This window comes from Phalacrocorax carbo, chromosome Z, assembly GCF_963921805.1.
Source record: "Phalacrocorax carbo chromosome Z, bPhaCar2.1, whole genome shotgun sequence".
Classification (NCBI taxonomy): Eukaryota; Metazoa; Chordata; class Aves; order Suliformes; family Phalacrocoracidae; genus Phalacrocorax; species Phalacrocorax carbo.
Genome location: NC_087548.1, coordinates 39,914,256 through 39,986,344, shown reverse-complemented (window position 1 = coordinate 39,986,344; position 72,089 = coordinate 39,914,256). Strand labels below are relative to the sequence as shown.

Here is a 72,089-nt window from a genome sequence, read left to right as displayed (position 1 = left end):
AGGAAAATAATTATGCCAAAACAGGCTTCAGACTGGAGCAAAAGGCTTAGAGGGAGCACAGTTTTCTTTCTTGAATGTCAGTGTGGAAGAGGAAGAGGAGGGTATGATTAGAGAAAAAATATATGGGAATCTTTAGTGGGAGGCATAAAGGAAATTTTCTATTTTTTTAGTCAGGCATTAATGAAATGTTGTATTATCTTTTTGCTCTTTCATCACTGAAGCACTCTAAGAGGTAGACAGGAACACAAAGGAGTGGATAAGATATAGCTGTACCTGTGGTCCCTGATAGGACATAGAGCAGAAGCATTACTACAAGGCTATCCAGTTAAATCTAGCCATTGGTGGCAGCATCCCAGCATGTTGCTAAATTAAATAGCGAGTTTGAAAGTGACAGGTTTCTGAGGCATGTGGCTTATTTTGCCTCAAAAAACATTACTTCTTTTCCATTACTTCCACCAGGTCAGGACTGCTAAGCATGCCCTGCAAATATAGAATATATATAAATTCTTACAAGGTTTAAGTAAGGCCTCTCACAAAAATGTTCGTCACAACAATTCACAGCACTGGGAGAAAGTTGCTGTACAAAATGAGTTGAGGCAGATTCCCATCCACCAAGATGTACTGGCAGGGTCTGTAGCTGGTAATATTTATCAACTCTAATGGTCAAAGTCACTTATGGAGAAAAATTAGGCAAAAAAGGAGAGGGGCGGGAAGAGAGAAGAAAGTCCTGGGGTGTCCTCAGATGAACATCCTCCTAGTGTAGCTGTCCCCTGTCATGCAGTAGGTGATATACCTCAAAATATTTTCCCAAAACAATACAGGTTTTCATCAGTCCCTGCTGGCTTTTTGTGCTTATGCTGCTGTTACTGCTGGCAGGAGTATGCTCTGGTGTGGGCAGGTGCTGCATGCCTGGCCAGCTGTTGAGCTGCATGGTTAACTTGAATAGTTTGAAGCTATTTGATGAAAAAATAAGTCTTGCTTCAAAACATTTTCCCCCAAAATCTCCATTTGAGATTATCTATCTGATGCAGAGGGATGTGACAAAAAAGTTTATCTTTAGGAAAGGAAGTTTCCTCATCAGTATGATATGTGATAAATGAGATTGAGCTAAACACAGAAAAGCCTTCTGCACCAACAAGGGGATGAAACCAGAGTTTGGAAACAAAAGCATTCATGTAATTATCTCCCATACATGGTGATGTTTCAACTTGAGCAAATGAGGGACTGAAAGAGCTGCTCTAGTGCATGCTGCATGTGAGCACTGAAAGCCAAAGATACTGGCAGGATCTCGCAAGTATTTGTATCTTTAAAGATCTATCCATTTGCATCCATTTTTACTCTGTCTTGTGGACAGTAATTCAGTATCTGAACAATACCTCTTGGCTGCAGAAAATAATATTTAAAAATATTTGTATTGTAATAACGACCTTTCTAACAGATCTCTCTTTGTAAAAGCAACCATCGAGACTCTTGCCACGATATGAAACCAGCAATTTTGAAGAAAGAACACGTAGTTGAGGAAGAGTTGTTACAAAGCAGCACATGCTTTCCCACAGAAAGGCTTTTTCAAAATGCCATCCCTTCAACAGATCGTAGTAGTACTAAAACAGTCACTGGAACAAGCTCCACAGGGAAGTGGTCACAGCACCAAGCCTGTGAGAGATGAAGGACTGCCTAGAAAATGCTCTTAGTCATATGGTTTAGTTTTAGGTAGTCCTGCAAGGAGCAGGGAGTTGGACTTGATGATCCTTATGGGTCCCTTCCAACTTGAAATGTTCTGTGACTTTATGAATCTAGGTGAATACGCCTGGAGATCTTCATGCTATCAGCACTGCAGGGTAATAAAGCTAGGTCTTGAGGTAAACATAGTCTGCTGCTCTTGGCTCTAAACTGTGTTTGAGAGCGTTTATAATACAGTGTGGCCTGCTGGGCTAAACATGTGCTTAGATTGTAAACTAGTGGGTTTGAAGGACATACTTTTTTAAGCAGCTGCTATTAGGCTGACTCAAAATTTTACTCTCCTTACCATGCCACTCTTCTCAGGTCAAAGTTTCCAAGCCTAAGCACAGAAAAGATTCTTTTCTTTAACTAGTGTCCATATTAAACAAATTTTCGTAAAGACTTGATTGCCTTGTACCCCACTTAGACCTCTGCTTGGAGAATTAAGTCACATTAAATCAAAACATCCAGGGCCTGCAAACATTTGCTAGCATCTCAGCATTCAGAAAACAGGTATGCAATTTTCAGCTATCTCCCTTTATATCATACAATGAAATGTATGTGTTGTCATCCACAGAGGTTCTAAACGCTAGACTTGGTACGTGTACACAGCAGCAGATGTTACAAAAATCTGTTATGGAAAATAATGGCTGAGTAGGCTAACCAAAAATCTGCAGAACTCTATTAAAGATTGGGAGAGGGAGAAGGGGGGGACCAGAAACAAATCAGCAAGAACTGGTGGATTTGTACACAAATTATAATGAGAAACCACAGCCAATGTTAAGTGTGAGAGGGAACCACTTTCACACCTATCAGATTAAACCAGGGAAAAATGATCACAAAATAAACAATCACAATTTAATAACACCCTTGTACCACTTGTAAATCAAAACCTAGCCATGATGACAGTCTGCAATATTTGTAAAGGGAAGAACATTAAGCCCTGAAGGAGCCATTTAAAACATTTTCAAGGAAAGAATCAAATAGGATTGATGGTTTAAATGAATTAGTATATTCACAGTCTTCAGCATAATTAGTGTAATTGATATGGACGCTGGGAGAGAAGCTGCCTCTGCAGGAGAAGCATGTAAGGAAACAAAGAGAAGACAGAGGAAAGGAGCTGAAGGGAACAAATGATGCACTAGATCATCTTCCTCTTTCCTGACATCCACACCGTAGTCTCCTTGCCCTCTCTGCTGCCCTGTGGGAGCTCACTGCTCCTTCATCTGCCAATGGCCACAGCAGAAACATGCCACAAGCATGTGGCTGTGGGGAGGTCTCTTGGGTATCTGCTCAGACATGGGGTGCTCCTGCCCAAGGGCACCTGGATACCCTGCCCTGGGCCTGGGAGAGCCAGCTCCACCACCAGCCCTGCTCACCCATGGCCACTGTGAGCAACACTGCATTTCCCCCAGCTCCTACTTGCAGCCCCCTGACTGGTCCTGCAGCTTGATGGGGCCACCCAACCTTGTACATGTTTCCCATATCTCCAGCACCTGCTCTGCACTACAGCTGCTCATCATCACTGTTGTCCTGCTCTCAGACCACCTCTTCATCTCAGACACACCTCCATGAAATGCTGTTACACCAAACTCAGTTTTTTCTGTAGTCAGCTAAAGCCCGACAGGGCACGGCTGTGTTTTCATGGGTGCAATTTGCAACGTCAGCCCACAAGAAAAGCAAGATCTTACATCTCCTACCATAATGTTAAATCATTTAAAACTATCTTAGGAAGTTAAACATGTACCTTTATTTTCCATGGCTCCATTTTATATAGGCCTGGGGATGGCAAGTAAAAGGCAGTGTAGCAGGTAGGATTTCTTTGTATATTTCACAAGACAAAAAACAATTAAAAGAGTAATCGGCAAATATATTGTAAGTGTTCAGTGTACAGTGGTGAGACTGCTTTCTTCAGAACTAGCACTACAAAATCACAGAATGGTAGGGGTTGGAAGGGGCCTCTTGAAACCATCTTGTCCAACCACCCTGCTTGAGCAGGCACACCTAGAGCAGGGGGCACAGGACTGTGTCCAGGCTGTGTTTGAATGTCTCCAGGAAAGGAGACTCCACAGCCCCTCTGGCCAGGCTGTTCTACTGCTCTGTCACCCTCACAGAAAAGAGTTTTTTTTCATGTTGTCGTGGTTTAGCCCCAGTCAGCAACCAAGCACCATGCAGCCACTTGCTCACCCCCCCCGGTGGGACGGGGGAGAGAATCGGAAGAGTAAAAGTGAGGCAACTCATGGTTTGAGATAAAGACAGTTTAATAGCTAAAGCAAAAGCTGTGCATGGAAGCAAAGCAAAACAAGAAATTCATTCACCACTTCCCATGGGCAGGCAGGTGTTCAGCCATCTCCAGGACAGCAGGGCGCCATCACGCGTAACGGTTACTTGGGAAGACAAATGCCATTACTCCAAGTGTCCCCCCTTCCTTCTTCTTCCTCCAGCTTTATATACTGAGCATGACGTCATATGGTATGGAATATCTTGTTGGTCAGTTTGAGTCAGCTGTCCTGGCTGTGTCTGCTCCCAGCTTCTTGTGCACTCGGCAGAGCACAGGGAGCTGAAAAAGTCCTTGACCAACAACTAAAACATCTTCACATTATCACCACTGTTTTCAGCAAAAATCCAAAACATAGTCCCATACTAACTACTATGAAGAAATTTAACTCTATCCCAGCTGGTAAACCAGGACACATGTTTAACTGGAACTTCCTGTGTTCCAACTTGTGCCCATTGGCCCTCGTCCTGTCATTGGGCACCGCTGAAAAGAGCCTGGCCCCATCCTCTTGACACCCACCCTTCAGATATTTATAAGTATTGATAAGATCCCCCCTCAGCCTTCTCTTCTCCAGGCTAAACAAACCCAAGTCTCTCAGCCTTTCCTCATAAGGGAGATGCTCCAGTCCCCTGATCATCTTGGCAGCTCTCTGCTGGACTTGCTCGAGCAGTTCCACATACTTTTTAAACACACTTAAAACAAGACACAACAGAGAGGCTTTTCAATGTGATAAGAATTGCATCATTTATACTCACAGATCAATGCTGTGATCAATATGGTTTTGAGGTTGCTTGATTTTGCCATCCAGGCCAGAGTGACCACAGAGGTTATGGCTGGGGGGCCAGTAGGAGACTGTACCAGGCAAATGGACCCACGCAGTGAAACCCATCAATCTTCTGAAAGCAGCTGGGGTGGTAACATGTCAAAGGAAAATCAGAAGTAAAAACCAAGACATTGTTCTCACATTGTCACAAAGTGTCCCTGTTAACTTCAGCTGTCAAGTTTACGCTAAAATCAAAGACATAGAAAAGGTCAGAGAAATTGAACTGCTGCAACTCTTCCTGTGGGTACAGTGGGTGGAATAGGAACAATAATTAGCTAGAGGTCACTGTTATGTGGCATATGGCTTTTACATACAGGTAGATTTGTCATTTAATACGTTGTGAAGAAATAGTTGTCTCATTAGATGGATCCTGCTGACAGCTTCTACTAGGACAGTGTGTCAACAAGGTGGTAGGCATTTTTGCCACAAACTTTTGGCTACAAATAATGCATGACTACTGTGCATGACTTCTAGCCCATGGGGCTAGAAATAACTCTCAGGACATTTGACTGCAGCATGGCAAGACTTTACCATGTTGCCCACAGGAAAGTCCCCCTTTTGTATTGCCTGTTTCCAGCATTGGCATTGGGTGACTGTAAACCACAAGGAAGCTCATGTTCCCAGAGGTCTTTTGGTACAAGCAGTGTATAAACGGATCACAGCCAACACCAGCTGGTTAACTATGTGGAGCAGGTCACAGGTCTCAGAACATAATAGGTGTCTAGCATCACAGCACCCCTTAGTACCCAGGATTGTAATCTGGCAGTCTAAAGCATGAGTGACAGGTACTTAGATTTCTGCCTTGCAAGAACAGCATGTTTAATCCCAGAGAGGGGGGGAAAGAGGCTCATTCTTAGAAAACAAATTCTTTTTCCTTAGACATACACTACCATCAAAAACAAATGGAGACACCTTAAATAACACCTTAAATAAGCTTTTCTAGCTGAGGAGCTCAAGTCAACCATTGTACCTCCTGCCAAGTTATGTATGATCTGTGAGGAATACAAATACTACCTTTGGATAAAATAGCAGCTGAAAGTTTTGGATATAATCCACTTGGTGCAGAAAATTTTAAGGATGGGGTTGCTAGCCTGCATTAGTCTCTTTTCTTTATGCTCACCTCATCTTTTCATTGTTAATTATAGGTACAAATATACACATACACAGCTGAGAGAATGATTGATCTGTGTTTTAAGGAATATTGGCCGCTCCCTAAACTGCCTCACGTGAAAGACCTCTTTCTATTACTACCCTTTTACTGGCATTTTCTGTGTAGCAGCTGAATAAACTGAATCAGTAAACGTGCAACTGGCAGCAACACCTTTGCTTCCTATTCACACAGTAGTTGTTCAGCTCACACCATTTGACAAAGTGGGGGACAGCCTTGCAGCCGGCTCCACAATATCAGACGTGGTGGTTGATATAGCTTTGGTTAGAGCAAGGGCACACTGCTGGCTTGCAGTGGGCGATGCTAATGGCCTCAGTGCACCACAGGGCACCATCTCGCACTACCTCTGCTGCTCATAACTGTGCCTCCTGTTGTAGTTGTGAGATGGTCATCATGAAATTCTCCACAGCAGAGCAAGCGGGTGTAACACCAGATGTCCCAGCCTCTTGGGGAGGCAGGAGGCAGAGACCTTATTCCTCCTTGTTTTTTCCTTACGTCTTCCTCATTTCAGCAAATTCCTAGTGCCTACCTACTTGCTCAGTAGTTGAGTTGCAAAACAAGCCTCAGAAGTCAATGTGCTGATGCCAAAACGCAAGAGCTGAATCCAAAAGGAAGGCAGGGGCTGGCTGAGTCTTGCAGCATGGGCTCGGCTATCAGAGTAAAGCAGGGATGCCAATCTTACATTCTGTCCTGGCCCCCCCAGATTTAATTGCAATGGAGGTGGGTTTGGTGCTTTTGCCCTTTGTGGGTGGTAACGCACAGAACAGCAGGTTGTGGCTCAGTGACTTGCATGCATCAGTGAGGTCTGGGAGTTTGAAAAGATTTTTTTTTGTTATCTTCTGATATAGCAGCTGTAACGTCTTTGCTAAAATGTCTGCGCCAGAGGTTGTACTGTGGGAAATTATGTTACTCTAGAGGAAAAATATCCAAGCCTTTATTTAGCTAATTTTCCCCTACAGAAAAGTAAAGAGGGTTTTTTTGATGTGTTTTTTTGTTTGTTTGTTTGTTTTAAATATATTAATTCCATGAAGTGTTTTTTCTCACTTGCTTCCAGTCTTCTAGCCACCATGATGAGGCAGTGATTAAAATGGAGAACAAGTAAATCCTGCATATATAACCCTGTGATTTAAGGACTGATGCCAAGGAAAAAATGGTTTACTTTTTTTCCATGCTCAAGTGGCCTAATTAACAGATTGAGTTCTACATAAGGTCACAGTGCCCTCTGCTGAAATACAAAGCCCTACATGAAAAAATAAACAACATTTTAAAAAGCCCAAACTGGCAGAAGAATTACATAATTCCTATTGAACATGTAAATGATACAAACAGTTTTGAAATGCTATTTGGGACCTTAGGCTTCCTCCTCTTGACAGTAATGTAGTTGGGAACCATTTTGATTCCAACTGTGTTGTTCTGCTATATAATCTGTGCACCATGGCTCATGACAAAAACCTCAGAAAACATTGCTGACATTACTGATGCAGACATAAATGCTAGTGGAAATGTCTTTCCCTTACATAGGCAGAGGAAAGAAATGGTTATCTCGTGGCAGTCTTTCAAAATACGCAGTAGAAAGCCCCAAAACGTTATTTTTATCAATGCTTTCTAGATTATATCTATACTGAGTTAGTGTTTAACCTTGCCCTTCCATTGGAAGAGGAAGGGTTAATAATAAGTGTAATTTTGCTGACTGCCTTTTTTCTTAATGGGTGTGGGAAACCACGATGACTAAGAACAGGAGAGAGAAGAACATCTAATGGATGTTTAAGGCTGAACTAATGTCGACTAATGAGGTGTAGACATTTGACATCTGCAGAAAAACTGATATGGGAGGAAGAACCTGGAACAGGCAAGGAAGAAAGGACTCAGATGACAGAGATGGAAATGGCCTCTTCTGATGCGCTGTGCCAGGAAATGCATGGGGCCTGAGCCTTTGCACAGTATTTGAAGAGGATACATAGGCACTGGGTTAGGAATAAACAACTCCGTAGGGTCTGCTATGGCATTTTTTGAGTGGGCTGCTATTGCAATTATCAGCTGGCACCAAATATACCAATGCAGTTGCTGTCCTCTGTCTCCATCTGTACCTTTCAATCTGATACTGAAACACTGAAAGACTGAAGCTATCTTTATTGCCATGCAGATCTGCTTTTTAGAGTCCACAGACTAATAGCCGTTACTTTAACAGAAGCATAGCTTTAAAAGAAAAAAATCTAGCTAGCAAAGAAAACCAGACTCCTACCTCCTAAACAAGTTCAATTTCTCCTAATTTCCAATGCATTGTTGCCATACTTTATTCAAAAGGCAACAGCTTCTTAGGTTTTGTTGTAGTGTTTTTAATTACAGTGTAAAACGAAACGAGAGCTATTGCAGAGCTATCTGAGAACATCTTTGCTGGTTGACTGAACTGTGATCCTCAGTCATGCTGAGACACAGCCTCAGATTTTGCTCAACAGCCTACTCACAGGTTTTTATTTGAAGATGGACATCTGTTGGAGATTTTCAGTTGAAAACATCTGGAATTTAATGCTTAAGATGGAGTGGGAGCTAAGAGGCAAGAAAAATCTCTTCTTCAGTAATTTGTGTTGTCTCTTTTAATTATTCCTTCATTTTCCCAGTGCTTCCATCCGAGATACTCTTTCATCTGTGCTCACAACAACCCACGCTTTATATTTCTTAATATGAAGCCCGGCAGATAGCTCCAACTAGGGTCACCCAGAGGTTATTCTAATTCCCTCCATCGAGATTTCAATTTAAAGTCTCATATTATCACATTAATTAAAGTGACCCACCTTTTTTTTTTTTTTTTTTGGTACCAGCTTCACCTTAATCAGTTAATGTGGTGGCAAGGCTGTCTTTGTTGCTTTGCCTGGCAGGGAGATCTTGTTAAGAGGATGCAATATCTGCTGGACAGGTGCCAAGCAGTAAAGCAATATGAGATCCCTGCCATTTGGCACTGTCTTTTCTGGGTCCAAGCATACTGGAGCTGCAAACACCCCAGCAAGCGACTGCTCCTCCCAGACTGGCTCCTATAAGCTCACTGTTACAGCTGTAGCTGAGACACACCAGAAACACGTTTTGCAAATAAGCTCAAGCCTCCCAGGGCCCGTAGTAAAAGGCTGAAAAAAAAGTTGTGCTTCAAGAAGCCCCACTCCAAAATATTTCATTTCAGAAATATTTGGCTACAGGTTCTCTTTTATTTCTGGGCTGCTCAGCTACATCCTTTCTCTCACTGGCTGCTGGCTTCATCCATGCGGGTGTGACACCTCTGCTTCTCTATGTGGGTGCTTGTGTGTGTTTCCTCTGAGTGTGAAACCACAATATGCACAGGAGGACTTTTTCTGCATCTGTTGTCAGTGCTTGTAAAATCAGTAGGGGTAGGTTTTGTTTTTGCACACTATAGTGCTTCTTGTTTCATGAGCATTAGCTAACTAGAGGTACAAAAATGTAACTTCCATCAGTCGAAGTACTCTATAGCCTCCTTCTAATCTTTTCTTGAACAATTTCCTTCATAAAAGAACTTCCCTTTTTTCTCGTAACGTCTCAGGGAAATTTATTTTGGTAGCCAGTATATTCAGCTGCCTGCATTTGTTTTTCTATAGCTGGTACCTTTTGATCTAAGTATCTGTTAGGATGAGAGCATGCATCACTCTCTCTATCCGAACCAGAGGTGACAACTGTGTTGAAAGCTGGAGTAATTGCTTCTCTGCAGCTCTGCAATAAATTATGCTGTGGCATGACAGAGGAAGGAAACCAGTAGCTGCTGTATTGTTTTGTTTGCACTGCCACTGCCTTGGCCTAATACACTCTGTTCCCTGGCCCCTTTTACGGAAGAGCTGTTTCCTGCATGGGAACCCATTCCTGTTTGTGATATAGCTCATTGGAAAAAGAAAAATCATACCAGCATTTACAGACATTTCTTTCCTAAACTTGTCCTTTTCCATGATGAGTCAGCTCTCTTTCTGGGTATTCTGTGATACCTCCACATTGTCTCTTGGGACAGTCTCTACACACCCAGTAAAAGAAGCTTTCTGGATGAACTTTGGCTACTTGGCTGGAAATTAACCTATTTATATATATAATTACTGCCTTGGATTTCAAAACCAGTCCTGAAGATCTGGGTACCCCATTTGTAATGCATTATTTATGTACATGTGGACTGCATTTTCTTGGTACTAGTGCAAGTGGCTTCCCATCTTCCAAAAAAAGATGTACAATTGTATCCCCGCAACTCACCTGTCTCACATAAGAAATAAGCCGTACTGCTGCAATTGTATCAGTGCTAGGGAAGATGCAGGCAAATCTGCAAAAGGAGTCAGTGAACACACACATAACTCTCACTCCTCCCTACCTACTGTTAAATTGGGAAAGCGTTTTGTCAGGTGTTTTTGCCTCAAAAATCTCACTGACAGCTCCTCTGCATGTGGTTGGGTTCATTGATTGTATAAGAAGGAGCTTTACAGATCCAATTTAAGAACTTGGTTTGCAAGAAGTAGAAGTTAAAGCAAGAGTTAACAGACTACAAAAAGAAAAGCAGAATTAAACATTCTCTTTTAGACACAAACTGCCAAATTACTTCTGCAACAAATCTCATGAACGAAAACCACACTTACATTCAAACACTTGTTCCTATGACCTTAAGCTCATGTAGCCGAGTATTCACAGATTTTCCCCCCATTTATGGGATGACAACTTAAAAAAATTACAAAGATGTCAAGGGTAATGACTGTCTTTAGAGATCCAAGGATTTGCCTGCACCTACATTGTTGTGACTCTGCCTAATGAGAAATGTAATCTCTTTGTATTTTCATATTGCAGGTATATTCTAGCAAACGACATGTCTCTGTTTAACTTTATTAATTTTGCATAACATTTCTGAGAATTTTTAGTGTTTGCAATCAAGACACAGAGCATTTAGGTCTTTTAAGTGCTTGATCAGAATTCGGTTAACTCTAGATGGTGGGTTCACATATTGGTTGTAGTGTACGTATCCACCTGTGAGAGGGAAGACATGATTTTGACTCAGACTTGTAACACACTGTGGTTCTAACAAAAGTATTTGCTTCCCTATTAAGCTCTGCGTTGAGACTTCGTGTCCTGGGACCGTCCAGCCACAACCTTCCTTAACAGCTTCTGTATAGATGCCTGGCAACGTGCAAGGCCATTTACGCTTTCGCAGATCCTGAACACCAGGCTTTCACGGCCAAAGAGGGGAACTGTTTGCACACAAAAGTATTTTTGTCATTTTAGGGCCTGCTTTGGGAAATATATTAATACAGTTATTTACACACTCATGTACTAAACATATATAAATCTAGAAACCTCAGTTCACTTAAGACCCTGGTTAGTTGCTTGTATAACCAGCAACTGCTAAGCATATGCTTATTAGCGTGAGCTTAATTTATTAGCTTCATTTTAGCAACTGGCTTGTATGTCACTATTAAGAATGATGTCATGAAGTTTGTGTAGGAATGCCTGGGGCGGGGTGGGGGTGGGGGGAGAGGTGGTGGTGTGGTGGTAGGAGGGGAAAGTGAAGAGTGCACAATGACTTAAGTGTGAAAGTAATGAAAGTGAAGTATCATAAGAAAAAAACCAGCCAATTATTCATATAAAGAGTGGATATCAACATTTCTAAGCTTCCTGTTGGTACTCATTCTAATTCTATACTCTGGAGCATAAAGTGTTTAATCTGGGTCATTCACCGTGATAGCTATGGAAGAATTCAAACCCACCCTGACTTGCAGATTACAAAGGGCGTGTTTAGTGCTCAGCAAGCAATACTGCACACAAAAATAGGCAGTGGAGATCAACATTTTTACACAAGTTCTGTACTGTTAATACGAAGGTTTGACAAAGGCAGTGCCCCACACCCAATGCTTATTTGGAGAAGATATTTTCATGCATCTATCTGATCTTGAATGTGTTGCCACAATGTGAGTCACGGGTACAAGAGAATTTAGCAGAAGGGGTATATTTTGGGTAATGGCTCTGTTAAAAGAGACATTACATTTTGAAACTCAGGTCAGGATGGGTAGACTAAAACGGTGGGAAAACAGGAGAGGTCCAGCCCACTCCCCAAGATGCTTTGGAAATAGAGTTCATGGAGAAGTAGGATGGACAACTACCCACAAAAGTCCACAGGCAGCAAAACACTGGGAATATCAGAAATGGAAAATTCTATGGGCACAAGATACTTAACCAAAGCATCATCCCAGCCCTTATGGACTGAGAGGGAAGTGGTGAGGAGAACCCTGTCCCTACAAAGCAAAAGGAGAAAGGTGTGTGTGGCTTATAGGGAAAAGAGATTGCAAACAAATTTTTCTTGAACCTTGTTTTCTTCTGTGTCCAACTATTAAAGCCTGATATGAGCTCTTATTTTACATTTGTCTGCTAGCTAGCTGAAGGAACGCAATGGCAGTTATGCATACTGCTATGATTCACATGAGTATATGTACTTCTGTATCTTCTAGTATTTTGCATTCCACTGTTATGAAGGACAGAAAAATCTGATATGAATACAGGAATATAAAAAAGAAAAATTTAACCCAGATCATACCTCCATATGGAAATTTATATTTCATGATTATAAAACTGTTAAAAAGCAGAAATGTGTAAAATATACTACTGAGTGATGCTCATCATAGAATCATTTCTCAGAAATAGAATATGAGACCAGATAACTGTGGTGTTGTCTGCTATTACTGAGAACATGCATCAGTCATTTGTACCAGAGATGGAAGAAAACTATTAGATCATAGTTCACATGTTGCAGATGGAGCAAACGATCTTCTGCTGAAGAACCTCCCAGATATTAAAAAGATGACAAGTCATCATCTAAGATCCATTCCTAAAAGCTACCAGTTAAACAAAACACACCCTGAAATGATCCTAGTGTATCTGTTGATACTGGAAATGCTGCACAGGAAAGAGATAGCTGTATTTCTGTTTATAGCAGTTCTACTACAACATTATTACTTATAAACTTGTGTGCACACACAAAAATAACCCTGAAACATCACTTTTTTTTAATGTTCTGTTTAGAAAAAGTTTATGTATAAAGACAGGACATTGCATGTCCTCAGAAAAAAATTAATCAGGACAGTCAGCTGTCACCCCATTCAACTTGGACAAAGATGAAACAAAGAATTTGCCTCCCAGGCACAACAATTAAGTCTGCTTTGTACTTTTAAATACAATAGAAATCAGCAAAGTGGAAAAGTTGGCCTTTACAGATGAAGTTTATACAGAGTGATTACTTTGAAAGTTCTCTGTGATCTGACCAAGCCAATTTCTCACTAGTACACCAAATGCAACAACTACAAACCCCTTTAGGAAAAGCACATGTCTGAATTTTTTCAGTACAGGTTAAAGGAAGGACACAAGAGCAGGCACAAGACAATATATCAGAAAAGGCTAGGCTGACCTCAAGAGGGATCAGATTGCTCTCTCCCAAAATTGTTCCTATTGTATCCAAAACCGATTTATTTTTCTGAGTTTCATCACATAAAAAAGGAGAAGTGGACTTCTGTGACTTGCCAGTGCCATCATTCCCAGTCATGCAAGTCAACAGCCAGACAAACCTTTTTTTTTAACAAGTTACAATTGTTAATATAATTTAATATGCAAAATTGCAGTATTCCCAGGCCATATAATTAAAAAGCTCATAAATACTCTCAAACCAAAGGTGGCCTTATATACTTCAATACAGACTATTATTTTAGAATTTTAGCTAGCACAAGACACAGGAAAAAAGAAGGCATTAGAAAAGGAAAATAAGCTTGTGAACTCTAGGAAAGGACAGAACCTTCCCACAAGTGCTAGAACAAGTATGACGAGAAGAGGTGGAAAAGTAATTACTGGGAAAAGCTCACATAAATGCAGTTTTGAAGTTCAGAAATTACTGCTTTTCTTGGCACTTCATAGATATTTGGACACTGGGATGACACCAGGATCACCTTTAACAAATATAGCCGTGACATACCCTTTTGACCTGCATTGACCACTGTACCATATGATACAGCTATCATCAAACCCAGGGGACTGTGCTCAGATGTACATCCTTCCTACATAATGTGAAAAGGAGTGGAGGGGAAGCAGAGGAAATCACAGGACATGCCCTGAACAGGAAAACTTATTTTCACATCCTGGGTCAGAAGTTATCTAGGGCCTCAGCTGTAACTGCAGTGCTACAATATGCAGAATTAAGTCTATCTTATCCTATAATGCCCTTGTCATCACCACAGCTCTTTTGGGATGGGTCTCCAGCCCCTCACAGAGTGGATTTTCAGTGGTGTCTTTTGCCAGAGAGAGTGTCTTACTGATAACACACTTAATCTGATCCCTTCTACAACTAGTTTATTCTTTTGTTGTTTCTTTCTTGTTTTTAAAGCATTACAACAAGCACAAAATAAAATGCAAAAACAACCTGTGGAACAAGAACATGAATCCAGATGTGCCTTAAAAAGCTCTAACATTACATTAGAGCTTTAAACTCATCTTCCTTTCTCTAACCCACTGAGGTTTTAATTTCTTTACTGCAGAATGACCCCGTTTGAGTAAAGAATGGAAATCAGTTTATTTGTATACAAAGCCTGACCCTGAAGAGACAATTACAATGCCTTTAGACTGGCTTTGGGGTAAGATGCCTCATCTTCACAACCTCACTGAGTTTCAGACATGAGGTGAAAAGTGTGTGGCTGAGCCCTTAGAGGCTACAGGGACTGACATGCTTGGAAAGGAAAGGCTCAGTACACTGGTAGTTTTAACTGCACACAATCCCAGCAGCACCCAGCTGGCAGCCACCTTTGGAGATGGCCCATGACACTACAGGTCTCAAAGCAGGGTCAGCTACAGCTGCTCCTTCACACACGAAGACTCTGCAGCCTTTCCCGCAACCAGTTCCACTGCTTGACCACCCACTCAGAAGTTTTTCTCCTGTTCATGTGGAACTGCCTGCATTTCAATGTGTGCCCACTGCCTTTTGTTCCGGGGCACTGGGCCCCACTGAGAAGAGCCTGGTTCCATCTTCTTTACTCCCCACCGTGTAGTTATACACATGGATAAGATAGCCTCAAGTAGATAGCATTGCACTGGCCCCCACCAAGCTGAAATGACTCTACACTCAGAGCTCAGATAGACTTTAAAGACAGGCTGATAACTCTGGTGACCATTAGTGTCTCCTTTCCTAGTATTCCAAACTTGTCTCTGAAGAAAGAAAAGGATACATTCCATACACTTCACAGGTCTATTGGTGTTTGAAATAAAATAGCTTGTAATGGGTGTTGTGTGAATATCAAAATTACTTGATGCAAGAACAGAGACCCAAAATTTTATTGCCTTCTCAGATGTAAGAATTTATTTATGCTATTCAAGTGTTCAAATTTACAAAAAAGACAACACTTCAGCTTCAGGTCCCACTGATCATCAGTAAGCCCGCCATCAGAATTCCCTTGACACTTCCAAGTACAACTTTTACAAGATGGCTTAGAACAGCAGAGTCTCAAATAATGGCCAACTTCACATGCCTGAAGGTCACTACCTCATTGGTATTCCTTTGCTGAGCATGACCCACAGAACAGCAGAAGTCTTAAAACCATTTAATCCCCAAACACTATCACTACTGCACTCAGAGCATTTAAATCACATTGCCAAACATTATAGCTACTCTTAGAGACTTACCACATCTCCCCTAACAAAATGCCTTTTTTAAAAAAAACTTTGTAAGAGAACTGTGCATCATAACAACTGCAAAATACACAATCATCCATTTGGCTTGGTATTACAATAAAAATAACATCTGTCATCTACTTGTTAACTTCATGTCTTGTGTTGTGCTCCTTTCCCCTCCCCTCTCACTTCGGAAACTGCATTAAGACGAGGCAGTTTATTTGTAGCACTGAGGTAGCATATTTTAACTGAACAGAATAATAGGTCTGCTACTGTGCCTCCTCTCCTTTAAAGTACAAAAAAAAAATCCCCAGTTTTTCAACTTCTTTGGAGAAGACAGGCATATAGTTAATTTCCAACAGCCACTCCATTTTGAATTCAAAGCACAAAGCATCTCTGAATGGTAGATACATTACACCAGCTACAATGAATGAGAACATATACAAGAAGGAACTATGTCAGTTTTCTTAGAACTATGGTTACATTTTAGCTTTATGGGATCTATTGCTCCCTATTATGAAATGCATCTTTACAGTCTCTGAAATTTAATTTCAAAGACTAGGATCCTGAAAAAGGGCAGCTGTTCCTCAGTTCTAAATGATTTTCATGCTATCTGCAGAAAGGGTCAAATAATTGCAACAAAACCAGAAGAAATCAAAAGGACCTAATATAAAAATCAACAGGAATTAGTAACTTGAGTATAGTAAAAGACTCAAAGTCAGGCATGTTATACCTTTTGCCTTAAATGAACTGACAGCAGTTTCCATTCACTTAAAAATTAGAGCTGGGATAGCCTTAAAAAAAATAAAGAAAAAGAAAAATCACTGCTAGAGTAGAAGCTTGGTTTCATAACAAATTGAGAATAATAATACCTCAGCTTTGCCCTTCTGGCTAAAAGCTTTCAAGAAAAAGCTGAAGTGAAGCTGTACCCAAAACTGTAGCCTTAACACTCACACTGTTTACTGAAGTAACTCTTACAGACACCTGTATATTTAGGGATGAATAGTAAACAGTTACCCCAGAAAACAGTAGTCACTTTCTGCTCTGGATGGCATGCTGGTACACATAGTCTTGTTAAACTGTGTTGCATGGTACAAAATCCTCACCCAGCCCCAGGCTGGATCTTTGAATTCCCCCCCTCCATCTTTCATACAGCAAAGCAGAACATTTTACTGCAGTTAAAACCCCTTGAGTCATCCGCGTGCATAAAGGAAATTGGTTTTCAACACCTTGGAAAGCAGATTGAGAATGGTAACTGAGCTGACTGTTTAATAAACCCTCAGGAACATACCTAAACAGCTGAGGGAAAATGTGTAAATTATAATGACTGGTTCAAGCTGTTTCTGGAGACTTTAATTTTTCAAGTAATCCAAGATGCACTCCAACATCTGTTATCAAAAATTTAAGGCTTTTATAAACACCCTCTTACATACAAAAGGAGTATTAAACAGAAGGAACTTGTTTACAGTAAATACAAACACCTGAAAAATCTCCGAAACCTGTTTATACAAATACTAATAAATTCTTTAATATTTTGTACAACTAGAAGGTACACAGATTGGCATTCAAGCAATCAATGCTGGCAAACATCTGTCAGACAATAATTCAATTTACTTGGATAACAATATAGTTTAAAATGCCATAAATTAAAAAATAAGTTAGTTCACATTTTTTTCCCCAGCTTTTATGTACATCTTAGTCTTTAAGGAGATTGTGTAGCCTTCTTCAGAAGCTCGAGGTCTTTCCGTCGGTTTTTGATTGCTCTGGCACAGCCATACTCTTCCAGTTGTAAAGGGATATACTTTTCTATCTGAACGAGCCCATGCCCAGCAGGACTGGTAAACAGCTTAATCCAGGACGGCTTAAAGTCTCCTCTGAAGCCCAGAAAGGCCAGGCTTCCTGTGACAAAAACAGCTTAGTGTTACCGAACCATCCAAGAACAACATGGGACTGGCTGGGAATGGAACAGCACCCTCCTCTGAAATTCTCCCCCAGATTATTCAGGACATTAATCCACTCTTCAGCTTCATGTGCACCTCGCAAGGAAATATTGATTTGACTTTCCTTTTTCAATATTCAGTGTTAGATATTCTGAAATCTTAATCTGAAAACACAGCTATCTGGACAGTTATAAAACCTGTTTATCAGATTGAACTTGTGCAAGGGCCCTGAAATGACGCGAGCTACCCCATGTGGCCTACAAAGTGATCATCCTTCAAAACACCAACAGCTTCTCACCTCTACCTTCAAACATTATTAGAACAGGAAATACTAGCCTGGCACAGGAGATTGTTTAAAAACAGATTTGCTTAGCAAGGCACAAAATACAGGCTTTGAGAAAAAAAGCCTGGGGCTCTTTTTCTGTAATCCACAGGCAAAAAGAACTGTCACTTCTCTCCTCACAACATGCTTCACACAATGACCTCTGGGTTTTCTGCCCCATACGCCGGAGGGCTGCTCAACCCCACCTTTCAACATGGGCTGAAACGCAGCAGCCCACACCAGTGCAAACTGGCAACCGTCCTCTGCCAGCTGCATCCTTTTCACACACCCTGTGAGAAACCCACCACATCAACACAAACACACAGACCAAGGCGCTGTCAAAGAAATATGCAAAATTTCCACCAACCGTTGCTCTGAAGATAAGGTGGTTTGGCTGTCCCCAGGGACATTAAGGCTTCTGATAAATTATTAGGAATTGCTACATCACCTATTGTGCCCAGCAGAACGATAGACCTGCAGCAGAAATGGTGCAGAGACAGCAGCTGTTATAAACACAAAATTAGCTTAATATTCTGCTACATGCTTTTACAGCTAGCTGACCTCATGACATAGAAATAGTCAATGTTCTCTGAAAGCAGTTCCTAGAAAAGCACCCACTTATATTCTTTTCTTTTTGAACTTACTTTTAAATTGAATTTCAAAATCATTGGGAAGTTAAATAGTTTAATATTTTCAATAAAAAAATCTAAGTTTAGATATTGATCCAATATTAGAATAGTAAACTGCTGATTTTTGACACTAACTCTTTATCTTTCTTTAGTAGTAAGCATTTTTTTCGCTAGATAGGGAGAGAACAGTATATCTTGTCACATAGTTCTTGTCAGTGTCCTTAGATGACCTTATTAAACAAAAGGTTGTTTTTGTTTTAAGCAAAGAAGTGCTATTACATGATCTTTAGTTAAAAAAATCTTTGAGGTAAAAGACAGGCAACACTGGAAAATTTTAAGCATTCAAAATTTGAGTTGCTTTGTTTTCTCAAATAAGACTAAGTTGCTCTTATGTTTAAAATGCTCCTACGTTTCTCCTTTCCCCTCAACTTAGGTATGTGCTTTGCTCATTTTCAGTGCTCCTGTACAGACATCACTATTTAAATCCTCATTAGAGAACAGAGCTATAGCTTACAGGACATACTGGAAACAAATGGTCACTACACTTACCTTTGTGGGATTCCAGATTTTAAATATCCATCTACACGCTTAATGTCTACTCCAGAAAATAATTTGTGTCCTGACACTGTGCCAATGCAGGCATCAACTACAACAATAAGTATACCATTATCCTTGAAGGAAAACATAGTGTCATTGACCTGAATGGGAGGAAAAAAAGCAGAACTTACTTTCTTAATATGAATTCAGCAGCGATTCTAATGCACTCAGTGCTAACTTAATATAGTTTAGACACAGTAGTGTACTAATTTCCTTACAAACACTTGCTACTCCCTAGCATCTCTTAATTTTCCCCCTTGAGGGAAGACTTTCAGTGGGGCTTCTGAAATTGCCTTCAGCCCCTGGCTTCTACAGGGAGATCATACATTTCAGGTGACTTACCACCTGCCTCAGTCATTGTTCCTGCTTCAGGAAGCTAAAATTTGGCTACTGAACCACTTGGGCTTCTTGGCAATAAAACAGTTAATCTGCCTCTGCAGCAGCTCACTTCCAGCCCAGTTTCTTCCTACGGAGCACTCTTACTACTTCAGGTAAGGCACACACATTCCCATAGACATTTGCAGCTGCTAAGGTTATGCTACTCACATGCCAATTGTCTATCTACATAACTCAAGAGTTTTTCAACCAAGCTAACACACTGACATTACAGGATGTCAGCCACATACAGACTTTAAGGTTTTAGTGTAAGGATGTCTGCAAATGCCATTACAGCATTATGTGCAAGTCTCCAGCATCTGAACAGAAAGTCTAAGTAAACTACTTTTTAAACAGTATCACATCAGTAGGCTTATCAGGACCACATCAGAACAAATACATAAATCTCCACGGATTCTTCAGTAACTGCCATTTTGAAGGAGCTCAGCAAAGCTTAATGGCTTGAGATACTCACCCCATTAACTCACCAAGCTGTTAGCACAAAAACAATTTCAAAAACATGGATTTAACTAACAGGTTGTTTGCTTTTGTTTGATGTTGGTTTTTGGTGGTTTATTTGGTTTTTTTCCCCCGAAAAGCAGCCATCAATAAATGTATACCCATCCAGATTTCAAAATTAACCTGAAGACTTTAAACTTTCCCTTACTGGTACAATTTTCTCTCCAGCAGTAAAAGATCTGAACACAAAATGGAGCTTTGGAGCTTCATTTTCTAAGGCTAAAACATCAGCTTTTTGACTGTTTGGTTTTAAACTATGAACCAACACTTTTCATTCAATTGAAGAAAAGTAAGGTCAGCATCATGTACAGCTGCACAATTGTTTTGATACAAACTGCTAAAAAGAAAGATAGTTTGAAGAAAACCGTAAAGAATACTTACAGAAATAAATGCTTGCTGACCTCTGCTTATCTGTTTTTTATTAGATGAATTAATCTGCACAAGGAGGTAGTTTTTGTGAGGATCACTGGTGAATACCATCTAGATATCAAATGAGATACGTTAAGTACACATATCCATGTGTCTTCCACAATTTATCATGCCAGACGATTTACAACAGATTGCCCATGCTCCAAAGCAAATGCATCCATTTGTCAGTGGCATTATTTATGGTACTAGCAATGCTAATAAATATCATATTGTGTAGTGTAACCCATTTTATTCCTTACTTTCACTATTTTTCCCAGCTTAAAAGTGTTCTTTAGCTAAAATGGATAATGCAATTTCATGCTAATACGCAAAGATCCAAAAAAAGTAGAGAGAAGGTTGGCCAACAGCATATAGATCTCTGCAGCAAAACTATCCTACATGGACTACAGACAATACTGTACTACAAGACATCAGATCTACCAATATCCCTGCTCCATAGCACTCAAGAGTGAGAGGTGAAGCAGGATTTTTCAAAGAACAAAAACTGAAGCCTTTTTGCTATGAGAGACTCCCTGCCTTCTAGTGTACAGGAGATTATCAACGTGAACACTACAGACTCATAGGTGCAGTATTCTGTGCTGAAAGACTGAAATTTTGCCTTAGAGTGACTAGGCAGCAACACCAGCTACAAAATTAATGAAAGTTTTTGCTTATTTTATTTTACCTGAGTTGTGCCGCATTTTGTACATGGTACAGTAGTTTTTAGTGGCATCCGCTTTATGATGGTTGGTGCTTGGTGATACTTTGGGTAAGCTTTTGCCATGCAGTTACTGATCCCTTTTGCTGAATCTTTGGTCACAATCTTGATCCTTTCACATCCCTGAGATGAGCAATAACTGTGACCATCCCTGTTATATTTGGCTTGAAGAAATAAAAACAGTAATCTACACAAAAGGGGGAAAAGAATCTAGATCAATTGCTAGAAAGAGAGGTATTTATGTTAAACCTTAACAGCTATATTTCAAGATTTTCAGAAGCAGAGTAACTACAGTATTCACCTCCGCATCATTGTTCAAACTTCTTCAAAATATTTAGTTTACCAGAGTTAGGAAGTCTCTACTGACATATCTCAAATTCCCAACAATTAAAGGAGGCATCATTATGAATGCATATGCTTTGAAAACAACAGCCACTCCTCAAATCAGTAGCTTTCAGGAAACAAAAACTGGAAAGGATAAATGTTTTCTGTGATCATAAATCTTTGCTGATACCCAGCATAACTGCTTCGATACTCCGCTTCACCCACCAGCACTGGACAATGTAATTGTACTGTTGCAAATGCCTGGAAACGCAGTTTAGGGGGTAGTGGTCATTATTGTTCACAGTACAGAGACTGGTAATTCTTCTATTATATGCTTGACTTATCACTGTATGTCTCAGACAAAAGAAACATAGATGTCTTTTCAAAAGCTACGTTCATCCGCATGTTTACTAAAGACAGACAAAGCAGCAGATAGGAGAACAAAATAAGTAAGAGTACAAATTAAAGATAAACATTTGTAAAACACACAAGTGATGTATGTAGGACATATTTTACTTAAAGATGACCATGTCTTAAACCTCTAACAAGGGTATCAGTGCCCTCTGTCAGAAGTACTTTTGAAAAAGAGACTAGGTACTTTAGAGAAGGGTGAAAATGGATTAGGATTTTCAGAAATACATTATTGAAATGTTCTTGGAATAGAAAACTCCTTGGAAATTTCTAGAACTTTGTTTAACAAGAAGGCACAAATTTTCTGTGAACACTTAGAAGTTACTTCCTGAAAGACACTGCTCTGCAGCACGCCCAATACCACATGTTCCCCAGGCATGGGGTAGGAAATATCTGTGGCAACTGTGGTGCTTTTGGAAAAGTATTTCAGTAATAACCATTGTATTTTGGAGATTCAAACTCACATAAAGTATTCTTTCAAATACTTTGTTGCTTTGCAACAGCTTTCCTCTTATGCAGCTGTCTCAATCAGTTGCTTTTAACCACTATCAAACTGGAGATTTTAAGGTTAAATAACATCTTCCAATAAGGTCAAGTTACAAGCAGTTACCCAGTACTGTTGTCAAAGTAATACTTCTTCTCTGATCGATTCTTTTCAAGCTCCATCATTGAAGATACAGGCACATATCGCTCCACCTTGCTTGAGAGAGCAGATGACCGCCTTTGAAAGGTTTCCAATACTATAACAAAATCTGTATTTGGCTGATAACAAAGACCAACGCGAATCCAGTCATACCTGAAAACAAAATAAAATGTATGATTCACTGGAGGAACACACGCCACACAGCAAACAGCAACAGGGAAAGCAAGTAACAGGGATACAAAAAGATCCCAAACCCTCAACGAGAGGACCTTTCTTCCCCTCTCTACACAGTGTTTCATTAAATACTATAGTAACTTTGATACTCTCAGCATATATCCGATTTGGCGGCCAGTCACAAGCAGGGTTCCCCAGGGCTCAGTATTGGGGCCAGTCTTATTTAATACCTTTATGAATGATCTGGATGAGGGGATCGAGTGTGCCCTCAGTAAGTTTGCAGGTGACACCAAACTGAGTGGGCGTGTTGATCTGCTCGAGGGTACGAAGGCTCTGCAGGGGGATCTGCACAGGCTGGATCGATGGGCTGAGGCCAATTGTGTGAGGTTTAACAAGGCCAAGTGCCAGGTCCTGCACTGGGTCACAACCACCCCATGCAACGCTACAGGCTTGGGGAAGAGTGGCTGGAAAGATGCCCAGCAGAGAAGGATCTGGGGGTGTTGGTTACAGCCACCTGAACATGAGCCAGCAGTGTGCTCAGGTGGCCAAGAAGGCCAACAGCATCCTGCCTTGTAACAGGAATAGCATGGCCAGCAGGAGTAGAGAAGCAATCGTGCCCCTGTACTCAGCACTGGTGAGGCCACACCTTGAATACTGTGTTCAGTTTTGGGTCCCTCAGTACAAGAAGGACATTGAGGTGCTGAAGCATGTCCAGAGAAGGGCAATGAAGCTGGTGAAGGGTCTGGAGAGCAAATCTTATGAGGAGTGGTTGAGGGAGCTGGGGTTGTTTAGTCTGGAGAAGAGGAAGCTGAGGGGAGACCTTATCGCTCACTACAACTACCTGAAAGGAAGTTGTAGTGAGGTGGGTGTTGGTCTCTTCTTCCAACTTACTGCTTATAGAATGAGGGAAAACCACCTTAAGCTGCATCAGGTGAGTTTTAGAATGGATATTAGGAAAAATTTCTTTAGTGAAAGAGTGGTCAAGCATTGGAACTGGCTGATCAGGGAAGTGGTTGAGTGACCATTCCTGGAGGTATTCAAAAAACATGTAGACTTGGTACTTCAGGACATGGTTTAGGAGGCATGGTGGTGTTGGCTTGATGGTTGGACTTGATGATCCTAGAGGTCTTTTCCAACCTTAATGATGCTATGACTCTTATGATTTTATCATTTATACATTTAATGAGTGTATCTGACAATAAAAATCAAGTATGCTGAACTTTACAACTCCAATTTTGCTCAGCTGGACTATTTGCACATTTTCTTCTTTAAAGGACTTTACTTAAAGATATTATACAGGACGAAAGTTTAACTTTAGGCTAAACTCTCACTTTTCATATTTTAGTATTTGTAATTTGAAAAAGCAAGAAAACCCCAAACAAAAAAAAAAAAACAAAACCACCCAAGACCCAGTCTTACTGACAGCTGTAAACTTTCATGCATGCTAATTCTGCAGGACATTACTTCAGTATTGCATTATGGATCAATGACATGAAAGAAAGTAAACATACTTGTTGAAGTTAATGAGATAAAGATAGGTGATGTTTGGAGCTTTTCCATTCCAATGTATTGTGTAGCCCTTTTGCAGCATCACTACTGGCTGGTATTGTTGGAAGACAGCTCTCTGATTAATACCTCGAAGAACCATGGGATTGGCTGGGTACTCATCTCGTACGATAGTCATGGAAAGATTCTGTCCATTCCAGGTTTGGATATAAACCTATATGATATTAAGAAGGATGGAAAGAAAGATGAAAGGTTTGGACACTATGCAAAATGAAACAGATGAGAATAATCAGAACATTATTAGTCAAAACACTGCAATTTGATGTTCCAAGTTACACAACACACAAGTATCTCCTAAAGAAGAGCCCTATTTGAATTTTGGCCCTTTTACAGATAAAAATGGGGAAGGGGATGGAAAACATACATATAGAATCAGCTGTGGTACTTGGCCAAAATCATAAAGAACAGGAACCAGAATGGGAATCAAATGTATGTGAGGTTTGTATTCCGAAGGGGACATTTAGTGTCTCCATTAAAGAAAAAAACCAAACACCTTAAAACTCACTCTATAAAAAACCAGATGGAACTTCAGCGGAAGAAAACACCTCCAATACAAAAATGTTTTAGCAGATAGGGCTGTGAGACAGAACTCCCGGCATGCATACACATTTGGTTTTACCTTGCAGCATCTAATACCATACTCCCAGTTTGTGTGCTGAAGGGGACACAATATACACAACTGGCTAAAAAGTGTAACATGCATAAAAGTATTTTTAGAACGTCACAGAATTTTTAATCCAAAGATCGATAATTTTGTAGTTCTTACACTACTCCTGCCCCCACAAGTTGTTCATATTGCAGATTTGTCCTGAACAGAAAGCTACAAGAGCACTAACCTGTGCATAGGTCCCACTGCAAATCACTCCACTCCATTCTGTAACATTAATGCATTTGGGGTGTTGAATCAGGTAGTTATCCATTCTGCCCACATAGGTATCCTTGTAGTCAGTCACTGAGCCATCTAGATCATGGAATATCGAATTCTTGTCACCATCCAGATCTCCTTCTTCAAACCAGGGACCGGGTTTTCCAAAGAACACTTTCAAAGGAACCTGGCAACAACAATGAAAATATTTTTTTTTTCCCCCAGGCAAAGCACAGACTAGCACTTGCACCCCTGCAGAAACACAGCAATTTGGCAAAGTTGATTAAAAACCTTATGGCAAGGACAGTGGCATCTTGCAAAACAGACATTTTGGTTTTTATTAATAGGCTTAGGCTAGCTCTTGCTTCTGAACAGTGTTCATGTTTGCAACTGAAAATTCATTACTAAGGACATACCAAACATTACAAAAAAAATCTCCTTTCAGCTTTACCATTAGCCTTGAAAAATATCATTTTTGCAACATAACCTACATCTCCCTTGGTACTATTTTTTGCTCAGGAGACAAAGGATACACCTTGGATGACTTCTAAGCAGGAGAGAAACTCACCTGGGGAGAGCGGGGATTTATGGAAAAGATGACCTAGGGCCCTTGGATATTTATTTTAAATACAGCTAGAAGAAAATAAGGCCATTTGCAAGAATAAAAGAAAACTTGTAATAAGCTTACATTTGGACCAAACTTCACATGAGAAATGTTGTTTTTTGGTGTCATCTGCCATGGATTTTTCATCAAGAATCCAACTGCACTGGTAAATCTGTCTGGAGTTGGCACAAAGTTTTTGAATGTGCACTTGGTGAGGTGAATAGGTCCATCATAAATTTGAAAGCCTCTGATTGGAAATGTCCTGTTAATGCAAACAAAATTCAGAGCATCCTGTAACAAAACCCATGATAAGCCTAAATCTGTGTCAAAAATACACCTCCTCTCAGAGGAATCAAGAAAGCAACATTAATAGAATGACTTGCAGGTTAGATTTTAGTAAAGGAAATCTTGTTTCTGCACTTATCTAACAGCTCAAAAATTCTCCCACTCTTCTGAATTTTCCTATTAGAAGAGCTATCATAGTTCATTTGCAAACATGCCATTTCCTCAGTATGGGAAATACAGCAGAAGAATACCACCACCTGCTCTTTTATTGATCATGGCAACTGGGAGAAGTGCCTGTAGACTGGAAGAAAGGAAATGTTACTTCTAACTTCAAGACTCAGGCAACTGCAGGCTGGTAAGCCTCAGCTTGATCTCCAGGAAGGTTATGGAGCAGCTAATCCTGGAAACCATTTCAAGGCACATGAAGAACAAGAAAGTCATCTGGAGTAAATCAACATGGATTTACCAAGCAGCAGTCATCCTTGACCAACTTGATAAACTTCTGCAATAAAATGACTGGTCTGATAGCTGAGGGGAGAGCAGTGGACACAGTAAACTTCAGTAAGGCTTTCAACACTGTATCCCATAAGATTCTCATGAAGCATCATGGGCTGGATGAGAGAATAGTGAGGTGGACTGAAAACTACCTGAATAGTTGGCTCCAGAGGGTGGTGGCCTAAATTCTACTTGGAGGCCAGTAACTAGTGGTGCACCCTAGGGGTCCATATGGCATCCAATCTTGTTCAACATGTTCATTAGTGACCACTGAGACAAAACAGTGAGAAGAAGCTGATACACCAGAGGGTCATGCTGCCATCAAGATAGGCCTCAACAGACTGGAGAAATGGGCAGATGAGAACCTCATGAAGTTCAACATAGGGAAGCACAAAGTCCTGCACCTAGGAAGGAACAACCCTATGCAACAGTGAAAAGGAGCTGCACGTCCTGGTGGAAACCAAACTGACCATAAACCAACAACGTGCCCTTGCTGCAAAGCAGCAAATGGTATCCTGGGCTGCATTGGGAGAAGTGTTGCTAACAGATCAAGGGAGGTGATCCTTCCCACCTATTCAGCACTGGTGAAGCCACACCTAGAGCGCTTGTCCCCAATACAAGACAGACAATGGAGCTACTGAATACAGTCCAACGAAGGGCCACGAAGATGATTATATGACTGGGGCATCTTCCATAGAAGGAAATACTGGAAGACCTCAGACTGTTCAGCCTGGAACAGAGAAGGTTCAGACAGGATCCTCATCAATGTATAAGAATCTCTGAAGGGAGGGTGCAAAGCCAACAGAGCCTGGCTGTTTCCAGTGGTGCCCAGTGACAGGACCAGGGGCAACGGGCACAAGCTGAAAAACAGGAGGTTCCTCCTGAACATAGGGAGAAAGTTTTTCACTGTGAGGATGACTAAGCACTGCCACAGGTTACCCAGGGAAGCTGTGGAGCCTCCATTCTTGGATATTTTAAAGCTGCATGAACATTGTCCTGGACCACCAGCTCCAGGTGGCCCTGCCTGATCAGGTGTGAATTGGACAAGATGACCTCCAGAGGTCCCTTCCAACCTCAACTGTTCTGTGATTCTGCTCAGCTAGACTGAATACCTCATATCACCAACACATTAACTTGTCCCCTCTAAATGGCTAAGTGGCAAAAAAACAAGGGCATCCTAGACCTTCCTAAGCCTTCTTTCTTATTCTGTGGCAAGGGTAGGATGTGGCACTATGTTAAACAAGCATCACAGCAAGCCAAAGACAAAAGGATAATGGTCACAGATGGGGATTGGTCACAGACAGACTGTAGCCTCTAGTCCTAAACTGACCCTTGAAATCCTTTTTCCTGGAAGTTTTTTCCTTCTGTCTTCCAGGCCCAAATGCAACAACCTACGGTTTCATTAAAAGTAGAGTAACTTAAATCGCTATGGAAAAGTGACCTGTGGCAGCATCAGGTGAAAACCGACTCAGTAAAAAGGTGAGAGTGACAGAGCTCCACACAAAGTGTTAAAAAGAAAAACAGAACATCACCTTCAAGAGAGTCCTCATCTCTCATAGCTCAAGCAAGAAGGGCATTTACATTGGATGCAGAGAACGTTTCTTGCAATCATTTCTGCTTCCTTCACTCACAACATACTTACCTATTTCTAGGCAGAGTGCGCGCCTTGTTGTCTATTCCTCCAGTTCCTGCATATTTATTTTGGCCGCCTGGAAACCCGTAATTCTTGCTCTCACCTATGAACAGTGACTCAGATACCTCCTGGCTGGCACCTTCATCATTTGGGAAGCTCCCATCACTATAAAAGCAATGTCAGAGATAAGCATTTAGTCAAAACTCTCCAGAAGATGAACACACCAAGGGACAGTCCTACTTTTACTTCTGTAACAGTCCTCGTAAAGCAGAGCAGTCTAGATTTCATTTACAATACACAGAATAATAAATTTAGTCATTTACAGTATTACAGGCTAACAGTTTGAAACATCAGCAAAGAGCTGAGCATTAAATTTTTTATCTCCCTTTGTAGTACAGTACTCTTTCTTTTACAGCCCATTTTTGCAATCCTGGAACAAGTTTGTCATAACATAAATGGCAGCAATTTTGGCCTACTACCTAAGTTACTTGATTCTTTTTTCTTAGAAAAACACTCTGCCCCCTGTAAATGCTCATCCCCTTTCTTTTCTATTACTCACTTTCAACTGTTCAGGAGGAAAATCAAAACTGCCTTATTAATCGTACAGCACCAAAAATACCTGGATAAACATAACCCTTCTAGTAAAGACTCAGCAAATTGTGGTGTAAACGAAGTACAGGTTGAAGTAAAGTGCAAGCTTTGGCAACTGTGTCAGTTTACAGCCTTTACACCACTGGAAATAGAACTGGGCCCAGAAGTGAAATGATAACCTTCAGAAAGTATGCTTATTAATTTTAATAGATGGATGTATATTTTCTAAGATTCTATGCAAGAAAAACCAGAAGGGATCAGCATAAAGTACTCACCTAGCAAATGTCAAACCTATTCCATTGTCTGCAAACCTAAAAGAAAGTTCAACGCTTCAGTCATGTTTTCTGGATTATCCTACAATAAACCACTGTAAGAGCACATCCTGCTATGCACTGAAGAAAACCTGAATTTTTTTTATTGATTGAATTTAGAACCACCACACACTTAACTCCTATAAAATGTTGCTGCTAAAAAAAAAAGTGATTTTCTACATATTTTAAGCAGGAATGTGAGAGCTTCAGGGAAACTATAGACACCTCAGTATAAATCTACTGTCTCTACCAACTTTTAGACTTTATTACATAGTTTCTTTTTGCCGTTTAAGGCACGCTCTCATCTAATCACACATGAACTTATTTCTTTTAAAGTAGTGGGATGGTGTGAAAGCAGTTCAAGATATTGAGAAGTTCCTTGAGTTAAGCATCAATCCTCTCTTATAACCCTGTTGTAACACACTTCCATAAATAAAGCTTCAGGGGAAACTTCTTAACAACAGACAGCTCTTTGCTTCTGGATACCTACCCAGAGTTTTGAATGAGGATATCCCCTCCTCTGACCCAGGCCCCATGATCATTGTTTTTGAAAGAGATTAATCTATCAATCAGGGCAGCAACTCGGGGCTTTTCAGGGTCTGCATCCAGATGAGGTCGAAACCTGGGACAGATAAAAACCCAAACACAAAAATGTTTGGTTTACACATATCATATATGTTGGGCTAAGGGACCCTGAAAGATAATTACTCATGCTCATCTGATGAGCAAAATCTACTCTGCTTCATGCTTGGAATGACAGAAGCCAAAACCAGGTGCTTCTATAGCTCTCTAGTTCTAGAAAAGTGTCTTCAGGGTATAATGAAGCAGGAACATAAAACTTCTTTCCCAGTAATTCTCACAGGCTTTTGCTCAATCTCTCTTAGTTTCTTTAGATGCATCTTACCTCCTTTATCCCCTTGCTTTTTCTTTTTCCCCTCCCCAAAGGACTCCCTCCCCACTTGTATTGCAGCATTAATGTGGAAAGGATACACAGGGCTGACATGCACTATACAAAAAAAAGGCTGGAGATTTGTCTAACTGCTCCTTCAAATCTTTCAAACTCTTCTGACATTGAGAAGTGCTCTGTCTTTGAGCACAGCTGAGATATTTTTCTACTCCAAACCAGACTCTCTGCATTGTTACCAAGATGGTCTAATATGGTGAGTTATGGCGGGAATCTATCTTAGCGAACAGGAAGAAGCAGCCTGATTAAAGACTGGTGGAAGCTTTCATTTTATTATCCCCAAGATCCTCGAGAAAAAGTAATATGTGAAAAAAATATTACCAAAATGCATTTTAAGGGGATAAAGATACATATGCCCCTCATCGTGATTTGGATCTGCCCTGCCACCCCCCAGGGAGGAACTGAAGAACAGGTTAATGGGGTTTGGTTTTTTTTTTTTGGACAGTCTCAGGCTCCTCAATCAACGCTTAAACCCCTCCAGTCTGGTTCCATGTACAATGATTAGTGGCCTCATGTACTTACAGAGTGCCTCATTACTTCTTTGGCTGCTGTGAAACATGAACCCCATCTCATGCAGTGAGTCTCTCACATCCTCTGTTGATGCCCTGTCAACACACTACAGATCCTCACAGGGCATTTTGCCCCTCATATTCTTGAGTACCTAATATAACTGGGATAATCCACATGGGTTATATGGGTTTTCTGTCAAAGCTTCAAACTAGCGAGTTCATTTCCAAATTATGAAGTATTGAGTATCACCAAAATTGGTAACTTCCCTGTCTGCATCTGCAGCTATCACTTAAGTACCCTCATCCTAAACACAGATCAATCAGAAATAAAGATCTTATGAACTATATTTTCAAGTCTTAATGCTCAGTTGTCACAATAAAATGTTGATGGATACAGTTATGCAATCTTGTCATTTGACCAGTATCCCAGGCTATTTTATTTGAAGTTCAGGACAAGACTACCCAGGCACAGCATAACCTGGAATTTTCCTAAACTCTCCACTATTTTTTCTCACTTTGTAAACTAAAGAAAATGTGATTGATTGTACCATCTCTGCAAATAGCCTTCAGTAAAACTGTACCACTGAGCTATGATCTCCAATATTAGAAAGGCAGGGCAGGAAGCATTCAGCAGTAAGAGAGGGAAGTGGATGTATTACTTGGCTCTACTAAGCCTTCTTCTAACAATTATTTAAAACTGAGTCATAAATCAGAAGAGCAGATTTTAAAGACTTTACTTTTAGCAGGAATTCCAGAAAATACTTCAAGCATGACAGTAAAGCATGCTGAAAACTACTGTGAGCAGGGGCTCAGAAGAAACAGCCAACCCCTTTAAGGCACACCATGCTCTGTTGTTCCCAAAATAGATGAACAAACTCTATTAATAATAATAATATTTTTATGTAATAGGCAATGAGGTATTTAAATAATGATTAAATAGAGTCAAAATATGAATTATATTGTTTTTCACATGTTTTTCCTCATATGAAAGTAAGAGCAACCTCAGAACTTTGCCATTTTTTACTCACTTGAAAGACAATATCTTTACCTTGCATTGTTGTCCAAACAAAGATATTCTCTGGGATCATCAACACTAGCATTAGTTGTTTTAACACCCTTATCAATGAACAAACCAGCCTGAAACAAGTAAGGAAAGAAAATTCATGCAATGTAAAACTAAAAGATAGAGCAAACATTAGATTTCTAAAATTTAATTTTAAATTGCATTCAATAAATGTATTAAGAACTCCTAGATCTTTCAGTGTGGGCTTAACCAATATATTGTCTACGGGTAAACCAGAATCTCTTTATGTTAATTTGGTCAGAGGAAAAGAATTACCTGGGATTGGAAAAAAAAGAGTAATGGAAAAATCATTGAAGTTCATTTCAGATTTCTCTCACATCTAGGTATTTGAGGTTTTAACACTTCTAGATGCTGTTCTGGAGAATCTGGGAGTCAATCTTCTGGTGAAATCAAAATATTCTCACAAATTGAAAAAAATACCACTGTGAAAAATGCTTTGTATTTCACTTTAAAACTAAACTACCTTCACCACTGAAGCTGATTTTTGCCCAAGCAGTCATCAAATCGAAACTCAATAATCAGTATGAATAATATATGTGAGAAAATAGAAGCAGAAGGAAGCATTCATGTTATCTAACCTGAATTACATACACAAATACCTGCAGCTATTTTCACCTCTGATCCAAATTCTGATTACAATTGGGTGTCCCCACTTGAGTAGATCCTCAGACCTGATAGTGGAATTTGCTCTTTTAAGATGGAATTTTATCATACAAACTGCTACCCCTGTTTAAAGACAACATGAGCCACATAGCTGAAACACTCTTTTCTTTACAATGCACTTTTGTATTCAATATGTTTTAATTCCAATCTGAACAAGCGCCCTACAGTCCCAAACATACAGTTAACACAACTTCTATAAAAAACAGTGCTTCATTTCTTGGTACCCACAGACACCCAACTCAAGTAAAAGCAGTTTCACTCAGTAAAAAAAAATTTCAGTATTGATACTGAACTTCTAGCTAAACTTCAAACACATATTAAATATTTAAAGTTAGGTGGCTTTGTAAATATCACTATATATTTATGTATACATACACACACAGAGCAGGCAGCTAGATTCCAAATGAAATAATTAAGGACTTTAACTTCACTTAGCTGAATGTGGAAAAGATATTAAAGTCAAATTAATAAAAAATACTGAATGCCTGTATCTAGGCTGAGAATCCTCTAATAAAAATCTGTTTCCAATGGCTGGGTTCCTGAAGGCAACCTGCAATCTTAACATCTAGTAAGAGACTGTGCCACCATGTGCAAATACCTGAGTTACTGTACACTAGAGACTCAGGGAAACAAGTCACAGCTATCCCAGGAAGCTATTAGATGAAACAACTGTGATGAACTTTGATGCTTCAAAGGTCAGCTTTATTCACGAGTAGAAAACAATGCCATCTGTAAGAGAGTAGCATCTGAAATGTTACTTCTGAGAAAATGTATTTCACCAGAAGTATTAACAGATTTCAGTTGTTTGTGCCTTATGAGGATATTAAACACAGTGAATACTTGAAATGTGCCGAGAAACTATATGCATGCTGATTATACACTGTTCTAGAATACCTAGATGGAATCAGGCGGTTCAAACACAGCATGAATCCATCATCTAAGCAGCCTGAAATTTAAACAGACGAGTCCTAATACAGAATAGTTACAAATAAAGAACTACAATTTTTTTAGTGAGATAATAAATTACCTTAAAATTAGAATGAACCCTGTTGTTATAGAAGATTCCTAGGGGTGTAAGCTCTGACTTGGTTTCAATGGCTAAACTATGAGAATCTCCTGTAGCAATCCTGTGGAACAAATACCATATTCCAGCATCCTGCAAGTAAGGAGAAAGTGACACTACTTATGAGTCTGATACTACTATCGATGCTGATGTATCTCATCATAAAATAAAATATCCAAGTTCAACTTGGCATACGCTTAAGTAAGGAAGCGAATAAGAACATAGCCCAAACCAACCATGCATAATGGAATATATTTTTCAAAATAAAGTCTCCAAACAACTGTCCAGTGAGAAAGAATTTTGCAAATAAGGCTATATTCTAGCAAATAATATACACTAAGAAGTGTTTTGCCTCTCAGTGAAGTCATGCAACACCACACATTTAAGGTCCTCTAATCTCTAATATTTCAAACCAGGAAAGTGACAGTGTTAATGTAACTTTTTTATTTCAGTTGTTTCATCACACACACTTGATTTTTTTGTTTACTAGTAAATCATACCATTTACAGTAAAATACTCAAACCCCCTCTTCTCCTCCTTACTGTTACTGTCTAACTAAGGCTTGTTCATCTCTGCTCACATCAGAATTTAATGACACAGCCAAAAAAACCCACAAGAGCTTTCAGAAGAAAGGAAAAAAGTAATCAAGAAGTCTGGCCAATTCAGAGCACTGTGCCAATAACATGCAGTAATAATTTCGGCATCTGTTAATTTTCTCCACTTCTTCAACATCCCTGCTCTTAAAAAAGCTGGATTTATCTGCTAAATGAGACCCACAAAAGTTGCCTTTTCATCTGGGTTCACAAGAGGTGGCATCATAACAGTGCCTGCATGGCAGATACCTATAAACGTAAAAATTTTACCTGACCACATGCTCTGTGCCTTATAAAAAAAATATCATGGAATAAGGCACATTAAAGGGTTAAACAGTAGCTAAAGAAACACTGCATATTCAGTGCTCCATCTCATGAAAACATCATTCTCCTGTTTAAGAAACATGTATAAGGCCAATTCACTCCAGCTTAAGATTTCATGCATTTCACTGAGAATATACTCATTTTCCAAACAGTCTTAGAAATTCTTCTCAGGAACATATTCCCATCCATAATGATGACACACTTTGACATTTCTGATGGTTAACAATTCAATGCAAATGTGAATGTTCCATTAATAAAAATACCAAAATCTTACTTCACATATAATTAAATACAGCTCTGTGCTTGGCAGGTTAGAGCAATTTTTATCCAAAACACATCCTGATGCTTGGAAAAAAAGTTTAATAAACTTAAAAGCTCCTTAAGCACTTGCAAGCATTCAGAAAAATGCAAAGTATTTTCTTCCCCCCTCTCTCATATACAGCTCAAACAGAAGAAACATGTATTGCATATACACTGTTAAAGCAGGCTTCATTGTGTAATGGAGGATCTGGTGGGGGGGTCAATGGAATTGTTTTATTTGTTTGTGAATTGTTATAGTTTATACCAGCAAAAGTTCTACAGTGCAGAGTTTCTATCAACACAGTTGAAGTAGTCTGTTTCTGAAACATAGAAAGCTGTAGTCCCTTTATACTAATGTGTTTACATCCATGCAAGGGAGGCATATCAGCGTGGCAAAATGCACAAATGCTTGCTATGACCATGCACATTCTACTAACAAAACAAAGTGATATTTGCTGGGATAGACTACTCAGGGAGAAAGAGACCTTGCAGGTTTTAAGCACCAGATCAAAGAAGCTGTCTCCTTTAAATTAGCCTGCAATGCTAAAACAAGATAATGGTATATTACAAAAAGCAGGCAAAATGGAAAGACATTGTGTTGGGAAGAGAACTATTGTTTTGATTCAGTAAGTGTGTCCAGATCCTTCCTAGTGGTAGACAGTCAACTAGAAAAGTTTGTCAAGGAAAAAAGCACCAGACCACACAAAAAGCAGAACAAAATTTACTAAATTTTCATATACTCTACTCTAGATGTTTCAGCTCATTTAAATATTAATAGAATAAGATTCAGAACAACAATTTATTATGTTTTCTGTGCCTAAGAACACACTGACACACATTTGTGTTCTACTTCCAGCACTGGAGCCTTTGTGGCAACAACAGAAATCTTTCCTGTTTTCCATTCCCACTGATCTCTTCAGAAAAATCCACTTCAAAACCACGCACATCTCAGCCTCTCATCCAATGTAGAACAGACTCCAGCACCCTCCTCCACAACTTGTACTGAGTAGTTCAGCTTTACTTTGCAAGCAGCTGTGACAAGGTTCTAATACTAATAGAAGGTTCACAACAAGTAAAACCAGATCAGCTGATCAGCAGTCACTGATGGGAAACAAATGACAAACAACTGACAATAAAAGTGTTTTAGCTGTTTCTTACACAGTGAACTTTTTTTTGTAGTCATATTTCATTCCAGCAACTACAGCTACTAACACAAATCTTGCAGAGCAGTCACACATGAGTAAACTCATGACGACATACAGAAAATAGAGAAGCCTTAGTATGAAATGCACTAGTTCTTTGGAAATAAAAGGATTTACTCTTACATACACACATTGACACTATTGTCAGGTTTATTAACTACAAAGAGGAAGAGATCTCCTCTGTTCCAGCCAGAATAAAGATTTTTGGCATCTCCTAAATGCACACGTAGACAAAACCCTGCGCTTGTAATGACAATATGCTGCTAAACATAAAAACAATATATTCCTATACAAAAAAAGAAAAAAATATATATTTTTGGCTTTGTAAGGGTTTTACAAATACCAGTGGCATGAGTACTTTATGTTGAATTACATCCATACACCTCACCTGTGAGCCTGCTGCTGCATTATTTATAAGATGATTGTTGGGATGAGAAATCCAGAATGTTGAAACTGCCCTGAAATATTATTCAGAAAGAAGTTATTATGGAGAAGCTCTAGCTCCTACAGAAATATCTCCCCTTCATAACAAGCACATTAGAAAAAAGCTAAACTTATGTCTGAAGTCACTATTTCACAGATGAAACAAAAATCACACACACACCCCCACATTTAGAAGTCAAAAATGCTTCTTTTTTTAGTTCAATGCAAAGTATTTTATTTAATGTTGTTCAGATACTCTGTACAACACTAAACTCTTTTAATAAGCTTGTACAAGATGTTAGTAGTATGCGGAAAAACTCGCAGTGACAACTTGAGGACGTGCGTGCCTTTGCACAGAAGGAAAGACGCGGCCTTAAAAGTCTATTGAACAAGTATCACAAGAAACGATCTTCCTACAAAACTTATTTTCTCTCTTTAATAAGTGACTCAATGCTCATTTTTTAAAATACCATTACTATGTGAACTACATTTAAGGTTTCTGCATTCACCGAATTACACATAAAAGATGTTCTCATCTCTTTATTGTGAAGAGATCATCAGCCATTTAACTGCTGCAGCTGGTATGGTTTTACTTTTTCAGGACAAAATACTCACATGCAGTCTGTGGCTGGCACTGGAACGTAACTTCCATACACTTTATCCCTAATACCAATACACATACTGCTGTTTCTATCTGTAGGAAGAAGAGTGCCTGGTTTCGTGACTAGCCCAAGGTTGTGGAACAAAGTATTCCTCTGCTCAATGCCATCTTCTGTGAAGAAACAGTGACCTAGTGTGTCATAGCCAATGGTGTCCTTTATCTGCAGAAATACAAGTTCATTATGTCCGTAGCAATAGCATTTACTGAGATTTATTTGACAAGTACCATTTAGTTTTACTATCTTGGCACAGCTGCACAGTGAAGCTTCAGTATCAGCAGTTGAGATGATTCAAGCACAGAGTTTTATTTATCCCTTACAAACACACTACTGTGTCTGGAGAGTTTAGCTGCTTGGAAGATTTTGAAAAAAACAGAATGGTGAGATCTGTTAAAAACAAGTTACTGTTTTCACTTGTTCTTTTATTCATTGCAATAAAAAAAAAACTTGCTGAGCATTAATCTTGAAAGGAGGAGACTATTTTTGCTCTAAATGCTCTTTATAACATTTAATTCAACACAGTATGTTTTACTCTCCTTGCACCTACCAGCAAGCCATTAGTTGCATGAACAGTCACACATCTGGAAAAACAGTGATGAATGGAAAGACCTTCCAGATAAGTCTTAAAATTATAACCTCCTTTTTCATCCACATCCCCACAAAGGTGAAAGTGAACGGGATAACTTCCAATCTGCTGCTGGCCCATTTGCTTCAATTCCACGTAGGAGAGATGAACAGATGTAAAATTCTTCAAAATCTAAAAATGTAACGAGAAGTCCAGAATGAATAACATACTACTTGCTTTTTAACCAATAGAAATTTAAGTTAATACATCACCTATACCAGATGTACAGAAGTTGGATGCGCATAGTTACCACAGGCCAACTCAAGTTAGAACAATTGTTACTGTCTTGCTCTATATCCTGCCTTATAAAACAGGATCCTTCATAAATATGTGTAAAAGCTAAACCTCCACTTGGATAACACAGAGCAATTTTCACCAGACATTTTGCCACGTCTAGCTGGCACGTTAAATATTCTTTATGTATGACGGCATCCTGTACAAATAAACAGAAGTCCCCCTTATCAGGGGCTGCCTATACTGAAGTTGTACCAGTGTAGTCCACCTGGGACAGGCTTGGTTGAATAAAATCACCAAATAATAGAGATTCAATGGAACCTGTTGAGATACCTGGTCCAACTGCCAGCTCAGCACAGGGTCACGTTAAAGACAGCTGCTCAGCACATTGCCCAAGGAATACCTCCAGCCACAGAGATGCTCATATAACATCAATTGGTTCTTCCTTTTAACGTTCCTGGTATCTAACCAGAATTTGCCTTCTTGAAGTTTAGTCCCTTTGTCTCTTGTCCTATCATTGTGCACCTCCAAGAATTGCTCTGGCCTCTCTGAACCCTCCCCAGGAGGACAGCAAGGACATCCCTCCTCTCCACCTCCCCCACACCCAACAAGCCTTGTTCTCCTTGCTCATCATCATGTACTCCCACACACCACCTTCACTGGTCACACCCCAGTGCCTCTACATTTTCTTTGCAATGGGAACCCAAAACTGGACACAGCGCCCCAAAGGAACTTCTTTATTAAGGAAGATATGACTTTGCCTTCAGAATCATACAACTTCACAGTAACACCACCTAATGCAAAGTGAAAACACAATGGGGCTGCACCAATAACACAGGAAAGCAGAAGTATTTTCTTCTACCTAACCTGCTACAAAAACAGAAACCAAGTGCAAGAGCGAAACAGCAATGAGCTAAGCTGAGGAAAAACACCCCCACCCTTTTCTATTTTTTCATTAACTTACCTGTCCCGGGTATTTACCAGAAATAACCATTTTAGATGTACTTTGTGCTGTAGGGAAATTAGTAATACAGACTTTTTCCTCTCCTCTAATTGCACTCCTAAGGTTTGTATGTCTAAAACACAGAGGGGATGGTCAAAACAAGGCATCCCTGAGATCTGACTCTTAATATCTAAAACCACTAATGCAGTCATAAAACTACAAACCAATGCCCCTCCTCACTGCCACTAAGCCTCCTTTATGCTACGGTCTTAGTGACCAGTAGAAAATGCAGGATAATCAAAACCCCTGGTGGCATTAACATTTACTAGTGCCTAGCTTGTGCTTGAGCGCACAAGATGAACATAAGCCATAAATGCTTCTAGTGCTGAAGTCTAGGTTTGGCAGCAGACACTTGGATATTCCTGTCTCCTGGGAACAGTTTCACAACTTTGATGACTCAAAATGTTTGTTTTCTCTTCTATCTTCCAGACATCTGAGGGGTCTGCTGTATTTGCACTATTGTGGCAATCAAGGTCAGGCTTTGCAAGATTCACAGCTTGTCATTATCCTCTTTCATTACATCATCTTGAACACTAAAGAGTGCCTTGATTCTGCCAACTTCTCTTCCACAAAACAAACGCTGCCACACAGTATGGGAAGGGCATACTTTCTTTCCCACCATTATGTCCACCACTATAAAATTAAAATCTGCATCCAAATATATTAGAAAGAGATTTAAACTGTGACCAGCACATAATGAGCACAAATACATTTGCATTTAAAATATAAGGCCTCAAACTTCTCCAGTGTCAGTGAAGAGCTGATATGCTGCTGCTCAATCCTTTAATCTAAAAACATAAGTGAATACAAGTTTAAGTAATAGTTTCTATAATAATACTTCCTCTCAACTTTATGTTTGTGGTAATACAAGAATTAGAAGCAGTTTCCTTTATTTTAACTTACTAACCTTAGTACTTTCAATTTTTTTAAAAAATTAGATAGAAATTGAGTTGGACCATGATGGCTATCCTCTCCATGCCTCTCTAGCACCCAATTTCAAGATGATGCAGATCTCCAGACTCAATGCTCATCACTTGGGGCAGGAGAAAGGCAGGGAAGGAGGGAAGACAAAGAAAAGGGAGATCAAACTTTATTCTGTAATATTACAGGATGCACGTGCAGGGACATCACTTGCAACGTCTAATCCCTGCCCCATATGTTGCAACATATGCTGGATACTTCTATATTTCATGCATTTTACATCCCTTCCTCCAATTCTGCAGACTAAGTCTTGAGGAATTAAATCTAATTTTGGGAAAGCTGAGAACGAAGTAATTTCTACACAAAGTAACCATATGAATTGAAGAACATCAAGTTTTCAAACCCCTTCAAGTTTAGCATTAGTCTTTTATTCCTCAATATGCCTTTACATGAGAGAAAGCTACTTTAAAGTGTTTTTCAGACCTTGACATGTCCGCCAAATGTATCGTAATTGAAGAACTGACACTCCTTTTCACGATAGCAGGTATTTTCCATTTCCCCTTGGATTACAATGTTCCTCGTAAGAACTCCAACTTCTGCCCTCATGTCCACTCCATCGATAATTTCTCCTACATGAGGAAACTGAGGATTTTCTGTCCAAAAGCGGTTTTGAAAGAGGACAAAAGAAAGAAAAAGTGAAATAAAAGAAGAGTTGCCTTGATTCAGAAAAAAACCCAAACTTATTTTATATAAGCAAGCTAACTGTAGCAACAACACCCAAGCATTCTGATACCTTAACATGCTGTTCTCTTAGCTTTTCTTATGTTAAGGCACAAAAAAAGCACAAAATTGTTAGATGATAAACATTAACCCAGCTAACACGAAGCAAATTCCCCCCTCCCAGACTGTGGTTGACTCAATGATAGTTAAGCATCTTGGAGGATAACAAATCAAGTGTGCCACTCCATGTTTCCTTCTAAAACAAAGTGTTGCCTATGTATTTTTTCATTTCAGGTAAGACAATCCTAAACAAATACCAATATTTTATTTTAAAATGCATCTTAATTTCACTCCAATAGTTTGTGAACAGAATGGATAAAAAACAAAGAAAAGTTAAAATGATACCAAGGTATCTAGAAAACTTCTAATGAAACATAGATGCAGATTCACTTTTTTTCTTTTAAAGATGTTGGCTGCTTAATCTGTTCCGAAGGAAAATTAAGGACTGAAATGAGGCCAAGATACCTTTAGAAAATATTGTATTCAACCCCCTGAAAGAAAAAAGGATTTGCTTTTCTAACTAAATTTGCTCTTTCATAGACAGTTATTTTGACGATGCATAAACTAAAATTAGGGAAAACAAGATACTCTGGTTTTACGCTATTCCAAAGAGACAACCAATTTCTTATTTGTCTATACAAACTGAGAAAGTTACCCTGTCCTGTAAACCTTAAATAAAATGGATTTATGTGTTTATTTTTTACAAAGACCTTTTTCCCTTGGGTTACCCTCCACTTATTGATTCCCTGAATACGGACTGTCACTATCCCTTCAAAGCTTACAAAAGGATACAAATCTAAACTGGTCATTACAACAGTATGAAGCAGAACCAAGAGTGGTATTAATTCTGCACCTGCCACTGAAGATTTAAAAAGACAATAGATGTCTGTAAATGGAACTGTGCTCCTCTCCTTGATGGCTTACCTGTTGTTTTTCCCTTTATTTGAGTAGCATACATAAATCAAGCCAAAAAAGAGCAACTAGGCCTCCTACAGGACAATATGTTCTGGTCTTCCTACCACAAAGGGGCCAAAATAGCTAAACTTAAGAAAAAGTACAAGAAATCATTTCAAACAATGGTGAGTTCTTCAGCCTGTCAAGTTTGCCATTCCACAGAAAATTCATTCTTTGTGGAACAAATATATAGGGAGGTTTGGGGATTTTTTTAAACAGTGTCTGTTACTATGACAAAGGAAACTTGATATTGGGGGTGAAAAATACCAAGATGGGCCAGTTCACCTCCTTTAACATCTTTTAAAGACGTATCTATAGTTCAGAGAGCAATCATTTTAAAAAAAAAAAGCCAAGATTTTATATTTTATGACAGATTGTAAATCTTATTAATATATTTAAAATCCTTTAAAAGCAGCTGCTTTTTCACAGTACGTGATTTCTGAGATGAAACAGAGTTTGCACACACATACGTTATTCTGTGGTGACAAAAACCTTGAACTTCACACCGCAACCTTCAAGTTAAGTTTGCTCTTTAAAATACTGTGCTCAGTAACACCCACAACGTGAGGACTTAAAAACAAAGCCGTGGAAGTGTCGCGCTCCATGTCACTAAGTCTGCTCTGCAGCTTCACCCATCCCGCTATTCTCCCAGGTTTAGTGAGGCAAACTTACGATAAGCTTTTTCCATATCTAGGAATTTGCAATACAGTAAAACACATCTGACCCAGTTTAGCGAATGCTGTGGGATGCAAACTGCACTGCAAAGTGGACACACAAACTGGCAGTCCCTTAAGATATGGGGGAAACAGGAAAGTTTGAATGTGTCCACAGAAGACTTCTTCAAACTACTCTTTTCTTTCTCAGTTCTCAGAAGAGGAAGTGGCACTCTACAGAGGTGGATGGGACAAAACCAGATCCTGAAGAGCACTGATTGGCTGCTGCAAACCAACACTGCAAAATAACACTAGGTAGTGCATGCTATGAACTGATGCTGCAGCCCAGAAGGCAGCCATAGGGGAAGCTGAAGACCTGAGGCTGGTGGACCACCAGGAAGGAGGGTGCTGGCACTGAGCGGGCGTAGAGTGGCAGAAGGAAAACATGGCCACCAGCAGAGCCTGGGAGCCAGTCCCATGGGAGGCTCTTGTGAAGTCAAGCAGAATGACTCAGATAAGAAAGGAAATGGTCAACAACTTGCACGACCATTCTGCACGCATCACACCCAAAATAAAAACAGATGGCAACAACTCAGGGATATCCTGTGTGAGCAGAGGCTTGGAAGTGCCACTTACTTTGTAAGTGTTTCACTGGGGGCAGGGGCGTGGACAGGGAACTGAGGAAAAGGAGGTGGGGAGTTTTGAAGATTGCCATTTTCTTTTTTCTTCCTTCCCCCCCAGCCCCTTCTCCTTTTTTAATAATAGAAGGAGATTATAATGATAGCACTTCAGAAGATAGGAAGGGCACTAGAGGCAAAGGAAATAGTAATGACCACAACAGCTATTCAAGCACGTATAAAGAGAAGTAGTGAAAAGACAGAAAGGAGCCAAGAAAAGAAAACAAGCATAATCCTCTTGGAAGAGAACTAAAGCATTCAATGATCCTGGGAAGAAAGAAGAAAGAACAGTTAATATGGTAAACTGTGAGGCAGACCTGACATTATACTGAGCAATTTTACAGCAAGAAGTACATGTTCCTGTATGAGGGAACAGCGCAATATAGAGACAGGTGAACAGGCTGTTCTTTACTGCTGCTGAAAGGGACCATCCAGGGTGTACTGCCGTGAATACATGTCTGACAAATCTTCAGGTGGTGACCGCTCTTATACCTTTGACTTTGACCTGATGCTTTGTACACTCCGGGCAGGGAAGGAGGGTGAATTCCTCTGTCTGATACATTGAATAGTCTGTGCTTGCGACCACAATCCGGTCTCCAGGCTCCCAGCTACTAACATCATCCAGAAGATTAATTATCACTCCACCTACAGCTTCTACCTGGAAGCCTGAAATTGGGACACCTAATTAAGAAAAAGGTAAACAAAATGTAAGATTATATTCACCCTTATATAAAACCATTTCCAAGAGGGTACTAACTCCAAGAAGATTGCAAACTCCAAAGCCCTCTAAACTACAATTCTGCTCTGAAACTTGCCAGTGTGAGATACCATTACAGCCTGCTTATTTAGTGGATCTCAAATAAAACAAATGGAAAAGCTGGAACTAACAGTGGCAGAAAAAAAAAAAGTATGTATAATTAAAAAAAACCCTAATATCATATGCCAACAATTTGTAGGTCCAGCTACCTCTACTTATTTCAAGTGACTTTTTATGCCATTCTTTACTCTACAGATGTAATCAAGGACCTGGCAGAACAAAGTAGGGAGACTTTCCTTTTTGTTCACAACTAGTAAAACAGTTTGGCAGGCTAAATTACACACACATGCTATTTCACCACCTTGTGATGGATTTGCCTAAGTTCAGCAACTCTTGCTTTCTCCTGACCCTAACTCTACAGTACCAGCAAGTAAAAGACGTATTCTGGTAGATTTCTTCTTAAGTCCATACATATTCATAGGGCTGTAATGAACAGTGAAGGACCAGTATCAAGTAGCTCAATTACTTAACAAATAAATATCCAACTACCTTAAAAAATTATTCTGAGGCAAATGTAATATTGCTTAGTTATTGTACAAACAGAAAAAGATTACTGCCCATAAAAAGTAAAACTCAGATCAAAGTTATCTTAAATATAAAAATGAATACAGTAAATGAGTGGTAGGCCTTCCAGGCTCTTTATACCACAGACTCAACTTGGTAAAAAGCCACCTAAATTTCAGCATCAAACAGCAACAGGAAATTGTAACAAGAATACAACATTTCTCTTGGCTTCTAACAAGTTTTATTTTCAGGATCATTATCACCATCTCAGAATTTTAGATTTAACATATACATAACTGACAAATTACTAAAAAAAGAGCAAAAAGCCTGATTCTACCTTTTATAAGACCCCTTATCTCTAACTATGTTAAAAACGAAGATTCTTAATGTTATGCTGTTCACACACTGTATACAAGTAGATTGAAAGAGCGGTTTGCACTGAAGAACTGTCCCCTCATACTTCACCCACAGCAAGAAAAAAAAACAAAACCAAAACAAACTTAGAGTACTCAGAAATCTACATTGCAACCAACAGTTCTATTTTAAAAAAGCATATACAATATTTTTTATTTCTTCCACAACGGCAGGATTTCACAAAATGCTTTCCTACCATCATTCCATTCACTGTAAGCTCTCACAACAAACTTCTGACCATCCACTGTGAAAAACTCTTTCTGAGCAATGGCTTTCCCACCAGTGCTGTGATTTTCATAGTTTCTCACTGATTCATTACAGGAAGAATTTCCACCACCTATGACACCAACAAAAGCCCAGGCTTGTCTGTGAAAAACAAAAGTAAATATTTAAATATAATGGTTCTTAACAAATTATTCACAGACAGGTAAAGGACAACACAGAATAGCACAGACGTAATAAATAATGTTTTTGCCTGCTCTTCCAAATTAATTTTGAAACGGATCTTCAAATTTCAGAAGAAAAGTGGGCAGACCTCATTGAAAAGAAACAGTTTAAAATAGTTGGATGTCCTGCATACAAACGGGCAAATACAAGAGCTGTTAACGGAGAAGACTTTCAGATACATTTTTAGTACAACATCCAACAAGACATGCTTTTTCCAAAAGCAAATCACAAGAGATAAGCGACAGAAGCAATACAGGATCCTACTCCCAAACAGCTGTACCAGAGCACAGGAAGACTAGGAGCCAGTGTTGACTTTCCCACTGCAGCCCGCTGCCGTCACAGCGCCATGGCAAGCGGCATCACAGAGTCCCAGGAGACTCTGCATGCATCAGTCTGGGAGGGATGGACATAGCCAGCAGCAGCTGCTGGCAATCACTGTACTGGACGGCCAATACCTTTTGAATATTTCAAGATGCTCAGATCCAGAAAAGGAACCACATGCTGTTATTCAACCTTTGTATAAGGTATCACTGATGTTTCTGAAGGCTGAGACCAAGGATTTTTGCTTTTCCCCCCCTCACTGGCCCTTCCCTCAGCTAGACATCTACTTGGCTGAGCACTGGTGGAGTAGGGAACTGTTCTGGATGTCCTTCCCCTTCCTACATCTCTGCTCAATGCATCCAAGTTTTTGGAAATGAAAAACAAACTGCATGTCACAGGAAGCTGCCACCAAGTGCAAAAACCAAGATTATTTTGCTGCCCTTTACTGCTCTGTAATGCCATAATTATGTGTGCAAAGGAAGCAGTCGAGATCATCTATTAAAAAGCTGAACAACTTTGCATCATTAAAGCTGAATCACTCACCCCAAGTGAAAACACTGTCAGCTAGCTGGACTGTAGTCTGTTGCTAATGATTGATTCAAAGGCAGATATTAAAACCACCTTCAATCCAGTTACTTCAGTCCCCTCATGATGTTCAGTGGGATTAAAAGGCCAAATGAAACTGTTCAGTGTTAGCGTGTTCATAGGAACTGTACATACTGGGCCAGCTTTTCAGTAGCAGCAAAGCTGAAGGTTTCACATACTAAAATTTAAAATCAATAGAGCTATTTTGCAGGAAGAGGCAGAAGGCAAGAGGGATGTAACAGAATATTCACCTCCATGCTGAAATCTCCTTCACTAGCTTTACAAGTTTAACAAAACGACCCTGCTTTTTCTCAGTGAACACTCAGGGAAAGCTGCTCACCTGTCTTCCACAGAGCAAGACAATTTTATGTGCTTACAGAGCCTCTACCCACTAACTAAAACAGACGAGAATCAGTTCAGCAGAGAAGGAAGAAAGGCTGCTTCTTCCTTGTTGCAGGCTGAAGAAGTTCCTTATTTCAGACAAACCAGTGTGGATGTCACAGACAGTGACAAACACCAGAAACCCACACCTGCAGGCCAGATCAGGGCTGGGTGCACAGCAACCTGAACAACTGCCACACGGGCTTCCCTGCCTTCAGGAGGTGGCACTTATTACAGGACATCCAGGTTTCAGCACCTCTGACCAAACTGCTACAGAGGCAGCGCTGCAAGCACTTTCCATCCCCTGACCACATGCTTACACAGCCACTGACAAACGTGCTTTTGACGGGAACCGAGGTCAGAACATGCCATCCTGACTGACAGCCCAGCCTGACTCTGCCAAAGCAGAGGGAGGAAACTAACCACAACCCAGATGCTGGAGGACAGTGAGGGGTAAGAATAGAATGGAAAAACTGAACGACTGATTTCCTGGAAAATAGAAAGGTTATACAATACCATCTTAATGGAAGCTGAAGAATGGACTGGCAGGTATTTGGTGACTCTTTCATTTATATTGCTATCCCTGTGCAGCACAAAGCCACGTTCAGGACATGAACCACAAAAAGTTACTCGCAGCAACTAAATAAACACCACAGCAGTTTATGTTTCCCGCTTTAATAATTCCTATTATACTACTTCTACTGTCCCACCATCCAAACCCTGACCAACTGAAAAGAATGGTCAAAAGATACAGAAACACCTTACAAGTATACTTCAATAACAAAATATTTTCACAGATCAGTTCCCTTGCTGAATCAGTGGAGGAGTCATGTACTTTCATTTCAACAGTGCACAGGTATGAATAAGACACTGTTTGATATACAGGATTAGTACCCCTTCCCTGTATTCAGTTTCTAGCTTGGTGTTCCTTGTTCTTCCAAATGTAAAGTCATATGCACTAAAAGCTTCACCTAGCAACTGTTTTCTATCTGTGTTTGAACAAGAAAAAATTCCTCGCCACACCCAGTTTTAAATTCCGTAAAGAACAGTGAAAGTGAGCAATGATTAAGTAATAAAGTTTATCACACAAATTCTTGTAACTATCAGTCTCTGCACTATCAAAATACTGCATGCTGAATACTACTACTGCAGTTTCATGTACAACACTGAGAATCCTCTAAAGACTTTAAGAGCAGTGTCAAAGTTTAACAAATTCCCCAAATGCAGCAGAATCTGTAGCTAATCTTTACTCAGCACAAAAGGGAAAAGAAATTATTTACCTGTAACTCAATCCTCTGACAAACTTGCTTCCCAAAAGATTTTGAATAGTCACTCTGGTTTCCTCCAGTAGATTTTTAGCAGCTGAATCTCCTACAGCGATAGCAACAATGCGACCAGGACTGCCATTTTTCAGTAAGTTCTGGAAGTTCACGCTTTCTTCTGAAAATTCATGAGTATCAAACTTCACTGCTTCCAAAATCTCTGCTGTGTCCTGATCAATTACTCTCACATTTAGTCCTCGGGAAAAATTTTTTTTAAATGTATGACCACCATAGGCCAGCCCTGAGAAATACATAGTCTTTGACAGAAGAGTCCATGATAACTTCTGGTGCCCGTGCAACTCCAGCGTTCCTTCAGGGCCCACACCAATAAATTTTTTGCCAAATTCTGGCACATCAGCACCTTCGTTTGACTTCCCATACAAAATAATAGTTGCTTTGGATTTATAGGGGCATTTCTCTGCTCCAACATGAAGCATTCCACCATCCTTTATCAGGATAAATCGAGTTCTCAAAGTAATATTTTTAGAACCTTCTTTATCATCACCAAAAACAAGTAACCCTAAAAGGAAAAAGAAAATTCTGTAAGTTAAAGCAAGATAAACTCAAGGAACCAAGTTCTGCAATAAGAACAACAAAAAAAATAGATTTTTCCATACCCATGAATTAAGATGTAATGCTCTTACATATGTTTATGAGTATTTGGGAAAGTAACTCCTACCAATTGTGATTTATCTTTCTAAGAATTTGGTCAGTTTATTCCTAATTTTCTCTGCCATTTTGGTAGAATTATTAACATACCACAATCACCATCAGAAGACAATCAGATCTTGTGCAAGGCAGGCTACTACACCAGTTTTACTATATCCTACAGAAAAACACATCAATCCTCCACTGGAAAGACTCTACAGTGTTCATTCATCTTTTTAATGATATTCCTGGCCTGGTAGCACTGAAAAGTAAAAGCAGGGGAACCGATCAATAAACTGCAACATAGAATTCCAACCCATTTTCGTGTAATCACAGAAGCAAAAACTACGCAGTAAACTGAAGCATGGTGTTCATCTTGCCATTTCATACCTCCATCCTGTATAACTATAGAGTGCACTGTAGCATCTGTGTTCAGACGAAACAAATCCCCTTTTTTGATAATAACTCTCTTTTCAGGATCTTTTCCAGGGCTCCAGTTTTTAAGACGAGGATTCTGATCGGGACAATTCTCTGCAATACAATGTGAAATTCAGCTTTTAAAAAACAAATGACATCACATCAATCAAGGCAGCATTAGGACAGACATGAGCAAGGTAGAGTCAGTCACCCACAAATGATTCTCACCTTTTGTGGTTACAATGCTGCAGCCACTGATGCTACTGTTTGTACTTGAGCAGCTAAAAGATGCCTGAAAGCTGGCTAAACTCTCAAGGGTGGGAAGGCATTCTTATACTGAATTAAGCTACTGATGATCACTGACTGAACTGTCAATGTATACTGTGACAATAAGATACTTTCAAACCCCATCAGATTTTTAAAATTATATTTTCTATATCATTTGCAGTAGATGAGAAGTAGGTGGGAGGCAACCAGATTACACTGAACACTGGATGTCCTAGGCCAGCTACCTGGGCCAACTAACATAGTTGTAAATCATCTAAATATCTCACCACCCTCAAGGTCTCTCCCTGTGTGAGAAAGGCTGATCCGTTCTTGCTTTTAAGCACCCAAATAACTTCTTTCCCTGTAGGTTTGCAGGTAAGGGACAAACAGAGACAAGACATCCTTAGTATATTTAGCATAATACCTTACTGGTTCAAGCAGTTTTGTGGGAGACAAGACAATTGGGCCTCAACTCAGTTTGTACTCCTTAGGAAGTCAGCTTGACTGTCAGGCTACAAGGCACGTGAGAGCAGAGACATACGCAAACCTTGCTGAAACCCTGCTAAAGTCTGGCACTACGCAGGCAACACCACCATACTACAAGGCCAGAGAAGGAGAAGGCAACAGCAGGAAGTGAGAGTTGTATGATTTCAGATGAAATTACAGCCATGTAGCATTTACAACATGCACATCTTTAGCATATTAAGCAGCTGAATAATGCAGTAGCAAAAACATACTACAAAAAAACAGAAAGTACATTCCTTGGATTTTCTTACCAAAAGAAAAGTCAGATTGACAATATTTTTCTTAAGCAAAATATAACCAAAAAGATGCCAAAATAAACAGGTTAGCAGCCCAACTGAGAGTTACAGTCAAACAGCCTTTTCACACCTCATCTTCTGGAGAAAAACACCCACACAACTGCAACGCAGCTTTGGGGGCAAAAAACTATTAGCAATAGCCCATTCTTGCAAAATCTAAAGAAAATGAAACCTATCCACAAGTTTAACACAAGCCAGCCTTAGTTTTGCTGACAGAAATGTCTTCCCTTTGGTGTTACCCTCCACATTTCAAATCCTTTCCAACTCAGGAAACCCACATAAACCAAGATTTGACTACCAGTGGGAAAAAATTAGCAGAACTGCATAAGAGCAAAAGGTATCCAAGTAGTAATATAAAAAATAAAATGAAAAGAAAGTCATCTGTGGGGGATCCTACGAAGACAGCATTCAGAAGATGAAATTCATCACAAAGAAAAGCAAAAAAAACCCAAGAACCACTGCGATCAGCAAGGCTGCTGAGCACTCATCAGATAAATGCAAGTCTATCGCCTGACTCATGCAGAGTCACTAAACCCCTTCCCCCAGACACCACACACAAGCACTGTGAGTTAACACATATTTCCTGGCTGATGGCAAAGGGCAATGTGAGGAAACCATGAGTCAGCAACCTCATGATTTCTGCTTGCTTGGTTTACATTAGAGAAGATCTAGTAACTGTATGTCAGAAATAAGAGGTATAAAAAAAAATCTATTGTACATTACAATCCAGCAAGAAAGCCACCAGGATGAGAAATAGGCACTCCTGTAATACAAGCATGCTTCTGAAGCACAGTGGATCAACTTTTTGGCAAGTAGATCAGATGTGCTCAGAAGTAGTATTTTGAAATTCTCCCTTAGCAATTGCAGTGGGGTGCAGGGAAACATCAAATATTGAGTGCTTCACCATATGTTACCTCCAAAACTACTGATTAGGTTTTACAGACTACAGTCATTACCTCTATAGTTAAGATTAAATGAAAACAGAAGCAGAGACCAGAAAATACTAGGTAGTTATCGCCTCGCCAAATTTAACCACTGCTGTTGAAAATTTCTCAAGTCAAGCCTGTTTCAGAGCATTTTTGTAAAAATGGGTCAGCTCTTCTTAAGGTTTAGTTGCTTCTCAGAATTGGGGAAGGAGAAAGAGATATTTTTGCAAATCATGAAGAAAAAAACCCACCCACATCATGCCACAGAAACCCTAGAACCTTCCATGTGCTGGAGCAAGGATATGAAACTTGGCAGGAGAAAAAACAGGAAGGAGATGAAGGTGTAGTTAAGTAGTTCCTTTTTACCTGCTTAGCCATCTAGTCTGGAGTTTAAGGCCTCTGGGGAAAAAAAGTTATCAGTGTTATATTATGCTCACTGTAAGTTTATCACAGTTTGGCAGCTAAGTTTTCTGCGGATCCTGTTTTACCCTGGGCAAGCTCCAGCCAAGAGCTGCAAAGGCCAAGCAGAACTCTTCCCTGAATACCTCCCCAGCTTGTCATCCTGACCCTGCACATAAGCCCCTGGAAATGGGGAAGGAAATTGCATTTCCAGTGCTCTCCCTGATTGCCAGTGTTCAAGATTGCTTCGAAAAATGATGATGACAGCAAGATAAAAGCAAGGAAGAAAAAAAACCAGCTGACAGGCAGGAATAGAAATGCAGACAAGTATCATTTTCCCTCCAGGGAAGGTATGCCGGAGGTTTAAGATTTACACACAATTACTACTAAGACTTACATTCTCTCCATTGCCTTTTAAACAGCCATTAAAGGTACTGACAATATGGATTTCGAATTAACCCTTAAGAAGAACACACCTAGCTGGAACTGCTGTCATTGGCTGCTAGCATGGGCTAGGTTGGAGCTGAGCGTATGAACATTTCAACCTGTTGGGAAACTTTCGGGGAGTTGTTGCAACAACATTGCAAGATTAAAATTTAAGCCAGAATTTCCCTGGTGCCTTGGTAGGAGTTTCTCTTATGTCAGGGTTTCCAAAGGATTCTGCGGGTGCATGTTGGGTTTCTTTAAAGGATAATGCAGGGAAACTTCAGAAAGACACAATGCAAAAATTAATGCTGAAAAATGGCCTGGGCTTCCATTGAGAAGCAGTGGGACATCGAAGGAAAGCAGTCAGGACCTTGAGATACTCCTTAGCCCTTACAAAAGTCATCACTATAGACAAAAAAAGCCCGTATACTAAATCACAGCCATTTTCCCTGCAACATCCTCAGTATCCTCAATGATCCATCAACCACATGGTGCCCATGCATTCTGCCCAAAACATCTGCACAACTCAATGTCTCCGGAGTGAGCTACTGTGGTTGAAGCAAAACCATTTCAAAACCACTCACATTTTTAGACTAGGCAAGCCATCTTCACATTATCAGCTTTTATAGCATGAAGGGACTCTTTTTTTATGTATCCCACAGCACAAGGTAACACCTCACTCCTACTAAAATCATCACCAAAGTCTACAACTTTTAATTAACTAAAAGTTGAATTCTTGGTATCAAAGCAGGATAGTGTGTGTGTCTCCCCCGCCACCCCCGCCAAAGTACTTCTCAGAGTCAACTGGCCAAATCACCCTTCAAGCCTTCTCTTGAACATGGTTATAACCGAAGTACTTACTGCAGATATGTACCCTGCTTACCAGTGATCTAGATCACAACATAGCAATAACTTTACATTTACTACTCCCTCAAGTTTTTTTTGTTTTCTTTCATAATGATTAGGAAAGCACAGTAACTTCACCCAAGAACAGATCTCAGCAAGTCACTACCCAGAGCAGTCCAGTTAGATGTGTGCTTTCATTTTGTACTGTCATCTGAAATCTTCAATTGACCACCTAACTCTCCAGGATGTGTTGCACTGACTTTGGAAATGGAATCTTTTGAGTTAATGCCAAAAGCCACTGAGGAGTCTTAATCTGTTGTGTTACAATAGCCAACAGTTTCAACCGAAATCCCTCTTTAACTTTAGAAACCTGACTTGCGGCTTAACAAAAAAAAAAAAAACAAAACCCAAACAAGCAAAAAAACCCCAAAACCAAAACCCAAAGCCAAACCCCACCACCCCAACAAAACAATCTACGCACCAAACTATACTACCAAGCTTTAGCAACTGCATCTCATCGCAACTCCTACCAGTATTTGGCCAGAAGGATGTATACTTAGTGATCAGCGGTTAATTGCATCACCTGTTCATGCTTTATAACCACTGACTTATTTGGGAGGTTTTCCAAATTCCATGAAAGTTACCAAGTCTTCTAAGACGAACCACAAAATATCAGGGCTAACAGATCAAAAAGGTGCCTGCCCAATTTGTGTATAAACAAAGCAGACACATTCTGTTGGTATAAATTCTCACAGATTTTTAAATGTTTTCACTTGAACACTCTTTTACAACCTTCCTCAGTTACTGCTCAAACAGGCAGGAATTAATTTTGTCTGCAGTTTGTGAGCATATCAGACAGCTTCTTCTGCAGACAACAATAATTACAGAACATACATACTCTTTTCCCCCTCACCAGTAGCCTGTATTTACTGATATGCCTTTTTGCTTCATGTAAGTAAATCAAATCATTCACAGTAAAAACAAAAAATGACACTGAAAACAGAAAAAAAGAGCTCATCTTAGCCCCCAAAGACTCTGCAGTAAGCATCCTATTTTTTGCACTTAACGTTTAACATTCATCCTGATGCTGAATTATTGAATTACGTTCACAGAGACCCTAACTTCTAGAATGATATTGTTTGCAAAAGTACTTACCATCTGGAGCATATTTTGAAGCTATTCCCAAAAAAATCCCCAATGCAAAAAAAAGTGAAAAGCTAGAAATGGCAAAGCAAATGAGAGTATTTTTATGTCTGTTGGCTTCTGCCTGGTGGCGGTGCTGATCCACTGGTAAAGATGGGAGTCTTGTCCGGGCTTCTTGTCTCGCAGAGGTAAATTCAGCTGCAGCATGGGTCTGCGAAGGTGGCGGGGGACGGAGAGGGGCAATTCTCCCTGGGACATACCCTGAAGACCTGTGACTGCTACCGTTCTGAGGCCGGAGGAAAGCAGGGGAGCTCCCCCTGGCATCAGGGTCTTGCATGTTATAAAGTCACTGGAACATGCACACACACATAGAGGACAAAAAAAAAAAAAAAGAGACAGGCTTTCAGAAGAGTACAATGCATGATAAAAACCAAACAAGCAAAAAACTAAAAGCAAATTTAAAGCCACATGCCTTGTTAAGAAGAACAGCCACTGAAACTGGCAATTTACAAAGTATCAGTCACTCAGTTGCTACTTACTGGTCATCTGCCATGGTATAATAGCTTGAAACAATAGTACATATATCTTCAACAAAATTAAACTCAAAACCATCTGGTATGGGAACACAGAACAGCACAGACTGTTTCTTTGTAGTTCCACTAGGTATTCCTCAGAGTGAATAAGAAACAAGTTGAACAATAAGAAAGCTAGCAACCCTTTCTTCCCCACAGTTATGCAAAGAATGCCTAAATGTATTTCTTCTGCACGCAGAAGCTGAACAAACTCCTCATTGTTTTCCTTTATGGAGAAGAAGCTGAAAGAGACAAGCCTTCCTTCTCCACTGGAAGCAGCAAAAAGCATTTACACTTAGTATGCAAAGTACCATAGTTTTATTTATATTCACGCTGATGCAACTTAGTCAACACTTTTAATTAGCTGAGGCATATAGAGCCTGCAACTCTTAATTTACTCACAGCGGCATTTGTTTGCTAGTAGGGGTGCATCAGGAATGGTCCTGTAAGAAAGGCATCTGCACCTGGTTCAGCAAACCTCATGGTTTTCCCCATTGCCAAGATGCCTGGGTTTGGACACAGAGCCTGGCAGCAACATGACTGCTCCATAACTCTGTACCTATCACCCAGAAGCGCATGCTACTTTTATTTCAGTTACTAGTATTGTTTCCATCTTTTTCTGAAGCAACCAATGAGAAAACCCCACCAAAAACATCACTGCCTGGCTCATCCTCACCAGCAGCCTACCACACTTACCTGGTTTCCTTTAAGAGACACAAAACTGCATCTGACTTATCTCAGGCTTTCTGGTCAACTGTGTTGTATTGTACAGAGTATTCACAGAGTTGGCATGATTTCTTTTTATTAACATTTCTTAGGGATGGCGTTTTTTGAGAAGGCTGCTCAAGTTTCAGTTAACTGAAACCTAACTTTCTAGACTAAATCCCCTTCAGGATTTAGGCATAAGTCGTGTGTATTAAATAGCAAAATGAATTATGAAAATAAAAACTACCAATAACAGAAGAGCATAAAGATCCTCTTTCTCTTCCATTAACAAAGGGAAGTCTGAGCTATACTCTGAAGTGCCAGGCACGCTGGTAAAGGAGAAACGTGACAACTGTAATCTTATTCTGAGAAGTAGCAAAGAAGCCTTTTGTCTCACATGCTGCAAAATCTGATACTTCACTGTTTCAAGGCGAAAGAGTTGTTACTATGGAATGGGCTGGATTAGCCTTTCATGAGAGACAATGCATCTCCAGATGTACGTGCAATGACAATAAAGGCCCTGAAACATTAACTGGAGTAGTTATCCTGGAGTGCAAAAATTATGCCAAGTGCTCCAGCAGTGTTTCTCACACCTGCTCGTTGTAGCAAATTGATTTTCACCATTCTCCTTTCTGTTCTTTGAGAAACTGTTTCCCAAACCTAATCCTCTGCTCTCAAGCTTAACCACCCAATGTATTACGAGCACTGCAGAACAGCTTGCTTTCACCACATGTGCTTTTTTTACACTCAGCTAGTCATTTTTCAGCAGTCAAAACTCAATCATTTCTATGTTTTAGAAGTAGTGTTAAAAGCTGACTAGAGAAGGAGCTGTTCAACCAATTCAAAGGCATTATCTGTGTTTAGCTGTAACAAACACTGAAGTACCTTTTTCATTAAAAATTTAAAGAAATTTGAGGCAACATTGAGATTTTTTTTAATGGTTTGGATCCCCAGCTCCTTAAACTTGGTTAAAAAGTGTTCAGATGATGCATTTATCACACTGACGAAATGGTTACAGTGTTCATTATAACAGGATACAAAGAGTTATCAAGTTTGTTAATTGCACAGCTATATCAACTAAATCCAGAACAGTTATGCAAAACTTAACTCACCTTTACAAAATAATTTAACAACAATTTTGCCTGCTAAGGCCTCTTCAAGTACTGTTAGCCCTTTAAGAAAAGTCATTCATTACAATAGACATTGAAAACACTTGTGCCAAATCTCAAGCATATTTTGTGTGTACAAAGCATTCAGTCTTGTTTGCAAGCCTCATTCTGCAAACTGTAAAAGTTTTCCAGCTATCCCACTCAAGTGCTAACACAGGTCATCCCAAGGATGGGTGGAAAAGAGACTGCAGGATCACTGTCTTACCCATTACAAAATAAAAATAATGAAACAAAGCCATAAGGAGATACTTAGAACAATCAAAAGATTTACTGTATATTTTTCCATTGCAACAGGAGTTACCATTTCAACACTTCCTTCCCTCTTCCTGTGTTACTTGAGATTCTCTAGCTGAAAGGAGGATCTTTTCTATCGTGTAGAACAGCTACTGGCTTTTCTGTAAAACTGAGGCACACTGATAATCTGATTCAAATTATTGACTTATTTCCACTCTGTGGAAGTCTTCAGATAGCTCCACAAAAATGCAAGTGTAGTAGTTGGCTATATGGTCAGTTACACCCTAGAGAATGCAGGGGAAAAAGAAAAAATCTGCCTGAACTATTTAAATACCACATTGCCTTGCAAGTTCCCACGCACCCAAATTTTTCTATGTAACACTTTCTTTCTCCACTCAAGGTTTGCCATTTCTCTTTGACCTGTGCCTATCCTGTGTTCCTGTTAAAAACGGGGGTTGGCAAAAAATGTTGAGATCAGAGGTCCCAGGAGACCATCTGCCACTAATAATACTAAAGAGGACTGACTCCTGTTACCAAGATCTCCTAAACCCACAGAAGTAGGAGGTCTCCTAAAGAAGCTCATGGTTTGGGCATCTCCTCCTGATGGTACAGTCCTAGACAAGAACACCACCACTTCTACAATTGTACTGTAGTGACAATTGTACAGAGTGATGCATTATTTTATTTTGCAGCTTGCTTCAGAGTGATTTCAATAAAAGTTCTTGCACAATATGCAACCAATTACCTTATCTAACAGTTATACAGAATTCAGTCTCTACAAACCTGTTATTTGCCATGCCATTCACACAGGCTGCTATCTCAGTATTCCCGAACTTCTCACCCTTCAGCCTTCAACAGGGTATCACACAATATTTCAAATCCATTATTCACCACAGCTTTTAGTCAAGGCCACATGTAAGTCTGTACTTCCAGCTCACCAGTACCAGTAAGCTTCCAATGCACAGATTCTGCTAAGAGCATCTCAAGATATGCCTGTTACCACCCATCTGCTTGAAGGCTATGGTCTTTGCATGCCGCTTTTTTGCAAAAGTAGTGCTACTCCACACAACCCAGATTTCTGCTTATGCACCCCTTTCCACAACATAAGCAAGTAAGCACTTCTCATACTTATCACAACAGCCAACTCAGCTTAAATGACCTTTAAAAAACAAAACAAGCAAACAAAAAAAAGGAGTTTACTTTGCACAGCACGTAAGTAAAAAGTGATTACTTTCAAGTCTGGTTTTGCCAACAGAGCAGCTGAGCTGTGTGGACAGCAAAACTAAGCAGGCAGACAGCAATAAACCACTGAGCAGGCTGCAACATCTCCAGTCTCCTCACGTACTGCTTCACCACTTTTAACTTGTGCCACTACTACACATTCATACAAGCCCACACTGTTCCACAGTGGCAGAAACTAGAAACATATGCACTGTACAACCCATCGGAACCTCCTGAGACATGAGCGTGCACCCAGAAGTGAGCGGCATGCTTATCTGTTACTTGGTTCAGGACTGGTTTCCTGGAAAGGAATTGGATTCTTTCACAAGGTAATTCAAAACATCACCCAACACCATTCAAAATGTGAGAAATACACCACGATATTTCACACTTTTGCCAAAATTTTAGTATAACAAAGCACATCAAACATGCTAAGAAAACTGCTGCACCCTTGTCCCTTCTCAAAACTTAAAGAAAGTACACTTCCATACTGTGCAAATAAAGTAATGCTTACCTTAAAGCACATTTTAAGGATGCATAGTTCACAGCTCTTAAAAATAAAACAAAAGAGAAACTAGAAGAAACCCCACTTCTGTTGCTCTGGGCTATCAAACACCACTAGCTGTCCAATTACCACACCATTTAATCTCAAAGTATAATCCCTATTAAGAAGACGACTAAGGAAGGGTGGGGGAAAACCACACACATAAAGGGAAATATTTCCTTATGCAATACAGCGCTGCAGTGGTTAGTGTTGCTTTCCTGGCACAGGCACTTGTCTGGTATGAGATCAAAGGGCAGAGAGAAACCCAAGAGAAGGGAAAGGGACAAGAAGTCAGTATTTGAAAGCTCCTAAGTAGCTACAATTACTGAACAGAAAGTGGTATAAAGCAACCTCCTAAAATGACATGCACACCTTCACAAGCCTCCAAGCTGGTCAACTACAATGGAGATACTGATTTCAGGACAATGTTTCAAGTGCCTTAGAAGTCCCCAGTTCAACAAATCTTAACCTCACCATTATGAAAATTAATGACTCCCAGTAGACACACCGGGTGCCCACTTGCTTTCCTACCTGGTTCCACATTTTCTTCCACTGCTTTGTTTTGAAATTACACCTATTCACTATAATTTTCACTATATTTGTAGGAACCTACTTTTCCACCCACATGTGCAAAAGCTGGAAAGTATATGTGCACAGCGAAACACATTAAGACAGCTAAGTAACTGTTGGAAATCACAGCAATGTTTATAACAGCTTGAAAAATCTCAGCTGACCTAAAAAAAGCTTAAAAACTCTAGACATCATCTATCACGTATGCTGTTTGCTGCATGCCACCACTGAGTCTTCTCGCTTGCCCAACAGTTTCAGAAGAAAATCAGGGGACAGACAGCAACAGTCAGTGAGAGATACAAACACAGTAAGAATTATAAAACTTTGTCAAAAATAAGTTATCTTGCACCAGATTTTCTGAACTTCCTGTGTAGCAACTATTAATTTTTACTGAATTTTTGGCACACAGAAAACACACAGAATTGCATGATACACAGCCACTAGAAACTACTTGAGCTGAGGACCACACTTCATTAAAAAAGTTTTTCCAAAGTACCACTGATCGAGAGACAGAAGTGCAAGCATGCATAATATTTACAGTAAAAGACAAGGTCTGTAGATAGAAGTAACCTTCACCAGCTGGTCTAATGAAATCTTTTCAGCACACAAGTCTTTCTCTGGGTCAGAGGAAAATTTCAAACCTATTTATATGACTAGGGAAAGTTTAATTACGTTTAGGTGATATGCAAAACAATTTAGATATCTATGGATTAGAAAGGATGCTGGGGTGGGGGGAAGGATGGTGAGAAGATTTCTTCCCAAAGGAAGTGGATAAGTAATTTGTAGCCTGTGCAATGTGAGTTTGTCTGTGGGAACAAGCATGAAATTACAGCATGTCAAGCAAAACCACTCTTGGGTTCATGGCCTACAGCATATAGGAGAGCCATGAATTTAGTTCCTAGCCTCTTCTGACTGTGTTTGGTAGATCTCTGTTAAGGATGAGGATGAAAGATCAGAGGCAAAGTGGGGTTTTGTACAAGAAAAATGGTTCCTCTCCCTGATGACAACTGGGCTTTTGTCCTTCACCCACAGTTTGTGTGAGTGAGCTCTGCAGCAGCCACTTGATCTCACTTACATAATTGTCAGGAAAGCATTTAATGCAGCAGATGAAATATCTAACTTTTCAGGAAGTTCATGCATAAAATTTAAGGATTTTTTTTTTGTTCTTCTGCACAGATGTGTCTTACTGCAGAAACTGCAGGGACATGTTGATCTTTTCCAATTCCGGGACACCAAACATTATCCTACAAGCATTCAAGTGTTCTTAAGTGACCAAGGCACTGCTATATTCAGTCAGCTCTAATACACAGGTAACATTTTCATATCTTAGCCACTGGAACAAAAAAACATAAGCCAGAAGCCACAGCCTTGAACTGTGGTCTCGTGTATCTAAAATGATGCCTGACAATTCCAGTGACTTTAATATTTTCCCCTTTTGTTTCTTTTTGACAAAGTGATTCTTTATAAATCACTTACAAATTGGGGAACTCTATTCCGTTTTTCATTCATTGTTAAAATAGCAGCACATTCTGCTGGAGGAAATTATTCAGAAACCATTTGTTTCTTTGCATACAAGTAAATCAACCAATGACCTAAATACAGAGGATCTAACAGAGCACACTAGGAAATACGGCATGTATGCTGAAACAGGCAACATGAATGGAATAATTTTTACTGTTTCTCTCATTTTTAGAAATGAAAGACTTAATAGCTTGCATAAGAGATCAAGAGTGGAAACTTGCATTTTAAGCACCCATCTGCCATTAGCTGGCTGTGTGAGTCACAGCTTATTTGGGCCCCAAGCCTGTAACATGAGAAAAAAAGTGGTCACTGGCCTCACAGGGACATTGTGAGAGTTAGTTTACAGAACACTTTGGTCTCCATCAGCTCAGCGATGCATCCGAGTAGAAGCTGACTTTTAAGCAAATAAATAGCTCTGTTTAAGTCAACAGCTTCCGCGTGAAAGTAACAGATTTGCAGCATTGACCTCAGAGAACCTGAAGATGATGTTAGGGGAAAAAAAATGTTTTTGGACTACTTCTCATACAGATGATAAGAAGTGGTATCACCTACAGATATCTGCAGCCTCTAAAAGAACACAGATCCCATCGAAAACATCTGTGTCTTAAGATTTCAGTGCAGAAAAATTTTCTATGTAATGGTAATACACTTCAGAGAAGTAAAGTCCAGTTTACTTACTGGCACTACCTTGAAGCAGATGAAGCAGAGCTCTGACCTGCAATCCATTCATGAGGAAGAAGGAAAGATTAGATATCTATTTTCTTATTAAATTAGAAAAGCTCTCATAAATAGATTATAAGCATATATGACAGTACAGAATATAACAGGCAGTGGGGAAAAAAGAGTCAGATCCCATATTTAGCTTTGGTCAATAGATATAAGCAGAGATATTCCAAGAAACTCCTGAGTGTATTGACAGAATCACTTAGTAATCAGTGGGTTGTCGCGTTTAAATTGTATTTAAAACACAAAACAGTAGTATTACACGCTCTCTTCCATATCAATGTATGCATTTCTTTCTTCTTCATCCTGGTTCTTTGTACTTACCCTGGTTTTCTTCTTAGGTAAAGCTCTTAAGGTCTTACGATTGTTTTTCAGCCCAACTCAAATTTCAGTAAATGATATGCAACCCCTTATTCTGCTTGCTTGAAGGACTGTCTCTGCAGTTTTTAATTACGCATCAGCCACAAAGAAAACAATGCTGCTTGAGATGCTGAATTGCTCTAGCTGCACACCCACATTCTTTCAGGGCTGTCTTGCATTTTTGTGAGCGAAGTTAAATGAGTTTGCATTAAAAGATAATTAAGCTAAGAGCTCCAAATCACATCCACATCCACAGCTGTGACATCAGCACCTCTTAGCTGTTTGAACCCCCAAAGGATTCTTCATCCTGGAAAAGGATGACTAAGAGAGAGGATATATGACACAGGTCCATACAGTCAGAAGCAGTGCTGAGAATGCAAATGACTGTTCATGTCTCTTCCAAGAAAAAGGGAAAAAAAAAAGTGAACAAAGATGTTTCTGAACCTGACTCAGTACTGGATGCTACGGACTTCAAAAATTTACATAGGTTCTAAGAGCAACAAGGTCACAGAAGAGAAGTCAGTCAAGTATTGTTTTATAAATGATACTGCCTCAAGCTTAGGAAGTCCTTGAACCGTAAGGTATTGGAAGCTGGAAGCAGTAGCAAGATTATTTAGTGTCTTTACCAGACATCTATTACTCATCACTGTCAGACATCAGTTAACTGTCTGGATGGACACTTTGTCTGATATGATGTGGCCATTCTTTTACTATGCTTTAAGATCTCATTTAACTGTCGTCTTCTGCCCCCACTTTTCCAAATCACCTCCTCCTACAAGGGCCAAATCCCTCCTCAGCTCAGCCACTGCGACTGTCTGTTGACATTATCAGTACAAAATACACCTTTATCTGACTGCTTAAATTAACATGCCAGACTGACATACACTAGCTGAAACATAGGAACAGTTTTAATTTTACTGTAGAAATGGTGGCCTCCAGAAAGACAGGGCACATACCAGCTAAATCTGTGAGAGCACAAAGCCTTAAAAGTAGCAGTCTTGTGAAAAGAGTTTCTACATCTAAGCTAACGCAGGACAACCTGACTCTATGTCTGAATGGCAACCTCCTCTATGGCTCTAAGGCATCACAGAACTGCTTAAGTTGAGAGTCTGGTGAATAACAGTGATTTAATTACACAACATAAAACTCTTGTACAATTTTAGAAAACAAAAGGGATTTGCCATCACTTCCCTTATGCTGTTTGTGATTTTTGTAAATTTGTGATATCTCAAAACAGAAGTAAGTCTTCAGGGGTAAAACAAAGCCTTCTAATCCACCATTAAGCATGCATTCTGCTGAGCTGTTGGCTGTATTCATATTTTGGATTACTGTGGTAAATTCCTTTCTAGGAAACTTCATGAACTTTGCACCCAACAGCCAAGCCCTGCAATATCCTGCCAGGTGTAGCTAGTCATTTTGCATGACTGCACTACTTTTTATTTTATTTCTTAATCCCATATGCCAAAAAGACAGAAGAGCTACTAGTACATTCCTTTTTGTTAACCTCTGCACAAAGGAGTATAACCAGTTACAAGTTCTAAAGCATTCATCCCTTAACATCTTCAGTGTTTTTTCCTGTCCATATTGGCAAATACATCACTTTTCTCCCTCACATCTTTCTTCAAGGTATCTAGTTGTCTACTCCCTCTCCATTTCCTTTCTCAGTATTACTATTCCAAGAAAATACTTCTGTGGATTTCTACACCCACATCTACAAACAATTCATTCCTATTTGGCTTGCCAAAAACATCTCCGTTAAATCAGTAGTGAAATTCTTATTAAAAATCCACTGAGAATGGATCAAGTCTAATCGTGATTTGATTCCAAACAAGAAATTGTGATTTGCAATACAGATTTTAATCACGCTTTGATGTATACTTTAGGCGATTCAATAGAACTGCCTCACTAATGCAAAGAACAAGCTTATTGATATACTTCAGGCTATGCTCCTACCATGTAGTTTTTTAATAGAAAGTGAGATTTCCTAGATAATTTTCCCACTAATTTCTGTCAGCAGTTTTTAAATCATTGATGCAAGCATGGAGACAGCAAAAAACAAGAGTTGCTGCAAGGACAAGGACAAGCTTCCTTGCAGAGATGCATGATGTGGCCCTGCAGCTGAGGGGCTCTTTTAGCTCTGGGGCAGGGGTTGCAGGGGTGTACCTCTACAGCTGCAGAGGCTGTAGCATCAGCCCCCAGCAAACACTGGGGAACAGGTTCGCCCTCCTCCCCAGCTTCCCCCCATCTCCTGCACAAGGAATAACAAAATGGAGGTGGAGCTCTCATCCCAGCAAAGACAGAGGTCAGTGTCTTCCCAGAGGTAAAGAAGCAAAGGGTTACCTCATGCTCAACAGGTAAGATAAACATAACTGAGTCACTGAGTAACATTCCTGACATTTCTAATTCCCATCTTTCCTTGCATGGAGGAAAAATAATGATCTGCAGAAAACTGCTCATTTTCTGGAGGTGAGACTTCCACACCATGAAGCTCAACTGACTGACTTCAAAATGCACAAAAACAGTATGCTAGAACTGTTTATTAAAGGTTTTTTCTGCAATGTGCTGGGCACATGAGAAAGGAAGTTAAAGACTGTGCTTGGTATCAAAAGCAAAATAATAAATTATCCATAATCAAAGAACATTTCTAGTCCAGATTATCCAAAGTATGTAGGCATCTACTTGCATCAAGGAAATAAAACCTCCCAACCTCCTTTCAAGTACAAGCTAATAAAATATGCATCAACTGAGATTTATTAAAAAAAAATTAGAAAAAGCTGTAAAATAACCAAGGAAGTCCCGCAATTAGTCTTTCAAGCCTCTATGATTAGTAGATCTCCTTGTGCTGCACGTATTTTTATATTCACGCCTTAGAAGAAAGACAACCTTTTTGTTCCCTTAACCCATCTGCTGATTTGTCAGTTTGGAAGCCATGTGAGCTGTGCCACCAAACAGTAACTCTTCTCATTATGGGACCACTTACAGCTGGGAAACCTTTAGTGGATTTTACAGGGCCTGCTGAAAACAAGTTTTTCCACACAAGGGTCACCATCCTCTACTGCTTAGTGTCTCCACCAATAAGCAAGAAGTCTGAGGAACAGGTTAAAAGCTTCCAGCCAACCCTCACTACCACTTTCCCCACAAATCATTGTGGGGCTAAGGTGTTAATGCTCATAATGAAAGAGACCTACAGCCCAGCACTGAAAAAATATCTGTCCACATCTCAAAGCAGCACAGGCCACAGCTACCATTCAGATCAGATGTTAGATTTCAGAAGACACTTCCAGAGTCTCACTTCAGCAAGAACCACACAGCAGTCCTCTTGTCTTTCCCCCTGCCACCTCTTCCTTCTTTTTTTTCCTGAATCCCTTCGTAGCTGGGGCATTACTTGTGCTTTACATAAAACTGTTATTCTTCTGGATACTTTGCATAGCTCAAGCCCCTGACATACCTCTGCTGGATGCTGTATTAGTAGGGAGAGAGCAAGAAAAACAGGCCCAACAAACTTGATCTGGCAGAAGACTTCACATTTGTGCTGGCATTGCACAGGATCCATGTAGACAAAGCACGTCCAGGAGCTAGACTCCTAAGAACAAAGATTAACCTCCCCAGCTCCCTGCTGCTACCCATGCGCCATTTCACATCAGTAAGGCAGATAAGGTGTTACACACCTTTTTTCTGTGATTCATCAAAACTTGACAAATGCCACACAAATGTCTGAAGTGCTGCTTTATCTTCATTGCATTGCCTTTGTCAAGCCCCAGGTACTACTTCGTTTTTATAACTCTTCAGCAGTTTAAAATCTCTTACCTTTTAAAAAATCTGTGCACTAATTCATGATTAAATATAAACAAGGATACTGTCTTCAGCACACCCCCCCCCCATCTAAGCTGTGATGTAGCACAAATGTAGGGAATTCATCATCGCACACCCTCTTTTATTAAAAGGGTTGAGATACACAACTCCCACTGTTTTTCCCATGTTGCTGGGCAAGTAAAGTAGGCTGCCAGTTATCAGCCATAAGAAAAGCAATCCGTAATAACCCAGGCACTCGGGGACGCCTATCAGGACAGGTCCCGGCGGAGTTAGTGCCGTTGAAAAGCTCTGAGCCGAGCCTTGTTTCCCAGAGCGACTCCGGGAGCATTTGGTCAGGAGCGCTCACAAAAACCTTGCCGAAGGCAGCCCCCCACCGCGGCACCTGCCGCCGGACCCCGCGGAGGGGCGCGGAGCCCACACCTGCCAGCACACGGCGGCACGCACGCACCCACGGCCGGGGGGCACACGGCGCCTCCGCACCCAGCGCCCGAGACGCGCTCGCACGGCCCCGGGCGGAGCAGGCGGCTCCTCCGGGCAGGCGCGGCGGCGCCCACCGCCGGCCCGGCCCTGCCCTGCCCGCCCTGCCGCCGGCTGCCGCCGCCCCCGCTCCGTGCTCTCCCCTCCCTCCTTCCCCCCCTCCGCCGGCTCCGGGAACAAAAGAGGCCGGTGCCACAGCGGCCGGCTGCAGGCCAGCCTGCCGTGCCGACAGCACCGTCTCCGCGCCGCCGCTCCCCGGCCCCGCCGCTGGCGTCTGCCCCGGCCCCGGCCCCGGCCCCGGCCCCGGCCCCGGCCCCGGCCCCGGCCCCGGCCCGGCGCGCACTCACCTGGGCCCGGCGCAGCGGCGCGCTCAGGGAGGCGGCATTGGCGCTCCCCGCCCCAGACACGGCGGGAGGCCGCCCCGCCGCTCGTCGCCTCCCGCCGCTCCCCGCCCCGGCTGCCGCCCTTACGCAATTGGCAGCGGCCACAGCTCCCCCCCCCCACCCCACCCCCCGGGGCGACGATCCCCGGCCCCGAAAGGAGGCGGCTGCGCCCCGCCGCCGCCCCGCCTCCCGCCGCCCCCGCCTCCGCGCCGGGACTGGGCGGAGCGGGGCCGTCCCCAGCCAGGACCGCCCCGCCCCCTCCGCGCTCAGTCGGGCACCGCCCTGCCGCCACCGGCCACCCCTGGCCCGGCGGGGCTGCTGCAGCCCCGGCCGTCGCACCCGTCGTGCCTTGGCCGGGGGCCACCTCCTGCAGCACCTGGGGCTGGCGGGGCGGGAGCGGGCACGGGGGGCGCTTTGCACCTCTGCCCTGACCATAGGCTCTCCCCCGGGCGGCGTGGAAAAAAGCTAAATAACAGCTGAAATACCCAACACAGCGTTAGATGCCCATGTCCGATTTAAAAAAAAAAAAAAAAAAAAAAAGCAACCCACAAAAAACCAACCCACCAAAAAATACCCCCCGCAAAAGTCCACAACAGACGCGCCCAGGTGCTGCGAGGGGAGGTGCGGAAGGTCTCCGCAGCTCGGGAGCAGGTGGAGGAGCAGCAGGGAGGCAGCGAGGGAGGCAGAGCGTGCTGTCCCCCAAGGACACAGGGGCGGACGTGCCCAGTAAGTCGGGGGCGACGCTGGTAAAAAGCAGAAAGGTACGAGTCAGTTATTATTACATGGAGGCTTGCTGGGCTGAAAGGGAATAGGGAAGAGAGTTACTTACGAGCGTCGCAGCCCAGGCGGTCTCTGACATGGGAAAAGAACTTGCTGGAAAATCTCGTTCTGCCTTCTGGTGAATCTTTTCTAAAGTCCAATTTGCAGTAAAATCAAACTAAACCCCAAAACGTTCTGAACTTCAATGAACCAGTGCCTATAGCTGTTACACAGTGAAGAACACCAATCTGGTTTAGAAATTCAGAAGGACTGCGAAGCTCCAGGACTTAACTTTGCTGGGGACCCAGATCTCCAGGGCACCTCAACCTTCCAGGCTGTCAGCTTCGATGTAGATATGACAACGGGCTTCTCTTAAGTTTGGGACCTCCCACCGTTTCCAGTGCACCAAGGCTGAGCCAAACTCATTACAAATGAAAAAAAAAAAAAAAAACAAAAAAACCCAAACCAAACCACCACCAAGAACATCAACAAAAAAAACCAAAGCAAACCTGCCCTGATCAGATTCGAGATGTTTTCAGTGACATGGTTTGGGAAGTATAGCCAGCGTTTTTCAACATAATTATTTCCTTGGTAAAATTCCAGACAGCTGGAAACGAAGTGGTAACTCATTTACATTCCTATAAACACTGGCCCAAGTAACTTTAGTTCTAGCGATTTCTTTGTTTACCAGTAAGCATAGCCTGTGTTTGCTTACAGCATATGGAGACATCTAGTGACTAAATAATAAACTGCAAATCAACGTCAGTTGGTCTGAAATCTTAAGAGGTTGTACCAGGATTGTCTGCTCACAGTATTTCACTAGGGCTGCAGCATTCAGGATGGTAAAACTGCAAACCACCACGCCGCAAAATAGCAGTTGCCATATGTAGGGACCATGATGGAATGAGCAGCTGCACTAATTCAGGTGGTGACTGTGACTGCAGCTCCATGGCGCAGGTTCAGCTTCAGGCCATAGCTTTCAGGACTGAGATGTAGAGTAATACTTCACTCAAGACAGAGCTTCGTCTGTATAGACACAAAAGGGGTTGGTTGGGACAGCTCCTAACTTGCCCTTCTCACTAAACCACAGTGAAGGAAGCCCTTAGGTGTATGAATAAGGCAGTTTCATCTTCACTTTCATTATGTCTCCCTGTTTCTACTCCTTCTTTAGCTTAGTTTTTTTTGAACGCCCAGAAGCACAATCCTTCTAACATGAGTGGTTTTAAATCTTTGCCTCATTTCAACAAATGGACATGCAAACTGAATATTTACGTTTGCCAATGACTTCGGCTGAAATAAAATCGAAGGTAGTTTATCTTTGCTTAACGTGAAATTCAAACATTTCAGCTGAAAAAAATGCCCAGTTTAAAAAAAAAAGAAAAAAGAATCAACATGGCACTGGACATCCATTTTACACATGTAAAAATATGAAATGCACATGTCCAATTATTAATTCGGTTGTCTTGTTTCGATGGGCAAATTGCGAAACTGTAGCAAATAAGTAGTAGCTCTACTGTTTTTAGTGCATGCGCTGTTTTTAGTATGTGTCTGACCTTCTGAAAGTTGTTCTTTTAATATCAACACACTCTTTCAATCATCTTTTGTCATATAATCCTGTATAAAATATAATGCTGAATTATTCCTCAGGAATGCCGGTTGTAACAAAATGTTCTTGCAATTTAATTTGTGGAAATCCCTGTATTCCATAAATTATTTAGGATTAAGTCTTTCCTCTCCTTTGAGAAATTATTTTCAGTTAATATGGTGCTTCCACAAAAAATATCTGTGAAGGTAATTTTGCCAGATGGATATGTTTTCTGTTCTCATTAAATAATAGAACTAAACTCTTCAAATGTGTTATTCTTGAAATGCTTTTGTTTTTCATTAACACAAAGCACTTCTTATCCACCAGAAAGACAGAGAGTATTTACTTTTTATATACTTGCATACGGAATGAAGAAACACAGGCTGCTGATCAACATTCCCAGTCACAGGCCTGTGAAGAACTCATTTCAGTGATACCTGGGTAGATGTTTGCTAGTACTACTCTAGGGGGGCGTAAAGTAGAAACACTTATACATACTTTAAGTAGTCTGATGCTAGATATATTGCATTGTGTGTATGTATATGTATGTGTGTGTGCGTGCATATTTCAGACAACACACACAATGCATACTTGCCAGTCTTAGGCAAATCACAAATACCTGTCAGCTGTAAAAACACTAGATTTCTTATAGAATGGAATTATCACACAACAGCTTTAATTCTTCTAAAGTGACAGATAAATTTGAATAAACTATCCCTAAACCCTGTAAGTATGCAAAAGATTGGACTTTAAGATTACCTGAGTGTTTGAAATCTCTGTATCAAACCCAAATGATGCACTAAAGCATTACATATCCAGCTGGTATGACTTCTTCCATCATACTGCTTTGGGTTTAAGCAGACAAAGCCTTGGCCAAGTGTATAACCCAAAGCTTTAAAACAGCAAAAGGTACAACTTGAGAGAGCTCATTGATGAAGTCACTATGGTCTGATAATTTCAAAAAAAGCGAGAAGGAAACAAACTTTTGTCCTTCTGAACAAAAAGAGGTACTAGGAGATGGGGGGGGGAGACAGTGGTAAGTATATCTAGTCAGCAGTTAAAATTATGTCCTAGTCTCTGAATTCCTATGCAGTTCCTTGCAATTTAGAAAATCTTACTGTTGGTCTATTGAGATACAAGGGAAAACATACATATTTATTTCCTTATTTAAGCCTTTCTGACATATGTCCCAGGTACTCTGTGGTAATACCTTTTCCATGTAGTAGCTGGGTTTTAAATTATCATACTAAACACATGGATTTTAAACTACCTCTCTGGGAGTCTAACACATTGGGTGGCAAAAAGAAGTTAAGTTCCTGAAATAATACAAAGGCTGCCTAGGATGAGGAGAGGTTTGCTCTTGGTAAAAGCCTGTTCCTACTTTGACATACTGTGCTTCAACCAAAGTTAACAGCATTTAAAATATAACAACAGTTTAAGGGAGAAGACAAGAGTTTAAAATATATACTGGGGGAGTGTAGAGTTAATCTGTAATCAGGTTTTACTAGGGAACAGTTTCAGTGTACCGTCTTCCCTTGCCCATTGAAGGATCATGCCTTTTTCTTTATGCTTGTCAATACAAACCCATATACAGCTCATTTGCCTTTTGCAGGTCTACAAAAAAGTGTGGAGAAAGTTATTAGATAATTAATTTATTATTACTGAAATTAATAACATTAACAGCAAATAAGAAAAACCTGTGTTATGTGGCATATACATTCACTCATTCAGGGATCAGTCCTTACCTATCTTACACAAAAAGTCTTTTATATCAGTGACAATGACTCTCCCCTACAGCAGTGATGCTGATGGGAGACATATGGCCTCAAGACTGCAGTATCTGCTTTGGGTGCTTCAAGAGGTTCACCAGCTTCCCTAAAACTTACCCTAATTACCCAATACTGAGTTCTGCCTAAATCCTGCCTTTTGGTCCCCCTCCACACTTTGGCTGTTACCAAAAATTTTACAGTGGAGAAGCACATCAGAATTTCAAAAATTTCATCTAATGATGAGAAACCATTGAAACCCAACAACAAAAAGTGATAAATTTTTACTGTCTTTTAGATTATCTCCTCTGTAATCAGACACTGACAATGATTCAGCAAAACAATTTCAAAATTCCTGTTAATGAAGGGAGTATAGGCTGCACTGAAAGTTGAAAGGAGGATTAATAAATTGGGTTTGTAAAAGAATAGTTGAAAATAAACACCAAGACCAAATGAGAATGGGGTATGAGGAACCAGATATACATAGATGGGAAACATGAAGGGGAGCAGATAACTGAGACAAAAGGAAAAAGAAAAAGCTTTCATAATGCAAATATGGGTACAAGGAAGCTGTATTTTGCCTTTTATACTTCTCCTAAAGTGCAGTTTGATGTAAGACAAAATACAACAAATTGATATTACATTAGTTTTTATTATCTTCTGAGTAAAAGTCACAATTCCCTGCCAAGTCAACCCCTCCACTCAAATTAAGAAACACTGATAATATTTTCTCATTGTGTTTACAATTTTGTTCAATGTTATTGAAAATATGTGATTGTGATTGTCTTCTGTACTTAGGCACCTTTTCTTGGGAAGAATTCCCTTGAAAGGTGTCTGTCTTCCAAGTCACTTCAATATTTATTTTAATGTGAATTGGGTTGACATTCATGCCAATTTTACTAGCTAACTGTAAAGAATGTTTGGTTTGCATCTTATGGAAATATTTTCAGAAAATAATTGCTAAATGACTTACGAAAAACATAACCATAAGGACTATCGCTCCTATTGCTTGTTTGGTCAAGAAACATAATATTGTCATGTCCCACCTCAAAAGGAGGGGAAGTGACTAAGATTCACAAATCCCCTCGATGTGGATTAAGGTGAAATATCACTCAAGGACCGTTATACAAATATCAGTTTTAATGCGAGATGTTTATAGAACAACTATTCTGTACATGTTGGCCCTCTCACAATTATATCTACCTAAGCTGTGTGGTTTTGGGGAAATCAAGGTAGGCCTTGTGTTACTTAACAACTTGGGGTGGGGAGAGGAAAAGAGAGGGGGAGGTAGAGAGATCACCAGTCCTGGATCCAGCATCGCTCTTGCCAGCAGGGGTACTTGGTGTAGAGAGGGCCCAAGAGAGCAAGCCAGAGCCTCTGTTTATGACCACCGTCCAGGGACTTCTAGAACCTTCCACTGCTTTGGCTTGTTGGGGTGGTTGAGACATCAATTGGTCAAAAGGAGTGACACCACGCCCCTCCCTGGGACTTGCACTTTGTCTCTGACACTGTTCACAGTACAGACACTTGGGGCTCATCCCTTACAAATATGTAACCACATAAACTTTAGGCTAGTCAATTTTCCTATGAGAGTTGAGTTTGGAGTGCTGTGCTTGTAAGTCAAAAGCTACAATCTACAGACCTTTACACATCTGTCACAAATTTTTGATATACAACAGGTTATGAGACATTCCACAATCCATAAAGCAGACTAAAAATTGTTCAGACAAAAATTTTAGTTGAGACTATTTGGAATATACAATCATTTGTGTTTCATCTCACATGCTTGGTGTAATTGCTTTGAAATTATGCATACAAAACTGCAACAAATCTGTGTCCTGAATTTTTTGGTCTTTATTTTTATCTTAACAGAGAATGATTTTGGTTAAGATTCTGTGAAATTTACAAGAAGAAGAGCGAGGATTAAACCACAAGTTTCTGATCTGCATTCACATTAGCAGATATATACAGGTAAGCCAGATACATGACTGTCATGGTTTAGCCCCAGTCAGCAACCAAGCACCACACAGCCGCTTGCTCACTGCCCCCTGGTGGGACGGGGGAGAGAATCAGAAGAGTCAAAGTGAGGTAACTCATGGTTTGAGATAAAGACAGTTTAGTAGGTAAAGCAGAAACTGTGCGCAGAAGCAAAGCAAAACAAGAAATTCATTCACCACTTCCCATGGGCAGGCAGGTGTTCAGCCATCTCCAGGACAGCAGGGCTCCATCACGCGTAACGGTTACTTGGGAAGACAAACGCCATCACTCCAAGTGTCCCCCCTTCCTTCTTCTTCCCCAGCTTTATATG

At 40.4% G+C, this 72,089-nt stretch overlaps 1 protein-coding gene across 4 annotated transcripts; it reads right to left on the bottom strand.

The window, feature by feature from the left end:
• Window positions 1-15,302: 15,302 nt before the first annotated feature.
• On the bottom strand, window positions 15,303-66,771 carry CEMIP2 (cell migration inducing hyaluronidase 2). 4 transcript variants are annotated; one of them, XM_064439620.1, is made up of 24 exons: window positions 66,501-66,771; window positions 53,392-53,728; window positions 48,525-48,665; window positions 47,445-48,006; window positions 44,627-44,796; window positions 43,188-43,376; window positions 40,115-40,284; window positions 37,396-37,605; window positions 36,805-37,010; window positions 36,155-36,224; window positions 33,312-33,440; window positions 31,586-31,674; window positions 29,555-29,686; window positions 29,029-29,064; window positions 28,172-28,327; window positions 25,834-26,011; window positions 25,117-25,332; window positions 24,226-24,434; window positions 22,508-22,693; window positions 21,130-21,349; window positions 20,418-20,516; window positions 19,095-19,243; window positions 18,284-18,390; window positions 15,303-17,553 (listed from the first exon to the last, which is right to left on the bottom strand). In XM_064439620.1, the coding sequence occupies exons 2-24, from the start codon at window positions 53,714-53,716 to the stop codon at window positions 17,357-17,359; spliced, it is 4,146 nt and encodes a 1,381-aa protein (XP_064295690.1). In that variant the 5' UTR covers window positions 53,717-53,728; window positions 66,501-66,771; the 3' UTR covers window positions 15,303-17,356. The 4 variants fall into 4 exon arrangements, with proteins under 4 accessions (XP_064295690.1, XP_064295689.1, XP_064295691.1 ...); XM_064439619.1 differs by lacking the exon at window positions 66,501-66,771 and adding an exon at window positions 65,636-65,755; XM_064439621.1 differs by lacking the exons at window positions 29,029-29,064; window positions 66,501-66,771 and adding an exon at window positions 65,636-65,755.
• Between the last annotated feature and the right edge of the window lie 5,318 nt (window positions 66,772-72,089).

Excerpts from the sequence above, each read along its gene's own strand:
- CEMIP2 (XM_064439620.1), bottom strand. The coding sequence starts at position 53,716 with ATGCAAGACCCTGATGCCAGGGGGAGCTCCCCTGCTTTCCTCCGGCCT. Across the intron at positions 37,606-40,114 it reads CATTTGGCGGACATGTCAAG|ATTTTGAAGAATTTTACATC; the intron begins GTCTGAAAAACA and ends TTACATTTTTAG. Across the intron at positions 26,012-28,171 it reads CGCACTCTGCCTAGAAATAG|GACATTTCCAATCAGAGGCT; the intron begins GTAAGTATGTTG and ends TTGCATTAACAG.